Genomic DNA, 63,993 nt, shown 5'->3' on the forward strand with positions numbered 1-63,993 from the left:
ACTGTCACTTATACAGAGCTTTGCAGTCCCTCACAACATGTGACATCATTTCTCTCTTGCTGCATGCCCTATTCTCATTGAACCCCCTCATCTCGTTCTCCTTATTAATAAGGTCCTTCTTCTACAGATTTGGGAATCTGTGTGATTTGTGGGAGCATGGCTCTTAGTAAGCCACAAGGAACTTCCATTTACTTTCTATTCGTTGGCTGAGTATTGGGGTGTCTGCTTATAGTGAACCAAGAAATGTGGGATGTTTATGGAAAGCTTCTGGGGCAGTTCAGGGAAGTGGCCTTGTGATGTGCATGGGGCTGACTATTGTCAGGACTGTAGGAAAGCTAAGAAACTTACCAGGATTGGATATGGTTAGGGCTGAAAGGGAAAAAAGAAAATCAGAGTGAGTCCTTCACAGGTCTGAGAGAACTCAGAGTCTGTGGAAGTTGCCTTAGAACAAGGCTATAGGAAAGAGGACAGGAAACACACACCCCCTTCTCTGCCATTGGTGTGAGGCAGTGTGGTGAGAAGGTGTCTCCGCACCACCCTCCAGGCATGTCCCGGACTGTGGTGTGTTTCCTGAGGAACACTGGAAGGAGAGAGAAGGACTGGAATCCACAAGAGTAAAGATCAGACACCTTGAGAAAGAACAAAATGAACTAACAAATGTGGAAAATACAACCATTTTATCCAAAGATCAGTGACACAGGTGAATGAGAGAGTGAATTCAGCCAAAGAAAGCTGGTGAAGCAGAGGGGAATTATCCAGGGACTGCCTGGTGTTCACTGTGCTGGCTGCTCTGTGTCAACTTGACACAAGCTGGAGTGACCTGAAGGAACAGAACCTCAATTGAGAAATGATTCCCTAAGGTCCAGCCGTAAGACATTTAATTAGTGATTGATAGGAAGTGCCCACCCATTGTGGGTGGTGCCAACCCTGGGTTGGTGGTCCTTGGGTTCTATAAGAAAACAGGTTGAGCATGCCATGAAGAGCAAGCCATGAGGAGCAATCCAGTGAGCAGCAGCCTCTATGGCCTCTGCTTTAGCTCCTGCCTCCAGGGTCCTGCTCTGTGTGAGTTCCTGTCTTGACTTCCTGACACTATTAGGAGGTGTGGCTTTGTTGGATTGGGTAGTCCTTGTTGGAGGAAGTGAGTCACTGTGGGGATGGGCTTTGAGGTTTCCTATACTCAGGACACTGCACAGTGTCTTAGTCAACTTCCTGCTGCCTGCAAGTCTCTCAGCTACTGTCTACCTGCATGCACCATGTTCTTTGCCATGATGATAATGGACTGAACCTCTGACTGTAAGGGAGCCACCTCAATAAATGTTTATCCTACAAGAATTGCCATGGTTATGGTGTCTCTTCACAGCAATAGACACCCTGACTCAGACAGTTATAAAAGTCAACAGAGGATGTAAGGGCAGCTTGGAAGGGTCAGTGTGAATAGCCTCACTCATGGATGATGTGTGGCCCATCAGTGGCAAGTACTATCGTTTTCAGAGTTAGATTGCCACAACTTATGGTTTTCAAGCCACATTTAAAGACTGAAGTGATATTTTAAAATGTAAGCACGATTTTGTAAATTCCTTGAAATCAACTTTTCCTTTTGAAAACTCACTGTGGACAGAAATAAGTAGTCATGTCCCAGAGTCCCGGGGTCCCTGGACTAGCCCTGACCAGGAGTGAAAACCCATGGTTCAGAATGTGAGTTCAGTCCCTTTAGAGCTGTGTACCCACAAGCAAGTTCAGTGCTCGCAGTCAGCTTCTGTTTGCTCATCTGTGGTGTCTGTGATCCAGTCTGTCTTTCCCCACAGCCGTCTCCCTGCACCCTGCTCCCAATGGCCTTCCACTACAGCCCACTTCCAGCTTGGGAATCGGGGTTATTTGAGGGGACATGCCATCTCAATAAGTCACAAGGAACTTCCATTTACTTTCTGTTCTTTGGCTGAGTATTGGGTTGTCTGCTTATAGTGAACCAAGAAATGTGGGGAGTTTGTAGAAAGCTGGGGCAGTTCAGGAAAGAGGCCTTGTGATGTCCATGGGGCTGACTATTGTCAGGAATGAAGGAAAGCTAAGAAACTTACCAGGAGCAGGTCGGCATAATGCTGAAAGGAAAAAGAAAACCAGAGTGAGTTCCTCACAGGTCTGAGAGAACTCAGAGTCTGAGGAAGTTGCCTTAGAGCAAGGCTGTAGGAAAGAGGACAGGAAACACCCCCCCTTCTCTGCCATTGGTGTGAGGCGGTGTGGTGAGAAGGTGTCTCCGCACCACCCTCCAGGCATGCCCCGGACTGTGGTGTGTTTCCTGAGGAACACTGGAAGGAGAGAGAAGGACTGGAATCCACAAGAGTAAAGATCAGACACCTTGAGAAAGAACAAAATGAACTAACAAATGTGGAAAATACAACCATTTTATCCAAAGATCAGTGACACAGGTGAATGAGAGAGTGTATTCAGCCAAAGAAAGAGCTGGTGAAGCAGAGGGGAATTATCCAGGGACTGCCTGGTGTTCACTGTGCTGGCTGCTCTGTGTCAACTTGACACAAGCCGGAGTGACCTGAAGGAACAGAACCTCAATTGAGAAATGATTCCCTAAGGTCCAGCAGTAAGACATTTAATTAGTGATTGATGGGAAGTGCCCACCCATTGTGGGTGGTGCCAACCCTGGGCTGGTGGTACTTGGGTTCTATAAGAAAACAGGTTGAGCAAGCCATGAGGAGCAATCCAGTGAGCAGCAGCCTCCATGGCCTCTGCTTTAGCTCCTGCCTCCAGGGTCCTGCTCTGTGTGTTCCTGTCCTGACTTCCTGACACTATTAGGAGGTGTGGCTTTGTTGGATTGGGTAGTCCTTGTTGGAGGAAGTGTGTCACTGTGGGGGTGGGCTTTGAGTTTCTCTATGCTCAGATAACTGCCCAGTGTCTTCTTTAACTTCCTGTTGCCTGCAAGACACTCAGCTACTGTCTGCCTGCATGCACCATGCTCCTTGCCATGATGATAATGGACTGAAAATCTGATACTAAAAGAGAGCCACCTCAATGAATGTTTTTCTTATAAGAGTTGCCGTGGTCATGGTGCCTCTTCAGGAAATAGAAACCATATTTCTAACATTAAGAAAAATGTTATAGATTTGTTCAAGCACACAAAAACTTTTGCTAACCAACACCTCCTTAATTCTCTACACTTTTATTAACCTGTCTGTCTACGACTTTCTTAAGAACTCATTAATCTTGAAAATGCTCAGTGGATAACAAAGGGCAGGGTCCTAGCAGGGATAGAAAAACAGTCCCCAGCTGTGTGACCCAGCAAAGAGAATTGAATGGGAGAGTTTGGGCCCTAGCAGCTTGTTATCCTGAATATAATTGCAATCAAATGGCTTATGGCTCTAGGCTCAAAAAATGCATGTCAATGTGTATGTGTGTATGTGTTTATCAAAACAAGGAGCCTGGAGAGAATGCACTTCCATCCACTTCCAACCAATGCAGTTGCAGCCAGGGCCTGGGGCATTAGTCCTCTGCTCCATTGTTGCCAGCCTGACTAGGGGACATGTTTGGGAAGTGGGCACTGTCACTTATACAGAGCTTTGCAGTCCCTCACAACGTGTGACATCATTTCTCTCTTGCTGCATCCCCTATTCTCATTGAATCCTATCATCCTGTTCTCCTTAGTAATATGGTCCTTGTTCTACAAATTTGGGAATCTGTGTGATTTGTGAGAGGATGGCCCTTAGTAAGCCAGAAGGAATTTCGATTTACTTTCTATTCGTTGGCTGAGTATTGGGGTGTCTGCTTATAGTGAACCAAGAAATGCGGGGAGTTTGTAGAAACCTTCGGGGGCAGTTCAGGAAAGAGGCCTTGTGATATTAACGGGGCTGACTGTTGTCAGGAATGAAGGAAAGCTAAGCAACTTACCAGGAGTGGATGCACATATTGCTGAAAGAAAAAAAGAAAACCAGAGTGAGTTCTTCACAGGTCTGAGAGAACTCAGAGTCTGAGGAAGTTGTCTTAGAACAAGGCTGTAGGAAAGAGGACAGGAAACACGCCCCCCTTCTCTGCCCTTGGGGTGAGGCAGTGTGGTGAGAGGGTGTCTCCGCACCACCCTCCAGGCATGCCCCGGACTGTGGTGTGTTTCCTGAGGAACACTGGAAGGAGAGAGAAGGACTGGAATCCTCAAGAGTAAAGATCAGACACCTTGAGAAAGAACAAAATGAACTAACAAATGTGGAAAATACAACCATTTTATCCAAAGATCAGTGACACAGGTAAATGAGAGAGTGAATTCAGCCAAAGAAAGAGCTGGTGAAGCAGAGGGGAATTATCCAGGGACTGCCTGGTGTTCACTGTGCTGGCTGCTCTGTGTCAACTTGACACAAGCTGGAGTGACCTGAAGGAACAGAACCTCAATTGAGAAATGATTCCCTAAGGTCCAGCCGTAAGACATTTAATTAGTGATTGATGGGAAGGGCCCACCCATTGTGGGTGGTGCCAACCCTGGACTGGTGGTCCTTGGGTTCTATAAGAAAGCCATGAGGAGCAATCCAGGAAGCAGCAGCCTCCAAACCTCTGCCTCAGCTCCTGCCCCTTGTCCTGACTTCCTGACACTATCATGAAGTAAGTCTCCTCAATTAATGTTACCTTTAAGAATTTCCGTGCTCAGGGTGTCTCCTCAGAGCAACAGAATCCTCTTTCTAAGTGTAAGAAAAATGGCATAGCCTTGTTCAAGCACACAAAAACTTTTTGCCAACCAACACCTCTTCAATTCTCTACCCTTTTGTTACCCTCTTTATCTATCACTTTCCTAAGAACTCATTAATCTTGAAAATGCTCAGTGGCGGATAATGAAGGGCAGGTCCTAGCAGGGATAGAAAAACAGTTCCCAGCTGTGTGACCCAGCAAAGAGTGAGAATGGGAAAGAGTTGGAGTCCTATTGGTTTGTTCTCCTGAAAGTAAATGCAAGCAAAGAGTTATAGGATTAGGCTCAAAAAATGTTTGTCCATGTTCATGTGTGTGTATGTGTGTGTGTGTGTTTATCAAAACAAGGAGCCTGGAGAGAATCCACTTCCAACCAATGCAGTTGCAGCCAGGGCCTGGGGCATTAGACATCTGCTCTGTTGCTGCCAGCAAGACTAGGGGACATGTTTGGGAAGTGGGCACTGTCACTTATACAGAGCTTTGCAGTCCCTCACAACGTGTGACATCATTTCTCTCTTGCTGCATGCCCTATTCTCATTGAATCCTATCATCCTGTTCTCCTTATTAATATGGTCCTTGTTCCACAGATTTGGGAATCTGTGTGATTTGTGGGAGCATAGCCCTTAGTAAGCCACAAGGAACTTCCATTTACTTTTTATTTCTTGGCTGAGTATTGGGGTGTCTGTTTACAGTGAACCAAAAATGTGGAAAGTTTGTGGAAATCTTCCGGAGCAGTTCAGGGAAGTGTCCATATATTGTTAATTGGGCTGACAGTTGTAAGGGTGAAGAAAGGTAAGCAACTTACCAGGAGCAGGTCGGCATATTACTGAAAAAAAAAAAAAAAAGGGAAAACAAAAAACCAGAGTGAGTTATTCACAGGTCTGAGAGAACTCAGAGTCTGAGGATGTTGTCTTAGAGCAAGGCTGTAGGAAAGAGGACAGGAAACACTGCCCCCTTCTCTGCCCTTGGGGTGAGGCAGTGTGGAGAGAGGGTGTCTCCGCACCACCCTCCAGGCATGCCCCGGACTGTGGTGTGTTTCCTGAGGAACACTGGAAGGAGAGAGAAGGACTAGAATCCACAAGAGTAAAGATCAGACACCTTGAGAAAGAACAAAATGAACTAACAAATGTGGAAAATACAACCATTTTATCCAAAGATCAGTGACACAGGTAAATGAGAGAGTGAATTCAGCCAAAGAAAGAGCTGGTGAAGCAGAGGGGAATTATCCAGGGACTGCCTGGTGTTCACTGTGCTGGCTGCTCTGTGTCAACTTGACACAAGCTGGAGTGACCTGAAGGAACAGAACCTCAATTGAGAAATGATTCCCTAAGGTCCAGCTGTAAGGCATTTATTTAATTAGTGATTGATGGGAAGTGCCCACCCATTGTGGGTGGTGCCAACCCTGGGCTGGTGATCCTTGGGTTCTATAAGAAATCAGGCTGAACATGCCATGAGGAGCAATCCAGTGAGCAACATTCCTTCGTGGCCTGTGCCTCAGCTCCTGCCTCCAGGGTCCTCCTGTGTATGAGTTCCTGTCCTGACTTCCTGACACTATTAGGTTATGTGGCTTTGTTGGATTGGGTAGTCCTTGTTGGAGGAATTGTGTCACTGTGGGAATGGGCTTTGAGTTTCTCTATGCTCAGATAACTGCCCAGTGTCGTCTTTAACTTCCTGTTGCCTGCAAGACTGTCAGCTACTGTCTACCTGCATGCACCATGCTCCTTGCCATGATGATAATGGACTGAAAATCTGATACTAATAAGAGAGCCATCTCAATGAATGTTTTCCTTATAAGAGTTGCCATGGTCATGGTGCCTCTTCAGGAAATAGAAACCATATTTCTAACATTAAGAAAAATGCTATAGATTTGTTCAAGCACACAAAAACTTTTGCTAAACAACATCTCTTTAATTCTCTATACTTTTATTAACCTGTCTGTCTACGACTTTCTTAAGAACTCATTAATCTTGAAAATGCTCGGTGGATAACAAAGGGCAGGGTCCTAGCAGGGATAGAAAAACAGTCCCCAGCTGTGTGACCCAGCAAAGAGAATTGAATGGGAGAGTTTGGGCCCTAGGGGCTTGTTATCCTGAATATAATTGCAATCAAAGGACTTATAGCATTAGGCTCCAAAAATGTGTGTGTATGTCTGTGTCCGTGTGTCTGTGTGTGTGTGTGTGTGTGTGTGTATGCACATGTGTGTTTATCAAAATAAGGAGCCTGGAGAGGATCCACTTCCAACCAATGCAGTTGCAGCCAGGGCCTGGGGCATTAGTCCTCTGCTCCATTGTTGCCAGCAAGACTAGGGGACATGTTTGGGAAGTGGGCACTGTCACTTATACAGAGCTTTGCAGTCCCTCACAACATGTGACATCATTTCTCTCTTGCTGCATGCCCTATTCTCATTGAATCCTATCATCCTGTTCTCCTTAGTAATATGGTCCTTGTTCTACAAATTTGGGAATCTGTGTGATTTGTGAGAGGATGGCCCTTAGTAAGCCACAAGGAACTTCCATTTACTTTCTATTCGTTGGCTGAGTATTGGGGTGTCTGCTTATAGTGAACCAAGAAATGTGGGATGTTTATGGAAAGCTTCTGGGGCAGTTCAGGGAAGTGGCCTTGTGATGTGCATGGGGCTGACTATTGTCAGGACTGTAGGAAAGCTAAGAAACTTACCAGGAGTGGATGCACATATTGCTGAAAGAAAAAAAGAAAACCAGAGTGAGTCCTTCACAGGTCTGAGAGAACTCAGAGTCTGTGGAAGTTGCCTTAGAACAAGGCTATAGGAAAGAGGACAGGAAACACATCCCCCCTTCTCTGCCATTGGTGTGAGGCAATGTGGTGTGGAGAGAGGGTGTCTCTGAACCACCCTCCAGGCATGCCCCAGACTGTGGTGTGTTTCCTGAGGAACACTGGAAGGAGAGAGAAGGACTAGAATCCACAAGAGTAAAGATCAGACACCTTGAGAAAGAACAAAATGAACTAACAAATGTGGAAAATACAACCATTTTATCCAAAGATCAGTGACACAGGTGAATGAGAGAGTGAATTCAGCCAAAGAAAGAGCTGGTGAAGCAGAGGGGAATTATCCAGGGACTGCCTGGTGTTCACTGTGCTGGCTGCTCTGTGTCAACTTGACACAAGCTAGAGTTCCCTGAAGGAATAGAACCTCAATTGAGAAATGATTCCCTAAGGTCCAGCCGTAAGACATTTAATTAGTGATTGATGGGAAGGGCCCACCCATTGTGGGTGGTGCCAACCTAGGGCTGGTGGTCCTTACTTTTGTAAGAGGGCAGGTTGAGCAAGCCAGTGATCAGCACCCTCCATGGCCTCTGCCTCAGCTTCTCCTCCAGGTTCCTGCTGTGTGAGTTCCTGTCCTGACTTCCTGACACTATTAGGAGGTGTGGCTTTGTTGGATTGGGTAGTCCTTGTTGGAGGAAGTGTGTCACTGTGGGGATGGGCTTTGAGGGTTTCTATGCAGAGGATAACTCTCAGTGTCTTAGTCAACTTCTTGTTGACTGAAAGACACTCAACTATTGTCTACCTGCATGCACCGGGCTCTTTGCTATGATGATATTGGACCGAACCTCTGAAACTGTAAGGGAGCCACCTCAATAAATGTTTTCCTTATAAGAGTTGCCGTGGTCATGGTGTCTCCTCACAGCAATAGACACCCTGACTCAGACAGTTATAAAAGTCAACAGAGGATGTAAGGGCAGCTTGGAAGGGTCAGTGTGAATAGCCTCACTCATGGATGATGTGTGGCCCATCAGTGGCAAGTACTATCGTTTTCAGAGATAGATTGTCACAACTCATGGTTTTCAAGCCACGTTTAAATATTCAGTTGCGGATAATGAAGGGCAGGGTCCTAGCAGGGATAGAAAAAAAGTTCCCAGCTCTGTGACCAAGCAAAGGGTGAGAGTGCTAAAGAGTTGGAGTCCTGGTGTTTTGTTCTCCTGAAAATAAATGCAAGCAAAGGGCTTATGACATGAGGCTCAAAACATATGTGTCCAAGTCTCTTTCTCTGTCTCTCTGTCTCTGTGTGTGTGTGTGTGTGCGCGCGCGCGCGCGTGCGTGTGACTGTGCATGTGCGTGTGTGCGGTGTATGTGTGTATGTGTGTGTGTGTGTATGTGTGTGTGTGTGTGTGTGTGTGTGTGTGTGTGTGTATGCGCATGTGTGTTTATCAAAATAAGGAGCCTGGAGAGAATCCACTTCCAACCAATGCAGTTGCAGCCAGGGCCTGGGGCATTAGTCCTCTGCTCCATTGCTTCCAGCAAGACTAGGGGACATGTTTGGGAAGTGGGCACTGTCACTTATACAGAGCTTTGCAGTCCCTCACAACATGTGACACCATTTCTTTCTTGCTGCATGCCCTATTCTCATTGAATCCCCTCATCCCTTTCCCCTTATTAATAAGGTCCTTGTTCTACAGATTTGGGAATCTGTGTGATTTGTGGGAGCATGACACTTTAGTAAACCACAAGGAACTTCCATTTACTTTCAATTCGTTGGCGCAGTATTGGGGTGTCTGCTTATAGTGAACCAAGAAATGTGGGGAGTTTATGGAAACCTTCTGGGGCAGTTCAGGGAAGTGTCCTTGTGATGTACATGGGACTAAGAGTTGTAAGGGTGAAGGAAAGTTAAGCAACTTACCAGGAGCAGGTCGACATATTACTGAAAGAAAAAACAAATGAAAACAAAACAAAACAAAAAAAAAAAAAAAGAAAAAAAAGAAAACCAGAGTGAGTTATTCACTGGTCTGAGAGAACTCAGAGTCTGAGGATGTTGTCTTAGAACAAGGCTGTAGGAAAGAGGACAGGAAACACCCCCCCCCCTGCCATTGGTGTGAGGCAGTGTGGTGAGAGGGTGTCTCTGCACTACCCTCCAGGCATGCCCCGGACTGTGGTGTGTTTCCTGAGGAACACTGGAAGGAGAGAGAAGGACTAGAATCCACAAGAGTAAAGATCAGACACCTTGAGAAAGAACAAAATAAAACTGAACAAATGTGGAAAATACAACCATTTTATCCAAGATCAGTGACACAGGTAAATGAGAGAGTGAATTCAGCCAAAGAAAGAGCTGGTGAAGCAGAGGGGAATTATCCAGGGACTGCCTGGTGTTCACTGTGCTGGCTGCTCTGTGTCAACTTGACACAACCTGGAGTTCCCTGTAGGGATAGAACCTCAATTGAGAAATGATTCATTCCCTAAGGTCCAGCTGTAAGACATTTAATTAGTGATTGATGGGAAGTGCCCACCCATTGTGGGTGGTGCCAACCCTGGGTTGGTGGTCCTTGGGTTCTATAGGAAATCAGGCTGAGCATGCATGAGTAGCAATCCAGTGAGCAACAGCCTCCATGACCTCTGCCTCAGCTCCTGCCTCCAGGGTCCTGCTCTGTGTGAGTTCCTGTTCTGACTTCCTGACACTATTAGGAGGTTTGGCTTTGTTGGATTGGGTAGTCCTTGTTGGAGGAAGTGTGTCACTCTGGGGGTGGGCTTTGAGATATTCTATGCTCAGGATGCCACCCAGTGTCTTAGTCAACTTCCTGTTTCTTGCAAGGTTCTCAGCTACTGTCTGCCTGCATGCACCATGCTCCTTGCCATGATGATAATGGACTGAACCTCTGAAACTGTACGGGAGCCACCTCAATAAATGTTTTCCTTATAAGAGTTGCTGTGGTCAAGGTGCCTTGTTCAATCAAGCACACAAAAACTTTCGCCTACCAACACCTCTTTAATTCTCTGTATTTGTTAACTAGTTTGTCTATCACTTTCTTAAGAACTCATTAATCTTTAAAATGCTCAGTGGTGGATAAGGAAGGGCAGAAACCTAGCAGGGATAGAAAAACAGTTCCCAGCTCTGTGACCCAGCAAAGAGTGAGAGTGCTAAAGAGTTGGGGTCCTGGTGGTTTGTTCTCCTGAAAATAAATGCAAGCAAAGAGTTACAGGATTAGGCTCAAAAAATGTGTGTCCATGTTTATGTGTGTATGTGTGTGTGTGTGTGTGTGTGTGTGTGTGTGTGTGTGTGTGTGTGTGTGTTTATCAAAACAAGGAGCCTGGAGAGAATCCACTTCCAACCAATGCAGTTGTAGCCAGGGCCTGGGACATTAGTCCTCTGCTCTGTTGCTGCCAGCAAGACTAGGGGACATGTTTGGGAAGTGGGCACTGTCACTTATACAGAGCTTTGCAGTCCCTCACAACGTGTGACATCATTTCTCTCTTGCTGCATGCCCTACTCTCATGGAATCCCCTCATCCCATTCTCCTTATTAATAAGGTCCTTGTTCTATAGATTTGGAATCTGTGTGATTTTTGGGAACATGGCCCTTAGTAAGCCACAAGGAACTTCCATTTACTTTCTATTCATTGGCTGAGTATTGGGGTGTCTGCTTATAGTGAACCAAGAAATGTGGGATGTTTGTGGAAAGCTTCTGGGGCAGTTCAGGTCATGACTTCCTGATGTGTATGGGGCTGACAGTTGTAAGGGTGAAGAAAGCTAAGCAACTTACCAGGAGCAGGTCGGCATATTGCTGAAAGCAAAAAAGAAAACCAGAGTGAGTTCTTCACAGGTCTGAGAGAACTCAGAGTCTGTGGAAGTTGCCTTAGAACAAGGCTGTAGGAAAGAGGACAGGAAACACACACACACCCTTCTCTGCCATTGGTGTGAGGCAGTGTGGAGAGAGGGTGTCTCTGCACCACCCTCCAGGCATGGCCCAGACTGTGGTGTGTTTCCTGAGGAACACTGGAAGGAGAGAGAAGAACTAGAATCCACAAGAGTAAAGAGCAGACACCTTGAGAAAGAACAAAATAAAACTGACAAATGTGGAAAATACAACCATTTTATCCAAAGATCAGTGACACAGGTGAATGAGAGAGTGAATTCAGCCAAAGAAAGAGCTGGTGAAGCAGAGGGGAATTATCCAGGGACTGCCTGGTGTTCACTGTGCTGGCTGCTCTGTGTCAACTTGACACAAGCTGGAGTGACCTGAAGGAACAGAACCTCAATTGAGAAATGATTCCCTAAGGTCCAGCAGTAAGGCATTTGATTAGTGATTGATGGGAAGTGCCCACCCATTGTGGGTGGTGCCAACCCTGGGTTGGTGGTCCTTGGGTTCTATAAGAAAGCCATGAGGAGCAAGCCATGAACAAGGCAGTGAATAGCACTCAATGTCCTCTGCCTCAGCTCCTGCCTCCAGGTTCCTGCCCTGTGTGTTAGTTATTGTCCTGACTTATTGATGATGAACAATGATACGGAAGTATATGCCACATAAACTTTTTCCTCCTCAGGTTGCTCTTTTTCATGGTGTTTCATCACACCCACAGTGTCTGTGACTAAGACCTTTACCAAATGACTTCCTTTTCTTTCTCTTGCCAACGTGTGTGGTTAGCAGAAGATAACCTCCTTGGAGCTCACTGTGTCCCAAACCGTGGCGTCTCTGATATATGGAATATAGTGTCAGTGCTGCAGATTTAGGTCAGGCTGTTCCAGAGATCGTCCTCAATTGTGTTGATGAGAACACCATTTCAGGGGATTATTTTATTTCCATGATGATATGTCTAGCCTATGTCCTCAACTCCTAGCATGCCCTCCGTGTCAGCACTGACTTCCTCTCACTCCTGTCCGAGGCTGTGCCCCTTTGCACCAAACTGGATGGAAACAATGAACTGCAGGGCTAGACTCTGTAACAGCCCTTCATATCCTTGTAAAAGAGGCAAGAACACAAGAAATCTCAATTGTTTCATTTATGGTCTAGTTGTGTTTGTAGCTCTACCTGTGTGTCCAAACAAAAAGAGGCCATTAGACAAGACAGATAAAAGAACATGTGAATGCAGAAGACCAGACCATATGGAACTTGATAGAATTTTGTCAACAGTGAGGAAGGAAGAAGGAGGCTGTGATCCAAGGAATCCTGGGAAGCTGCTAGCTGAAAAACAAGGGAACACCCTCCAGGAGGGTACAGATGCACTGACACCCTGATTCCATGTGTGTTGCAGGCGCCCTTCTGACTCCCGAACTGTAAGGTAAATTGGTGTTGTGTTGAACCAGAAAGCTGTGATCATTTGTTACAGCCACGGGAATAACACATCCAATCCTCCCCTGCAGTTAGGTGTGATCCTCTGACTGGGGTCTAGCCCACCCGCTGCCACAATTGATAAGTAAGACAACACCCAGATTCGAGAGGAGCTCCCACTAAAGACATCCAAAAATCTACTTTGGATCACTTAGTGGCAGACAGCAGGAGGAGTTAAGAGCTGCTAACTGAAGAGGTAGAGACGCTGGATGAGATGATAGCTCAGGCTGTGGCTGAGAGGTGGGCACTTAGCTTCCAGGCAGGACTTGCTTCAAGCCAGCATACATTCTAGTGGCCAGTGCTCGGAGAACCTGAATCAAAAGCTAGCCTGGGCTACACAGTAAGACCCTGTTGCAAACCACTTATCTTCAGATGTTAGTCTTTATTATAAGACATGGGTTTAATTGAAAGCATATGAGAAATGAGCAAGAAGTGCTGAGACCTGAGGCATGAAGGGATCCTTAACATTAATTTTCATATGTGCGATCTCTAGAGAGAGAAACTATGGGTTTGTTAGACAGATGTAGATGGAGGTGGGAGGAATGGACATATTCACGGCAATCAAGGTAGGTGATTTTTTTATAATTAAAGATTCAAGCCAACAGATTGGAAAATCTTGAATCCTTATTCAAGCTAATTCCACATGCAAGAACAGCATGGCTAATACATAGAATGCAAGAACAAAGAGAAGTCTTAAAATATTTTTACTTAGTAACAATCATCAAATAGAAGATTTTATCAACAATAACAAAACCAAGAGTGATCAAGAAAATAAAGTGCTGAAGGAAACAAATTTCCATTAAACACATTCTGTGTTTAATGAAATCATGAGACTGTATGTGAAGTCAGGGTATTTCCAGTCACAGGAAAGTTGGGAAAACAGCTCCTCACACATGGGACTGAGAGGCCAATTTTGTGTGAGACGTAGATCAAAAAAGAAAGGCTATGGCAACATTGTAAAACAAGTTCTGTGGGGTAATATTAATGGAGCGATCGTCTTTTGCTTATAAACAGTCATTAGTGTGGGAGCAAAGCCTATTGGCCGATGGCCAATTAAACGTTACTGTCCCGTAGAAAATGCTGGTTATCTCCATTAAAAACAACAACAACAATTAGTGAGAGTGTATATTACAAATTTAAGGTGAACAAAACAAAAGCAGCCAAACACCAAAGACAACCACGACAGAAAAAGAAGGCCACGGGGCAGAGATCACATCAGTTAATGGACTCATCAGAATAGCTGGCTTTAAAACAAGAAACTAGATCCCCCACATTATGTCCAAAATATCCATCTAGAAACAAATTTAAAAATCATTTGGAGTAAGGCTTTGTATCTAGAAATGTAACCTTTATAATGATAAAACATAGCTTAAGGCAGTAATTTGTGGTACCACATGAGAAAAACCAAAAAAAGCACAGACTTGAAAAGATTGACATGTTGCGTGACAGAGGCTGTGTGCTGGGGGAGGGGTTTGGAGCCAGCCAAGAGACAACCTGAGAGAATTAGAGAAGACCCTGAGGATGCATCAGTAGGGAAAATGATAAGAAAGTACGGTATGTTCACAAATTGTGATTCTATTCCACAACTGAGGTGCTAAATTACATTTCTGTATATTTCAGTATTGCAGTTTTGAGGAAAATGCAAACTGTAATGATGCCTTAAAAAGATGGCATTTCAGTAAAAAATTATGAAACAACAAATAATGCTACATTGCATTCAGCAGTAGATTGTATAAATATCACAAGTAGACATTAGAGACCACAATGCAGTTATAAGTCTTAGAGAGAGTAGAGTAAAGGAAGAGTCTGTAATGGGGACAAAGGAATTTCAACATTATTTACGACTTGAGCAGGACAAAATATTAGTAATTGCCACAATAAAGGTGTTCCTACACATTGATGTGTTTACACGTTGAGGGTGTGTACATATACTGAAGGTGGGTTTGCACATTGTACCAGGGTGTATACACACACTCAAGGTGTTTACACAGTGAGGGTGTTATATACACAGTGTTAATTATTTTTGTATCTTATTTTAAAAGCACTTAAAGAGAAGAAAAAACTAGTATATAAACAATAGGGCGTGCAAAGCAGAACAGAACATGGCAGAATTGAAAGAAGCCATGGAACACTCATCCTGGGAGCTCGTTGGTGGTGCCCCTAGGGAGATGGCTGATGCTCTCCCCTGACAAACAGCAGATCGTACTAAAACATATAAACTGACATTCAGGAGGTCAGCCAACAGAATTTGGGCTTCCACCCTTTGCCTGTCAGCTCCTGCAAATGCTGTTGCTGTCAGACTCTTTATTTTGGTGATGGTAATTGAACTTAGAGCCTGTGCTAGCTAGTTTTATGTCAACTTGACAGGAGGTCGAGTCACTGGCCTAGGAGGGGTCTCAGTTGAGAAAATGCCTCTATAAGATTGGGCTGAAGGCAAGTCTGTAGGACATTTTCTTAATTAGTGATGGATGGGGGAGGGGGCAGACCACTGTGGGTGGAGCCATCCCTGGGCTGGTGGTCCTGAGTTCTATAAGAAAGCAGGCTGAGCAAGTCATGAGGAGCAAGCCAGTAAGCAGTACTCATCCAAGGCCTCTGCCTCAGCTCCTGCCTCCAGGTTCCTGCCTTGTGTGAGTTCCTGTGTTAACTTCCTTAGATGATGAACATGATGTGGCAGCAAGCTTTCCTGAGCTGCTTTGGTCGTGGTGTTTTGTTGCAGCAGTAGAAAGCTAACTAAGAGGGCCTCGCACATGCTAAGCCAGCACTCTGCCACCGAGCTGTGTTCCCAGCTCACGTCCTGCTATCCCCCCTCCTCTCTCTTTTCCTGCTCTCTTCCTCCCTCCTCCGCCCCTTTCTCTGGTTCACTGTTTTCCCCTTTTCTTCTAGGTGGTCTGTGGCTAAGATTCTTCTAAGTCAGCCCCGGGGGAGTGGACGACTCTTGTGTGTGGCGGCGAGTTTGTCTCTCCTTAAACACAACCTAAGGAATCAGGTTTCAAGAAGCCAGACAATACTTACAGAAACCTCCTTTGGACACCTCTGAAAGCTCACACACACAAAACAAGAAAAGTTCCATGTTAACATCACCAGAGAGCAGGCAGGCAAAGAACCAGAGGCAGCATCTCCTCATGAACAAGCGAATGGAGGTTAGCCAAGGCGGATCATTTGTAGAAGAAATACAAGGGATGGAGACGTTCCCAGGGGATATACTAATTACAGCAGGGGCTGAAGAAGAGTAGGAGAGGTTTGATAGAACAGCTACTCGGCTGCCTGCCTGAGAATTTGAAGGGTACCACAAGCCATAACTGCACACGAATGTGGATATGATCGTTAGATGTACTTTGAGAGAGCAAACGCTTGGTTTTTAGTGACGTCACAGCCATAGAATTCCTAACGGATCTCAAGATAGGCAGAGCAAACACAAACACCGCCATCCTCCCGTGGACTCAGAAGCTGCACTTGACCCTGCTGTTGACCTGTGTTGACGCCTGGCAGCCGGGGTGTTTGGGATTCTGTGAAAGTCTAGTTGACTTGTCCAGAGCTGTCAGAACACCAGCCTTAGTTCCCCCCTGAATACGGGCGCTGTCTTAGTTAGGTGTCTGTTGCTGTGATAAGGACCCTGACCGAAAGCCACTCAGAGAGGAAAACATTAATTTCATCCTGTGGCTTTCAGTTCTTCATGAAGAGAAGTCAGGGCAGGGACTCAGGGAGGAACCTGGAAGTAGGAACTGAAGCGGAGGCCATGGAGGAGTGCTGCTGACTGCTTGCTGCTTCCTGTGGCCTGCTCAGCAACCCAGGACCACCTGCTGGGGGGAAGGGCAGGCAGGGAGAGGGGTGACACCGCCCACAGTGGGCTGGACCCTCCATCAATCATCAATCCAGAGAATGCCCCCCAGATTTGCTTAACAGAGCAATCTGATGGGGGTGTTTTTTCAGCTGTGGTTCCTCTTTCCAGATGACTGGCTTGTGTCAAGTTATCAACACAGACACTCTCTCTTCTCTCTCTCTCTCTCTCTCTCTCTCTCTCTCTCTCTCTCTCTAGCCAGAACAGATGCCATCATAGGGAGAATTAAGTCAAAGCACATGGGAATTTCTCTTTTATACTATTACTACTTCTTATGGCCTTACTGTGTGCGTGCACGAGTGTGGTGCATATAGGTGTTTATGTATGTGTGCATGTGAATGCCGTGGACAAGTATGTGTACATGTGGAGGCCAGAGGTCAGCATTGAATATCGTTCCCATTCATTCTCACCTTATTTCATTCATTTATTTGGCAATGCTGGAGATCAAATCCAGGGCCTGTGTGTGTCCAGCAGCACTTTATCACTGAACCGCACTGCCTACCCTGTCCCTTAACCTTAGTTTTTGAGGTAGTGTCAGCCATCTACCTTGAAGCTCATCAGTCTGGCTTAGGATGGCTGGCCTGTGAGCACCAGGGGTCAGGCCATGTCTGCCCCCAACCACGCTGTCCCTATGTTTGGTTCTATGTGGGTGCCAGATATCTGAACTCAGGCCCGTGTGTAGTATGTGTTTGAAATTTGTTATAAAATAAAACACTTAGGCACTGTACATACATTTTCCTATAATATTAAGCATGCATTCAATTAAATCTCAAAATATTTAAGGTATCATAGCAACCTTATCATATCTGTGATTCATTTAAATTAAACTAAGCTTTAAACACTGAATTTCATGCAACCAAACTAACATCATGATTTCCATAGTCTCAGTTGATGAGCTAATTAATATTTTTACGTTCAGAAGTGATAGAAGGGAACTTGCCAGAGCTTGGGCACCCAAAAACTTTGGATAGTTGGGATTTATAGGGCCACCTTAGGGGTGACTGCAAGGCCATTAGTCTTTATGAGTTTTAAATTTTGGCTTGTCTACACGTCAGTAAAATGTCTCCTGATTTAACTTTCCCCTAAGGATGCAAACATCCACAGCCAGGAATAAAGTTAGGGCTAAGAAATCCCATGTGCGCATCTGCGTTGCATCATCTGCGATCCCACAGCTTTGGGCTAGCCATTATCACTTCTCGTGGATAAATTTCTCTTCTGTAAATTAGGAATAGTCACATCAGCAAATAGACTGATTTAGATAAGAGCTGATCACCAAGGCCCTGACGGTGTGCATCTTCAGAGCTGCTGTGTTGTGGTGGTTCCAGCTGTTCACTGCGGAGAGAACCCCGCACTGTGCTCCTGCTGTGGGCTGTGTGAGCCTGGAGGGTATCCAGTGTCCTCCACTGTAAGCTAGAGGTCGCTTGTGATGGCAGGGACAGCTCTGGGCAGTTCATCTATGTGTAGCTGTCTGAGCTGCTTGTAGAGACAAGATGATGCATGCCCACAGTAGGGGCCAGCACACAGTAGGAGCCAGCGCACAGTAGGAGCGGAGTTCATATCCATCCTCTTCACATCCTGGTGCGTGTGGCTTTACTTTGCAACCTTAAGTTTCTCACACTGAGGTAGCACTTGCTGGATGTGCTTTGAGGAGTAACTGTCACCAAGGAGGTGAGTTCCCCAGGAATTAGGAGCCACAATGACAACACCAGACAGTGACCATACTTCTTTGAACCCTGGAACTTCACTGTCCAAATCATACCATAATGCAATTAATTTTTAGGGATCTGTCCCCTAGTATTAACATTGAGGAAGCTCATTGAGCACTTGGTGTTTGTGTGATCCAGACGCTGGGTTTCCCTCTAGCACTCAGGTGACGTTTTCTTTTTCTGCCTGTGTTGGGGCATAATTGGCATAAGATCGTATAGCTTCATAATGGTTTGATATAAACATTGCAAAATGATGACCACATTCAGCAAACCAGTGTGTCACCATTTAACAGACTGTCTTTTTCTTGTCATGATGAAAGTCTTTCCAACCCATTCACTGAGTGAACTACAAGCATACATTAATTATTTGTTGTTATTTCTTCAGGACTCGGGCCCCTTAGAATGGCAAGTCTGTGCCTTTGACCAGCATTGTCTGGTCCTCCACCCTTGGTCTTTAGTAATTGCTTTCTCATCTCTGTTTATATGAGTTTATTTATTTTTATTGGCAAACTTAGTTTTTGAGAATTTCATATATGAATGCTGTATTTACATAATTTCTTCCCTGCTTCTCCTCCATCCACCTCCTTCCTCATCTCTCCCACTCCTCAAATTCATGGTCTCTTTTATATATATATTTGTTATATTATATATAACAAAATAATTAAAAATTAAAAATAATTAAAAATTATTTTGTTATATATATATACAAATTGCCCTTCCTACTCCTCCTCAAATTCTTTTATATTATTTTGTTATTACTGCCTCCCCTGCCCTCACAGTCCACCACTGAGAAAAGTCAGGGTAGGAACTCAAACAGGGCAGGAACCTGGAGGCAGGAACCAGAGCAGAGGGCACTACATTAAATAGAAGTGGTGAGTAGACATCTTGATCACAGAGGAAAAAGGTTCAGTTTTCCACCCTGGAAGGTGACATTAGCTTTAGAGCTGTCACTTGGGGGCTTCATTTGTTGAGGCACCTTCATTACACACCTAACTTACTAATCATGGAAGAATGGTGGATTTTGCAAATGCCTTTTCCACAAATCTAGATATGGTCTTACGACTTTGTTGTTTATTTTTTTATCCCACTTTATTGATTTGCATGCAGGAATAATTCCCCCACTGCTCACGGAAATGACTCTTTTTTGAAACACATAATTTGGTCTCCTGTATTTTTCCCATTGTTTTTGCACCTGGCTCTTCAGTGATGCAGCTGGTATTTTTCTCCTGGTGCTTCTGCCTGGCTTTGGTATCAGTGCCGGGCTGGTCTGTTAAAGCAAGTCTCGAAGCATTCCTTCCTCCTCAGTTACTTGAGCTTGAGAGATTGGGATTGGTTATGGAATGTTAGATCAATTCACTTGTGTGTGGGCCTGAACTTTTGATGAGAGAATTTTGCAAATAGCTGATTTTTTAAAATCCATCTGTCAGGAGCTGCTTCCAGATGCTTTCCTTGGGAGACACTTAGGAAGTGAGCCATTGAGAGGGGCAGTTCCCAGGGAAGGTATCCGAAGTGGCTCATGGGAAATGTTCTTGATGGAGTCTTTGGAACATCATCTGGCAACTTATCTTCCCTGCTCCCAACCTCTTCTGTCACTCAGGGTGGTGATCACCTTTGTAGGTAAAAAAATTGAATCTGTTGGGCAGCATTCTTTATGGCTGGAGGATGTGGGCACTCATTTGGTATGCTGAGACTTTTCCTTGTGGGAGAAATGATGGCCTTCGGGGCCTTTACTCAGCTTTGAGTTTGTCCAGGTGGGGAAGGTAATATGGCAAGAGTGAAAATGTCAATATTTTTAATGCTTTTATTCTGAAATTCTCTTCCTGACTCCTGGAGTCCCACAAGGTTCTCTCGGATGTTGATCTACGCTGCTCGGCACAGAGAGGAAAGCCTCTTGGTCACGCTGGTCCTCTCAGTGCAGACCTGCTCTGGAAGCACTGAGACTTTGGGGCCCCTTGGAGAGGAACTAGATGCATTTTGTACTATGGGATGCACATGAGCCTGTGGTTTGGATCCCAACTGTGCTCCAGAAGGTCACAGGTTGAAGGCTTGGTCCTCAGGGCGGCATCCAGCGGTGGGGTTTTTGGAGGTGACTGGAATCATGAGCACTCTCATTGCACGACTGGATTGATTTATTTATGAGCCCGTGGGTTAACGGGCTTTGGACCAGGGGCCATGACAGTGAACATTCTGCATTTCCTGAGTACTTTTCCATCCCCATGTAACCCTGCCGTGGTGTGCTTCCTGGTCACAGTTCACAGCAACTGGACCAAGTCTCAGTGGGTGGAAACATCCAAATCAGCAGCCAAACTTAAGCCCTTTCTTTCCAAGGTGTTTCCTTTAGGGGTTTTATCACACGATGAATAACACACGGCCTTGCAGATCCTCACATTAGGAGGCAGATTGATGCTCCCTCTAATTTTACCATAAATATACTTACCTCAGTCATCACATGAAATGTCTAGAGGATTGAAGAAAAATGTAAGTTCTTAATGTCTTCTAAACAGACTTATGTATTCATTTCTTAATAAGCCAGTGTCTGATTTATTTACCACTTTCTGTTGAACACGAAGTTCGGGATCCTAAAGGAAACAGAACATAATGAGACTCTGAATTGATTATACACACATCTGTCCTTCATATTAAATGAAATTCTGTTTACCTCTTCCTTTTTTTGGTCTCGCACAGGAAACACCTTGTGAAAAAAAAAAAGAGAAAGAGAAAACAGACTAAGTTATCAATATCTCATCAAGAAATAAATTTACCACTTGCCCACATCACTACTGGGGGATTTAGCACTTTTCCAGACCTTCCCATTCATTCGTCCTTAATTTCGGAAAATAAAGAGGTTTCAGAAGTTCTTCGCTCTCCGCACACCATGCATCACAGAGATGGAGAGGGAGGGGTCGTGAATGTAAGTGGAGGGGGGGTACATGCAACAGACAGGGTGACCAGACTTTCCCCAGCTCTTGGGGATTTATGTTTGGGGTGTGTGTCTGTGTGTCTGTGTCTGTGTGTGATTGCTTCTACAACCCAAAGCTTCATGACTCTTGAGTTATAGACTGGTTGGTGGCCCAGTTTGGTGGCTTCAAACAGGAACAAGAGGCAAGTCTAGCATTTCCCGGTGAGATACGGGTGACTGTGGGGACAGTGAGCTGAGGGCACATCCATACGCAGCCCTGAGGGGAAGTTCTGAGGGAGAACAGTTTGAATGCTGAGGAGTCAGAGTGAAGGTCATCAGTGGCAAGCTGAAACCAGAGGTCTGTGTGAGTCCCTGCAGAAAACCATCAAGTTTCTGAAGATGTTTTATTCCAAGTTATCTTTGTAATTACTCTGTGTTCATACCAGCCTACATGTCTCAATTTGGTGGATAACCTAACTATAAATAATGCTAGATATTGAAATCCAGCATTCAGTAATTCTCTTTTCTCTTCAGTCAAGTGGCTGCACTTAGTTGGGTTCTGGACACTGGAGTCACGAGCCTCACCTCACAATCCAGCTTCTCCTTTAGTAGTGGAGCCCAGGTGAATATCAGCTATGTTTAAACTATTATCTTCATTTTCTAAAACAGGGTTCATAAATTTTGTGTGTCTCATTTTATTGAGTAGCTTTCAAAGTATCTTTTCAACATGCTGTTTAACCTTCATGAAATCTATAAAATATGTATTTTATCTATTTAAAGTTTATTTTCTGTATATGGGATGGGTGTTTTGCCTACATACCTCTCTGTGCTCTTAACTACTGAGCCATCTCTCCAGTCCCTTTTTATCCTATTTTAGACATCTGTGGAATTGTTTCATAAGTACTTACAGATCTTGGGGGTGGGAGTAAGCAAGAGGTGGAAATTAACTCTTTTAACGGTCTTAAGGGGGAGAAATAATTGCCCATTTTGAGAAAGGTGCACAGCTGTTGTGCACTTGCACAGGTATGAGCACAGAGAGAGGCAAGTGGGGATGTAGCAGCATCTGTGCTGCTTGTACACATGACGCTGAAAGGGGGGAGCAGCTGCTATGTCCTAAGGAACACATTCTTCACGAATTCTCTGTAGCTCCTAATCTTTTTGTCCCTACCATCCTCATAGTCCAGAAGCCCAGCACCTAGGGAGAAAGGAGAGAGAGCTCCGTGACTGTGTTTCCTCATCATCACCGGGGCTTTACTTACACGTCTAAGAGTTAATGTAAACACGAATTTCCAGGATGGAGAAGCATGTGGGTTAACTGTAAAGGGACACTTTATAATGTTGGCTAGGCCAGGTGACCTGGGGAGGGGGGATGGCTATCACTGCAGCACCCAGCTCCCTCTTCCTGCCCAGCGTCCTGGGCTAGCTTTCAGAGACATTGCTCTCTTTCCCTCCCCATCACGGGAACCTTAGCTGGATCTCACCATTCCTGACTATTAGAGCCTTCTGTCCAGTCAGCCACCTTATGGAGACTTAGACCTTCCACTGAGTCATTAGTCTAATGCCCAAGGGGTCTGTTGATCCCAAGGCTTAGTGTCTCTGCTGCCACTGCAGGAGCCCTGAGACCATGCACGCTCACACACTACCGATCCATTCTAGATATACTCTATCAAGTTCTGGAAGCACATGGTGAGCCATGCACACACACACAGAACCCACATGCGCTAAGCGTCAGATACTCACTCTGTTCTGAAGGGTATCTGGAGAGCTGTGCCACTGTGGAAGGATGAGGCAAATGTTTCTGTTAGCTATTGACAGAGATGCTTTTCCTAACCCAACCTTCTGTACTCCCCCACGGTGGTCCTCCCTGTCCAGCATCTCCATCCGGCCCTGTCACGCTTGCCTGTTTTCTCTCTGAAGGTTCACAGGTCCTGAGGAGAGGAAATCTGGGAGATATGGGTGCTGAGAAGGAGGCAGGACAGATATTGAGGAGGACCCTGTGGAGAGGGACCTTAATTTTGTGGCCCTGTCCCTTTCCTCTTACAGGTACCACCCAGGGTTTGTATTGCTGTCTCCCACGCTGCGGCTCACAGCCCCGGGATCTTTCTGCACACTGTTAGATGTGGCTTCTGCCAGCACCTTGTTTTCCCACACTTGCAGACTTGAGTACTTTCCTTTGGAGCTGAGACAGTTTGCTTTAAAGTATTCTTATTCCTCTCGCTAGCTCGTCTGTTTTTGTTGACAGTGCTGATAGTGTAAACTTTAGAATTTCACATTGTGAGCAGCGTCACTGGCAGGGTGAGATCTCTGACGTCTGTGTGGGACACACACTGAGCACACTGGCAAAGCCTGTAGCTATCAGGGCTGCATCCCAGCTTCCTTCTCCCTGAGACTTTCATGGGGAGTCACCATGGTTACTCACCATTTTGCTTACGCCGTGTCCATCTCGCTATCAGAATAGCCAGAATAACAAGGCCCAGCAGAGTCAGGGTGACAGCCAAAATCACTTCTGAAACAGAAAGCACCTGTAAGCTTTGGGCCATGCATTCATTGGAGACAGCCGCTGCCATCATACTGTCCTGTCCCTCTTCCCTTCTTCCTCAACTCTTTGATTGATTTATTGTTGTTTTTAGATGGGGTGTCTCGTAGCCCAAACTGGCTTTGAACTCACTATGTAACCGAGGCTGGCTTCGATTCCTGATTCTTCGGCAGACTTTGCCTTCCGTGGACAAGGATACCAAGCCTCATGGCTTCTGGATTTATCTTCCTCATGCTTCTGTCACTCCCGTCTCAGCCCAGTTTTAGCTCTTACACTTGTTCTCTTGGTGCTATAAGAGCCCCGGCTGCTATAACCAGGGCTTTTGCTTTAAAGTGGTCAATCTGAGGGACCCTGCCTCTGTGGAGCCCCTTGGTAGAGCAGGAGAAGGTTAGGGAGATCAGTGGTCTGGCAAAGTAGTCCTCTGAGGTGTGAGGAAAAAAATTAGAACTTGTATTTTTTTGTGTATAATTTAACCTTTTATGTATACATTTCCCATTTTCTTTAAAACATAAATATTAGTATATTTGTACATTCATAACATTGACAGCTATACGAGGCATGACATACTCATTTTTTTTTGCATGGATGAGCAACCAAAAGTTTTGGAGGTCCTGGAAAGATGCTGTCTAAAGGTAACGATATTAATGTAAGCCATATGAGAGGACAGACGTTTCTTATCAACGAGGAAGACCCTGGAGTCATTGCCCACTGAGCCGAATGATAAGGTGAATATTGGTGACCTTTGTCAAGGAGACTGGAGGATAATGCACATTAGGACTGTCTGTATATTTATATGATTGATTTGTATTTGATATTTAAGATAGAGCAGAAAAGGCGATGAATGGGAGAATACATCTGTAGCAACTACAAGCCTGTTAGTGACAGCAGAAACACTAAATATCAAACTCTGAATGACTAAGAAAATAGATTATTCCACAATCAAGGCTGCTTCCAAAAATCACTAGTGGAATGCATGTCACGATGTAACTACACCCCCAACTGGCAGATTGGGCTTATGTCTGCTGAACCTTTTTAGATGTTTGGCACTGGCCAAACCCTTTGCCTTTAGAGGTTTGCTCTGAGTGTCCCTCTAAAGTCAGCAGCCAATCTCCACCATGAGAGTGAGATGAACTTAGATGGTGGGCTCAGAGGAAGTCCCAGGAAGCAGCCATCCCTTTGCTTGGGAGTGAAATGCTCTTCGAGAGGGCATTTGGGAGAGGGTCATCCCGTGTGCGGGGGTGGGGAAGAGATGAAGTCCTTATTTCTCAGTACTGAGGCAGTCTTGGAGTGAACGGTACAGTAGGAAGGATAGCAGAGGCAATGTGGACAGTGGTTACTCTGAGAGTTCAAACTTCAGAAAGCAGAAAAGATTGCTCTAGAGATGAGGTGATGGTGGGCAACTGTCCCTCAGCTTCCCAGAGGAATCAGTCAGAATGAAAGAATGAATATTGGGTTTGAAAGACACAGGCAAGCCAGCTTCGTAAATGTCCCCAAGACAAGACTCTTGTGAGAGCAGGTATCAAGGAAATGCGAGAGAGGAAGCTGGTTCTTACCTAGGTCTTCCATCTTCGGGTTAGTGTCTCCAGTGAGTTCCACATCATCTGGATTCTTTTGTCAGAGAGAGATCAAGATCAAACAAATGCCCCGAGCTCATCACCTCTGAGCTGTGAGAACCTGAGTGTTGGGGAGACCCTTGTAGACAAGGGTGCAGAGGGTCTCCCAGGAATTGTGTGCCTTAGGTTCATCAGACCTAAGCAGGATATGGTCTATGAAGATTCCAGAATTGGTGTCATAACAAAGTCTTAGAACTTCTGAGAGGCAAGGGAAGTTCCTAGAGGCAAGGGCTTCTGGGAGACCATATTCAAGGACACTTTGGTGGATCTTGAATTCACATATGAAACTCATACTATTGGCCTTTACAATAATTTCTAATGGTCTGGACACTTTGGCTCAAGAGATTTCATGTTAAGAACCTTGGGCAGAGTAGCTTTAAAAATGTTTCATTGTGAAAACTTCCTATATTTAAAAATAAGAGCCTTCAGATGAAGATGGACAGAGGAAGTGAAGGCATTGAGTCAGGTGACAGAGCTGAGGGGTGTGGTCCTGAGGACTAAGCCACCAAACAGGGTCTCACACACCCGTGTTGATAACAAAGGAATGAATGAGCACCTCTTGCTGAAGTCTGTTAGCCCCAAGGCTGTGCAGTAGGCAGCTTGAAGCACACAAGCAGCCCGCAGTAACCTTCATACCCCCAGTAATCTTCATACCCCAGTAACCTTCATATCCCCAGTAACCTTCATATCCCCAGTAACCTTCATATCCCCAGTAACCTTCATACTCCCAGCAGCCTTCATTACTCCAGTAACCTTCATTACCCCCAGTCACCTTCATACCCCAGTAACCTTCATACCCCAGTAACCTTCATACCCCAGTAACCTTCATTACCCCCAGTCACCTTCATACCCCCAGTAGCCTTCATACCCCCAAGTGACCTTCATATCCCCAGTAACCTTCATATCCCCAGTAACCTTCATTACCCCCAGTCACCTTCATACACCCAGTAACCTTCATATCCTCAGTAACCTTCATACCCCCAAGTGACCTTCACACCCCCAGTAACCTTCATATCCTCAGTAACCTTCATACCCCCAGTAACCTTCATACCCCCAGTAAACTTCATACCCCCAAGTGACCTTCATACCCTTCATACCTCCAGTAACCTTCATACCCCCAAGTGACCTTCATACCCTTCATATCCCCAGTAACCTTCATACCCCCAAGTGACCTTCATACCCCAGTAACCTTCATACCCCCAGTAACCTTCATACCCCCAGTAACCTTCATACCCCCAGTAACCTTCATACCCCTCAGTAACCTTCATACCCCAGTAACCTTCATTCTCGCCCTCCCCAGTACCCTCATACCCCACTCACCAGCAATCTTTCTAGACAGCAGACACTGAAAGTTATACCAACAAATGTCTGGGTTTCTGATCACAAAGTCCACGTGATATGCACAAAGCTACATTTTCCTTCAGCGTTGAAGGCCTACTGTCTGACAAGGTGTTTCCTAGGGAAAGCGGCCAGCCCTAGAAGAGGAGGCCTCCAGCGTCAGATGCCCCCCCATAACCCCATTTCAGGACTTTGTTTCATGTCAACCCTGATGGTTACAATCCTTACTTGATTTTTATGGTGTAAGTTAATGAAAACATTATTTAGAAAGTTTCATAGCTATAAAATTAAATCACTAGAATTTCAATAGTAATTTAAAAATTTTGTTAAAACTTGTCTTGGCATGGGTCCATTATAAAGTTATTAGGACCTTATATGTATAGTGTATGTGTGTGAGGTGTGAGTGTGGTGTATGTGTATGTGTGTGCTGGTGTGTGGAGGCCACACGAAGGTGTCCTCATCGGTCTCCACCTTTTTCCTGAGTTCAGGTTTTTTTTTTTTTTGGTTTTTCGAGACAGGGTTTCTCTGTGTAGCTTTGCGCCTTTCCTGGAACTCACTTGGTAGTCCAGGCTGGCCTCGAACTCACAGAGATCCGCCTGGCTCTGCCTCCCGAGTGCTGGGACTAAAGGCGTGCGCCACCACCGCCCGGCCTGAGTTCAGGTTTTTAGGCTGGGCTGGCAGCCAGAAAGCCCCAGCAGTTGTTCATCCTTGCTGAGGTTGGAGGTGCACAGGTTCACACCAGGCTTGTTCTGTGGGAACTGGGATGGAAACCCAGGTGCTCTTAATGGCTACACCATCTCTCCAGCCCCTCAACTATATAACCGTGGTCATAGCACACCATAATAGAATTAGGATTTGGTTGCATAACATTGTACAAAATAGATTGCTACCTCAGCTTGGTGTCCACATTTCCATTCAAGTTTCTCTGGTCTGTTTTAAAATCTTTTATCAGTGTGATCAAGTGCTTACCAAAGGGACCCTGTACTGTGGCAACAGGGAGACTTGCGTAGTGAGGGTACCTGCTGTTATTGGGGGCAGATACAAGGATGAGGGTATCCAGTATCAGCTAGGTGGAGGGAACCCCTGGGGGCCCATGACCTCCCAGGAGTACTGCAGAGCTATTCTGCAGGGGGCTTGGTCTTCATAGCTGTGCCTAATTCCACAGTGATCCCACAGTGATCCCGCAGTGATCCTGCAGTGATCCCACAGTGATCCCACAGTGACCCTGCAGTGATCCCGCAGTGAGTGCCACAGTGATCCCGCAGTGATCCCGCAGTGATCACACAGTGATCCTGCAGTGATCCCGCAGTGATCCCGCAGTGAGTGCCACACAGGCTCTGCCAGCCACTGGGCACCCAGGGGCTCACTCCAAGGAAACCAACAGCAGAGAAGTGGTTCCCGTTGCTTCTGACATGAAAGACCTCGAAGATCAGCTGCCACAGCCTGAGGCCCTCAGAGAGCTTCCTCTCCCTTGCCTCCTTGGAACTGTCCTAGCTGAAGTTGTCATGATGTGAACAAACCTCAGACCTTTCATGAGTAAGGAGACTGAGCCAATAATAGAAAAATTGTCCATCCATGGAAAGCTCAGGATCATATTGCTTTACTATGAAACATTTGATGAAGAGCTAAAGGCAAGATTCTGTATAACTGAAGAGGAAATGCTTCCAAGCTCACTTTAACAGAACACCATTTTCTTGACACCAAAATCAAACAAGGACACTGTGAGCAGATGACACACGAGGCTCAGAGGCGCAAAAATCCTCAGCTCAACACCTGCAAACCCACTTCAGTGAGCCACACGGAAGAATCCCACACCATGACTAGTGAGGGCTTGTCCCGGGGATGCAAGGGTATTTCATCATGCATATCAGAAAAGGTGATAGAAAATGCAAGAAACACCAAACCACAGACTCAGCGTTCATAGAAAAAGTGTTTTCAGATTTAGACATTCTTCCATGACCGAAGTTCCCAGTAAATTCAATATGGTAAGAAGACACTTGAGCCTGATGGAGAACACACACGACATTTCTACACCAATTGTGACATTCGATGGAAAAACCAATAAAGACCTGAGCCTATGGGATCCTATAAGGAGCAAAGAACCTTGTGGTGTAGTTATGGCAATCATCTTTGGAACATGAGACCAGAACTGAGGGACCTCAAATGCAGCAATGTCCTGTACTGTGGAGGGACCGAGCTCAGTGGGGAGTGGGCGGAAGGGACAGGAGGAAAGATCTGAAAACGTCATCAGACAAGAGTTGGTATTGAAAATACACAAACAACATGTACAATTTGGAAATCAGGTGACAGACAACTTGATTAAAATTGTCAAAAGCCTTGCTAGATGCCTTTCCAAAGAACACACAGAGCACCGGGTCACAGTGCAGTGTTTTCACCGTGTGAACCTAAGCCACAGGAGGTGTCCCTCTCTCCAGGTTCTCTTGTGCATTTACACAGTGTCCGGGGATTGTTGGGTTTTAGCCTGTGGTTCATACAAGTCAATTTAGTCAACAGCTGAACAGAGGTCAGAAGTGGGTGTGAGGATCTCCTTGCCACGGGCAATGCAGGAACATGGTAGACATGTTTAGAGTCATTTAGAAAGTTGCTTTTCCTTTTCTAAAGAGTGTTTTATAAGATTTATTTTAATGCTAGGTGGTAGTGGCGCAGTTTTAATCCCAGCACTCAGGAGGCAGAGGCAGGTGGATCGCTGTGAGTTCTGGGATAGGCTCTAAAGCTATATATGAGAGACTCTGTATTGGAAAAAAAATTATTTTAACTTTGTGTGTGTGTGTGTGTGTGTGTGTGTGTGTGTGTGTGTGTGTGTGTGTGTTCTATCTCTGTGTGCCCGTGCATGTAAGTGCTGGTGCCTGAGGAGGCCAGAGACAGCAGATTCCCCCTGGAGCTAGAGTTGCAGGGAGCTGTGAACTACCCCAGGTGGGTGCTGGGAACTGAGCTAGGGTCCTGTGAAAGAGCAAAGTGGTTCTTCTGAACCACTGAACCATTTCTCTAGCCCCTGGTAACTTTCTAGAGCAAATTTATATAAATATATATTATATATATTTATTAAATTATATAAATAAAAATATATTTGTGTGTATGGATATATATGTATGTATGTAAATATGTGTATATACATACACACACACACACACACACACACATTTTCCCTACTAAACTACTGTGTCCTGAAGTCACCTGGTCACATACTGGTTGTTTCTATACCATGGTTTAAAATCTCTTGCCTCTAAGCTGGATGTGGTGGTGTATGCCTGTTTTCTGAGAAGTTGCAAGACTGAGGCAGAGGAGCTGCAAGTTTGGAGTCAGCCTGGGGTACATACAGAGTTTGGGGCCAGCCTGGGGTACATACAGAGTTTGGGGCCTTAATGGTTCCTTATCTATGGATCCCAGATGATGCCTCACTGAGGTCTCTTTGTGGTACTCTCCACCCCTGCAACCAACTTCCTCTGGGCCTGCAGGCTGGACAGTGCAGCCCATGGAGTCTGGATGGAAACCCCAGTGGCCAACAGCCCTTGCCCTCAGTGCACCTGCAGCATTAACAGCACATTGATGCCTCCACAGTTAGCAGCGGTGGCCTCTGGACTGGCTGGTAAGCCACCCTGGGCCTCCTTGTGCTGTGGCCTGGGAGGGCAGGAGGCCCTAGACCAGGAGAAAGTGAAGGAACATCAAGAGTGCTGCTTCCTCTTTGGTCAGGGTTTCTAGGTAAAGCAGTTCAGGGACTTAATCCTTCCATTTTCTTTCCTTTTGAGTCTAGATACATGCATATGTAAACACATGAATATCCATGTACACACACAATTGAAACTGATACATACAAACTGAAACATACATCAGAACCTATCGGTCTATATCTATATAATTTTAGTTACTCAGTAGATGAAACTTTCAGTCCTTTATCTGTTCATCCATTGACAGGCATCCTGGCTGACTGTACATTTAGTCATGAAGAATTATGCTACAATAAACATGGAAGCAGGGGGAAAGTCCTGGGTTCCATCCCCAGTACAGGAAGATAGAATGTCAATGTATAGTGACAGTCAATGAACAGCAGCACATGGCACCTGCTAGAGCCACACAGCATGCAAGTGTGCTGGGCTTTGTCTCACATGTGTGTGCGCGTGTGCGTGCGTGCACGCACACACACACACACACACACACACACACACACCTGCCAATGCTGCCTGACACACCTCAGCTCAGACTTGCCTTTACTGTGAATGCAGTGTTTCCGCTGTGTGGACCGGTTTCTTCTGTAGAAACAGTGTTATGATTGCCAGACTTTGGGTTAAAGACTTAGTATTTCTTAGCACAGGTCTCCATCAGGTCAGGGCCCAATCAGAGCATCCTTGGATTGTGTTGTGTTGGACAAGCATGTGTCTCATTAGCATGCAAAGAGGCCTTCATTTTTAGTTATTTATTTATTTGAAATGCATTTTACTTTATTTTAAATTGTATGCATGTGGATGTGTGCGTATGGGTGTCTATGTGTGAGGCAGGTACCCACAAGGCCAGAAAAAGGAATCTGCTTGAGGCTGGAGTGATGGGCGCTGTGAGCTACCCAATGGGAGTGCTTGTAACCAAACTCAGGTCCCCTGTAAGAGCAGCAAGTGACCTTGGCCATCTCTCCACCCTGCACTCATCTTAATAAATGGCAAAATTATATGTATTTCAAATAATTGCTTTACAAGAAAGTTCTTTATCATCTGTGGGTGTTTGATTTGCATGCCTACCATGTGTCCTTATCTTCCTGGGTCAGGCAGTATTTAAAGTCCATGGGACAGTGTTGGTATTGTTATAGGCTGACACATTTAAGGGTGTCCCACACATTCAACACTCTGCTCTTCATCTTGATGTTCCACTGAGCTCCTTCCTTATGGGTGAACATCTCAGTTTTCTGCATTAAAATTCAATGGTGACAAGCAAGGTTTTCAGACAATGCTTTCCTCTGGAGAGGACCGAGTAGACCCCATAAGAGGCTGCTCAGTCTCCTCTCAGAGATCGGGCCTGAGGGCCGAGTAGACCCCGTAAGAGGCTGCTCAGTCTCCTCTCAGAGATTGGGCCTGAGGACTGAGTAGACCTCGTAAGAGGCTGCTCAGTCTCTCCAGAGATCAAGCCTCAATTTCAGTTTCCTGAGACTGAATAAACAGTTTCTAAAAGAGCCATGAGCAGAGGACAATCAGTCTCCAACACCCCCATCAGCAAGGATGAGGAGGCCTGGTACATACAGTCCAGGCCTGAGCCACAAACAGCTCAGGTGATAACCAAATAAGGACAAAGCCTGGCACTTCTCCAGGCCTGCCCAAGAGTGGAAAACTGTAGCCCTCACCAGCCCCTAACTAGCCCAGGCCAATTAGAATGCACAATATGATTGCACTTGGGAGGAGGGAGCAGGAAGATCAGGAGTTCAAGGCCATCATGGGCTACATGAGATAGAGCCAGGTGGTGGAGGTACACGCCTTTAATCCCAGCACTAGGGAGGTGGAGACCGGAATATAAGGCAGGAGGAGACAGGAGCTCAGTCCCCTTTCAGTCTGAGGATTCCTAGAGACAGGATCATCTCCTTTCAGGCTGAGGATTCGGTAGAGGTAAGAAGTCTTTCTAGTGGCTGCTGCTCTGCTTCTCTGATCTTTCAGCTTTCACTCTGATATCTGACTCTGGGTTTTTATTATTAAGACCAATTAGAATTCAAGCTACAATGGCCTGGTTGTTGTTACCAAGCTTAGATATATTTTTCAAGATATAGGTCTTAGGTCTAAGTTTGTTTAGCTCAGATATATTTAATAGATAATGGTCCTCAAACTTGTCAAAGATCTGATGAATATGGCTTTTGAATTATTTGATTAAAAAAAAAACTTACTATGACAAACAGAGGCTCCCAGCTCTTAGCAATGACTCCCAAGTTCTCCAAAGAAGACAGGAAACAACCCGATGATGCCACCTGATTGTTGAGGACACTGACCACTGGGCAAGATGCCTTAATGCAACATCTGCTGCCAGGACCCAACCCAGACTACGGACATGTGAGACACAGTCAAAATAAGATGATTTGCCCCCAAGTTCCTCCTCCTCCACAGGGAAAGCTCTCACCTTACGAGCCTGGAGGCCAAAGACTGATGCTGTCTTGCCAATGCTATGAAGACCACAGGGGCCTGGGATGGCTAACTGGGTAGGGATGGTCTCTCTAATTTTTTTTTGATAGATTTGGAAGCTGCTTGATCTGCACTTCTGCTCACTCAGATAGGATTTATCCCTCTCAGATCTCTGATGGTATTGACATCTAGGCTCACTGTAACTTTGTCAGCTTAGCAGCATCAGACACCTAGGGTCTTCCACAAGGCTGTAGCCACCTTGTTAGTTCATTGATCAATACACTGATTAATTAAAGCTATTAGGTCTCTTGAAAAGAAAAGGCAAACAGGTTTGCCTTACTCACAAGCTTCATATTAAGGGACACATAAATTTCAAACATGATTTAAAATGACTGTTCTTAATGATAACTGCTTATATCTCTGAGAAATGATTGAATAAAAAAGATATAAAAGTCTATATAAATTCAAAGGCTCTAAGAGGTATAAAGGTCTGAAAACATAAAGGCTTAGGGTATGAGGGTCTGAGAAAATGTTTTGAGAAATAGGATACAATTTATGAGGATAAAAAATGGCTTAAGATGTATGAAAATTATCAAAAGATTCCTTTCCATCAACATACTGTCATTGCATTGAAATTTCAAAAATTCAGAGTTGAATATTAATAGAGTTCTTACAAGCTAATAGAGCAATGACTCCTTACTGTTTGGGTCACAAGTAAGTGTGATTTTAGATTTCTTTTGCTTGTCTTCTGAATATAGACTTACAGATGCTTTTCATTGGGCCAAAGACATTTTAGTCTAATCTATACCTGACTCTCTAGACAGAAGGAAAATGTACATATTTTTTTAATCCAAATCTGGAGCTTTTGCCAGGACTCAAAGATAAGAATCTACTTTTGCTGTTTTACAGATACCTGCTACCTGCTTTTTCTACAATATGGATTTCAATACAAATTGATAATACTGATGTATCTGAAACTTTTATGTCTTTTCATAAAATGTAAGTTCACATAAACTTCGAAGAATTAAAGACATCATAAAACTTGGATCTACGTCTTGCAGATCAAAAGGATTCCAGATAAATACAGACTAGGTTTCCCTATCTGTCTATTCCTGAGGATGGTATATCTCTCACTCCTGGCCTTGGGACTCCTCCCCTTCCTCAGTTACTGAGACTATGGGCCTAAAAGTTCCAAATAAGTCCATAAATTTTAACTTCTGTTCCTAGTTTGTATCTGTCTCAACAGGTTTCCTCTTGGCTGACAGACACATCCAAGCACCATTTGCTGATGACAACCTGCTCCAAATGACTGTGAGCCCTGAACTTACTAAGAGCTGGTATGGACCAATCTAACCAATGTTAATGCTGTCTCTTCAGCTGGTCAATGAATCAGATGTTTCTAAATTCCCTCCTTGCCTTTTACTAACATTCTAGACTTCCAGGGCCCTGACAACAGTATCCTAATGTCAGCAGGAAGTGATTACAGAAGCAAATACATCGCCTCCTGTTCCCCCCTGGAATGTTAGATCAAAAGAGAATTTCTTGTCATAGGGAACCTGAGATAAAATAATAACTTGTCCCCATTCTCATTTTCAAGTTCCTTCTAGATAAGGAACTCTGTCAGTCATCACGGGACCTTTGGCCCTTCTGCTTCTGCTAATTGCTGTTGGTTTTTGTGTCACTGATGCCATAACTAAATGATAATTCCTGTCTGGGTGCCACTGAACTGATGATGCTAGAATCCCAATATCAGCCCCTGGACCAAACTCACAACACACTTGCAAATGGCAACAAACAAATAAGGGAAGTTTCACTTTGCCATTGGTAACAGAAATGGTCTCTGTTTGGAACAACCTCCATATGGCCATTCCCACCTCTGCAGTCTCACTCAGAATCCAATGGGAATTGGCTTCCTGATACTGCTGGAGGAGACCTAGTGATGGGCATATGCCTCTGGCTTGACCCCCTATGTTAATACTCAGGTTTTGAACCAAACAAAAAAAATTCTTGTGTCCTGGTCTAGTTAGACCCCATAATAGTCTACTACCCTGAGGATAAAGTCTTTTAGCAATTAGAAACATCTCCAAGATTTGAGATGATGAACTTACTCAAGGGGGGAATGAGAGGACTGAGTAGACCCCATAAGAGGCTGCTCAGTCTCCCCTCAGAGATCAAGCCTCAATTTCAGTTTCCTGAGACTGAATAAACAGTTTCTAAAAGAGCCATGAACAGAGGACAATCAGTCTCCAACACCCCCATCAGCAAGGATGAGGAGGCCTGGTACATACAGTCCAGGCCTGAGCCACAAACAGCTTAAGGTGATAACCAAATAAGGACAAAACCTGGCACTTCTCCAGCCTGCCAAAGAGTGGAAAACTGTAGCCCTTGCCAGCCCCTGGCTAGCCCAGGCCAATTAGAATGCACAATATGATTGCCACTTGCTTGAGCCAAACATATCCAAAGTGACCTGACTGCCTTAGGACCTCCCCCTGGCTGTGCTTAAAAGGAGCCCCCACACCCCTCTCGGGGTCACTGCCATCTTGCCTTTGTGTGGGATGGCAGACCACAGCATGCTGGAAAAATAAACACTCTTGTTGATTGCATATGTGGATGGTGATCTTTTGTGGGGCTTCTCCAGGAACCAAACACCTCTCTCTGAAGAGAAAGGGTGAAGAGTCCAGGCAGCAGGCCCCCTGGCTTCTTTGAGAAGGCGGCAGTTACTCCAACTGTAGATAGCCCGCCCCTCCCCCCACTGTGCTTCCTGGGGGAGTGTGGGATTCCTCAATGGCCTCTGCTGTGCAGCTTCAGGTTTTGCTAAAAGGAAAACTGATGAGTTACCCACAGGTCTCCACCAGGGGATATTCACTTTCCATCAGACAGTGTGTAGGGGTGAGGTGTGCACGCAGCAGGCTTCTTGTAGCCACAAAGCTGCTAATGGACACAAAACTGCCTTTGGGTTTGAGGACTGTTTCTTTTCATGGTTGTCAGAGCATGGTGACTCAGTTGCTTGTGGTGTCTGAGAACTCTGTCAGAGTGCAGCTCCTCAATGTTGGACTGTACTGGATTTACTGGCATAAGATGTCAAGAATGGCATTTCAACTGGAGGAGCTCACCCACCCTACACATTCTGAGGCTTGCTGGTTAGATGCTTAAGCTGATTTTACTTATATAAAATATTACTGTGAATAAATACTACTTATTTTATGCTTTAGTTAGAAACTTATTCATCAGCTGGGATGGGTTTTTAATGAGGTGAATAAAAGACTATTGTTGATTTTTAGTAAACAACATTCTATCCACAGGATTTACAGAATGGATTGTAAAGATAATGATTGAGCAGGCTGATTTCTATTATGTGCATGGGGATGCATTCGTGTGTGTGCATGTGTGTGTGTGTGTGTGTGTGTGTGTGTGTGTGTGTGTGTATGTGTGTGTGAAGGTGTGTATGCATATGTGCCTGTGCATATCACAGCCAGAGGTCAATTAGGATCAGAAGCCGTGCACCTTGTTTGAGACAGGGTCTTTTACTGGGACCTGAGTCTTGCTAACTAGGCTGGGCTGCCTGGCCAACAGGCCATAGGGATCCATCTGCCTCAGCCTCCCCAGTGCTGGGATCACAGTCATGTGCCATGCATCTAGCGTTTTACGCAGGTGCTGGGGATCAAGCTGAGGCCATCAAGCTTGTGTGGTAAGCACTTTCCTGACCGAGCTGTCTCCTCAGCCCCAGGTTAATCAGTTTCCTCACTGTCCACACCACATGCAGCTGCAGGATGGTAAGTCCTGGAACACTGAAATGAATCTGAAGAAGAAAAAAAAAATCTTCCTCCTTGGACCTTTTAGATCCCAAGTCTGTGATCTTAGCTAGTCTAGAGGTTAGGATGGGAGGACCAGAAGTTCAAGGTTATCTGTGAAACAGTGACTCCTGTCTCAAAGTGCAAGTGGGGTCTGTGGCTGCAACTCAGTGGCAAGCGCTTGCCCAGCATGCATGAGGTCGTTGGTTAACTTGCTAGTACTTTAATCTGCCGGTGTTAGTCTGAACTTTAAGGAGGCCGATGCTTTGCCATGGAGATTTAGATGGGAAAGAAAATGTAAACTTTTCCATTGTGGAATATTATTTTAACTGGGCAAAGATGTGTTACATGTGTTTATACTGCAGATTATTACTTTAACTACATGAAGGTGTGTTACATTTGTTTCTGCTGCTTTTGTTAATGATGTAAAGATGTGTTACATTTGTTTGTGTGGAATTTGTTTAATTATGTAAACACGTGTTACATCTGTTTCACCTTGCCTACCTAAGACACCTGACTGGTCTAATAAGCTGAACGGCCAATAGCTGGGCAGGAGGGGATAGGTGGGGCTGCAGGCAGAGAGAATAAGTGGGAGGAGAGATCTAGGCTAGAGAAGAAGGTGGAAGAGAACGAAGGAGAAAGAGAGGGATATGCCCTAGAGCCAGAAGCTAAGCAGCCACCAGACAGACAGACAGACATGAGAAGCAGGAAAGTAGGACATACAGAAGGAAAGAAAGGTAAGAAGCCCTGAGGCAAAACATAGATGAAGAGAAACAGATGAAAATAAGATCTAATGTAAGGCCGAGCATTCATAACTAATAATAAGTCTCCATGTCATGATTTGGGAGCTGGTTAGTGGTCCAAAAGAAAGCCTGCCACACTTTTTCCTGAACAGTATTAATCTTCAAGGATGTGAGAATTCCAGTTCCCTCCCTGTGCATCCACAGCAATTCTGGACCTGACTTCAGTGTGTTGTGGTAACGGATATAAAACCAGGTAAGTTGAGTCAAGGACATCAGGAAGAGGAGCCTCGCCTCCAGCTGACACCCGCAGAGATGAGCACATCTTCTGTGGCTGCACACCAAGTCAGAGAACCGCTTCGGTCTGGATCCAGCTCTGCGGCACACCATACTCCCCGGACTCTTGCTCTCAGGACTTTAACTGAAACCTGGCAGGATCCCACCTTCATTTTCCCAGGATGTCCAGATATTATGGAATTGTCTTTTTGTACACTGTGAAGATGTGTTGCTCTCATTGGTTTAATAAAGAGCTAACGACCAATAGCCAGGCAGGACATGTGGACAGGGAAAAGGAGAGCATGGGGTGGGGTGGGATGATGAAGGGCAGAGTTGCCAGGAGACTCAGAGAGATGAACTTGTACTGAGAAAACGTACCAAGCCATGTGGTAGTACATAGATAAGAAATATGGATTAATTTAAGTTGTAAGAGGTAGTAATAAGCCTATGCTATCGGCTGAGTGTTTATAATTAATAAGTCTCCATGTTGGTTATTGGGGAGCTAATGGTCCCAACAAAACCTCCGCCTACACCCAGCCTCCATTTTGAGGTTCTCCCTTGAGGACTGGGCTGTGGATAACCACAGGGACCCTCACCTGAACTTCTGGAGGCTCCACTGAATCAGAAATGGTTCAGGGACTGAACTGTAAATGCCCCTTGCATCAGGGCTAGACCATGACTCACCTTCAGTTCCTTTCAGCTTGTCAGAGATTTCCCTAGCTGAAGTGCAGATTCCACTGTCCAATCAAGAGCTGGCGTTCTGCCACATCATCAGTTACCAGGGGAGGCTGTGGGGCAGAAAGCACCAGGTTAAAGGTCATCTTCACTTCCTCACAAGCTTCAAACACACAGTTGTCCCTTCAGCCCTGTGTAGGAGAGGCGAACGCTCCCCAGGTGCTCAGATTGGTGAATGAATGACAGACCATCTCAGAGCTGGCTCAGCACTGCGGCCGGATGAAAGTGTTTCAGCTGTAACTGAATCAAGCATTTAAAATACTAAATAAAAAAGAAATTGCTGCTTTCAAAGAGGGCCCTCATACTGAATTTCTAACTAGCAACTGATGATGCTGTTTACATCTGATGTTGATTGGCTCCTCAGCACTGACCTTACTCAACACAGCACCAAAGCAGTGAATCCCCTGTTTCTTCTGACCTGGGGTGTAGATGGAGAGAGGAGATAGTTTCCAGGGTGTCTCCTCCAGCATGGTGTGTCTGTGGCTCCCCAGAGGCCCCTGTGTGGCAGCTGTGGTCCTGACACTGATGGTGCTGAGTCCTCCCGTGGCTTTGGTCAGGGACCCCCGACGTAAGTGCACACCTCAGGGGCTGAGCTGCTGGGGTGGGGGAGGAAGGGGCCGACTTCTCACTGCCCAGGTCACGTCACTTAATCTGCTGATATTTTCTGTGACCACCCACAGTCTTCACATGAAATCCAAACTGTTCCTCAGATAGGAGGCTGACTGCTGTGCTCTGAGATCTGTGTGAGAGGCCCGTGATGTCAGCCATTGCTTTTCAGTTTCTTCCAGTAACATCTCCAGCCTTGTGACATATTCCCTCAGGACCTCCAGAGGATTGATATTCATGATGTTAAATTAACCTCTTGCACAGGGCTTGTCTTCATTGTGTTGAACTATGCCAGACAACGAAGTTTCTCTTTAAAAACAGAACTGCACGTGTGTATTTGTATTCTATTTTGTATGTGTGTTTCTGTTATTTTAACTACAAAAACAGTCAAATATTGAAGTAATCAAAAGGTTTCTCTGAAAGCATCATGAAGTCACGGGAACAGGGAGAGCATCCCAGGGACAATCCATGTGCATCCTCTACAGGCTGTGAGGCCGCTGCCTGGGCACCTGGGAGGCTGAGCCCAGGGCTCTGTCTTTCTCTCTCCCTGTGCGTGTGCAGCCTGTTCAGGTGTGGGAGCTCTGCAGGATGGTGGTGAGTTCCCTTTCTCCTTGAGAGCACACAGCAGCTGAGGCAGCCTTAGAGAGGATGGGCTGTGTGAGCTGTTTCCAAGTGTGCGAGGCCTCTTCTGAGAGCCCGAGGTGGGTTAGAGCCCATTTTAGTTTTGTTTACACATGCCTGTACTTTAATTTTTCTCCTACATTCTCTGGCTGGGACCAGGGAAGAGGATTGAATCCCATCACCCCTCCCCTCAGGTCAGATATGACAAATGAAGTTGGCATTGAATTTTAAAAGTTCTGGTTTGTGAATTCTCTGGAACTGTAATTCAGATAAAGGACTGTGGGTCAGGGTTAGGATCATGGTTTTAATTTCTGGAAACTTCTCCAGTAGTTTCCTGTTACTTAGGAGAAAATCCAAAAGTCTAAGTCAACCACAAGGCTCTGAGGTGCTTGGCTCCGAATGATTCCTACAGCTCATTTCTCACCTGTGCCCTCACATTCCACGCTCCATTGTCCTCTGTGTTCTTGAGTAAGTTCATGAACTCAAGTTTTTACGCATGGCATCACCCCAGCTCACATGTGCCCCTCCCTAAACACTTGCAGTCAGCACCCTTCCCCTGTCTGAGATCAACTTAACCGTCCCTCCCCAGAGAGCTGCTCTGGTTCCTCCATCACTCCAGCCTTCCACTCCACCCTCCTCTCCTGACGTTTCTCATTCTGTGATAGTTTCTTGACCAGTTCCCTTTGGTTTCTGCTTTCAGAATTTTAAGCTGTGGAAGCGAGGGGTGGTCATTACTTTCTCCTCTCTAGATTCCCAGAGGAGCAAAGACCTGGGTCACAGCCAGCTCTAAGAGGAGCATTTGGCAGAATATTCCAGAAAGGTGTGGTTCAAGGAAAGGGTGAGGAGGGTTGAGTGGGAAGGTGGGAGGCGGCAGTCAGGCACAGGCTGGAGCAGTCACTGTGTGTGGTCTCCTTTGTAGCCCTCAGGCTGAGCAGGCCATTATTGGTGTGAGATCAGAAGGTGTCCCTGGTCCACAGCCCCTCTGTCTCTGGAATAACAGGGATGCACCCTTTGGGTGCTGATCTTTGAGGTGACATGACAGCACTTGTCACTACCAGCCCCTTCTGGTGGCCATAGCAGGGTTGTTCTGTCTTGTTTTAACCCACCTGGGCCATTCTTCCAGTCTCCCTGAGCAGCAGAGACTGTATGTGGGAGACAGCGAGACATCCCACCATTCTTCAGGCGGTTTTTGTTTTATTTTGGGGACACGCTCTTTGATGGGTCTGGAGCTCACCAAGCAGAGAAGGCTAGGCTAGCGGCCTGTGAGACTCCTGGATCCTCCTCTGTCTCTCCATCATGGGGTTACAGGTGTGAACTCTGGGAATCAAACTCAGATTCTCAACGCTCGAAAGGCAAGTGCTTTACCCTTGAGCCATCTCCACAGCCTCAGCAGAGATTTGTTCTCTTGGCTCAGACTGGGAGAAGTGGGGGATGGAATGGCAGAGCAACTTCTCCACCCTCTGGGATGTGGAGGTCATGACGAGGACCAAAGGAATGAGGGGAGGGATGGGCTAATAAAAGGGTGGGGTGCTTGTGCTTTTTCTGGCAGTGAAGGTAGGTTTTCCCAGAATTTGGGTTCTTTTGTCTTTTATGGCGAGAGAGAGAGAGAGAGAGAGAGAGAGAGAGAGAGAGAGAGAGAGAAAGAAAGAGAGAGAAAGAGAGAATGAGAGAGAGCAGTGTAGGCAGAGGTGGTCCATGGCATTCATGCCCAGCTGGTTTGGGCATCTGGAGAGGGACTTATGGATCTGAGGGGTCTGGTCCCTGATGAACCACCTGGGCGGCTGACACTCTTGTCTCCACAGCACGTTTCTTGCAACAAGTGAAAAGTGAATGCCGTTTCTCCAGTGGGATGGAGCAGGTGCGGTACCTGCAGAGACACATCTATAACCAGGAGGAACACTTGCGATTTGACAGCAGTGTGGGCAGGTACCAAGCAGTGACCGAGCTGGGACGGATCCAAGCCGAGTACTGGAACAGCCAGAAGGGCTTCCTGGAGCAGAAGCGGGCCAAGGTGGACACGTTCTGCAGATTCAACTCCGCCATTGTAGAGATATTAACTGTGCAGCAGAGAGGTGAGGAAGGGGGGAGGGAGGGGGGAAGAGAGGTCACGCACATGAGGAGCACCCAGAGGGAGTGTGGGGTTGTGAGGCTGTTGATTGACAGGAGTATTTATCTGGAATCCATCTGACCTGTGACAGGTGGATCCAAGTTGTGACTCCCCGAGGCTTGCATTAATTTTTTAAGTTTACAAAAAGTGATAAAAGTTATAGACATATTAGCATTACCACTGTTTGCAATTTGTACTTAAAATGCTCCTATAGAAAAGGCAGCTAACGGGAGTCTGTAAGACAGCTGGAGTAGACTCACGTCTTCGAGTCATAGCAAAAGCTATGGCTTTGGGTTAAAAGCTTGAGCACTCTTTCCTCTGTCCAGAGGGCTGGATACATATATATAGATACATAGATATAGATATAGATATAGATATAGATATAGATATAGATATAGATATAGATAGATAGATAGATAGATAGATAGATAGATAGGACAGAGATATTTTCAGCGCGATGAGAAGCACTTTTAAGTCTATGCTTAGAAAACAACCAAGGAAATTTAAAATATTGAGCTTGTGACTATGATAACATTACTAATAATTTGTAGAGCTAGATTAATGGCTTATCAGAACTCCATTGATTAATGTTAAAACTCGAACTTCTTTTTCTTCCTTTTTATTTATTTATTTATTTTTGAGACAGGGTTTCTCTATGTAGCCTTGACTGTCCTGGAATTCTCTCTGTAGACCTGCTGACCTCAAACTCAGAGATCTGCCTGCCTCTGCTTTCAGAGTGCTGAGATTAGAGATGTGTGCCACCACTGCCAAAAACTCTAAACTTTTGAAGTCTTAATATAACACTAGCATAGAGAGGGAAAGAAATCTGAAACACTTCTTATTTTTCACATACCTTAAATCACTTCCTTAGACCTTTGCAACTTGTATTTACACACCTTAAATTACTTTCTTAGATCCTCACAACTCACTTAAACTTCAAATCTTTCATTTTCATGCCATGGTTCCTGAGATCAGTCATTGCAAAGCAAGGTCCTTTAAATAAAGGAAGAGTAAAATGTTACATTGAAACCTGTTTTGTGAGTTTATCTTTCAGTGGGAAATTAGTCAGCAAGGAAAACTGTTTTGTGTCTGCCTTTCTCAGTGGGAAATCTAATGGCCCTGGACAAGTGAGGGCGGAGTTTACATGTGAAATGAGCTGAGCAGGCAGCTGCAGCCTTGGGCGGAGGGGCTAGGTGGAGCTGCTGCCAAACTGATAATGTTCTTTGCCCAGTGGTTAGTGTTACCACAATCCAGGAGGAGTTGCCTATGCCCGTGGATTTCTTTGGAGAACTTAGGGTTGCCTCTAGGAGCTGTCATTTCTGTCTGTCATGGGAAGATTTTTAATTAAACATTTTTTAATTAAACATTTTAAATGCCACATTTAGCAGATCTCTGAGGAGTTTGAAGACCATATATTAAGTACACCTGATTTTGAGCTGGAGAGATGGCTCAGTGGTTAAGGGCACTGACTACTCTTCTAGAGGTCCTGAATTCAATTCCCAGAAACCACATGTTGGCTCACAACCATCTGTAGTGAGATCTAGTGCCCTCTTCTGGTGTGCAGGTATACATGCAGACAGAACACTGTATACATAGTAAGTATACCTAATTTTAAACAAACTAACTGTTTTTAGTTACTTGCTTTAGGATTAACCTTGAAAGCATATTCAGGAGGCTGAATAAAGTTTGTCCCTGTAAATGAATTGTATTTGTCCTTAACATGACTATGAGCATAGTTCTTAGCACATTAAAGAATCTGATCATTTATAAGGTTACTGACCATTCTTGCATGTCTTAATTATCTTCAACAGTTTACAAGAAGTTAATAGCTTTTATAAGATTAGGATTTTATATTTTTATCCCTGTTAAGTCTGGGCCTTAAAAAATTGTCTTGAAGCTGGATAGTGGTGGTGCATGCTCTTATTCTCAGCACTCGGGAAGCAGAGGCAGGTGAGTCTCTGAGTCCAAGGCCAGCCTGATCTACAGAGTGAATTCTAGGATGGCCAGAGCTACACAGAGAAACTCTGTCTTGAAAAACCAACCAACAAACAAACAAAACAAAAAATGAAGATTTAATTGAAGATCTTTTAGTATCAAAATAAGACTTTAAATTGTAAGTATAGAAACTGGGAGCTTTACAAGATCATAAATACAGTTCACATAGAGACTTAGAACCTCCCTTCTTGATCCTTTCATAGTGCACCATTATAGAATGTAAGGAAAGTGTCAGCTGAGAACCCCTAAGACCAAGTTCTCAGCACAAAGGAGATTTATTTGCCCCAGAGGGACAGAAGGCAGAAAATAAAAGACAAAGGCAGGAGACAGAGGATGAGGGAGAAGGGGAAGGGAACAAGGGAGTGGGGGAAAAGGGTATTTGTCTTGGAGGGGGACAGAGGACGGCCTCTGGATGGAGAGGAGACAGACATGGCACATAGGAACATGGCAGTTTATAAAAGTAGAAAGGGAAACCCCGTGTTAGCGTGAGGTGGGTAATTTTAATTGGGCATGTTGATTAGGTGAGACAACGGGGGCTTTTGAGTTCTGGACTTCAATACTTTGATAGCTGGACCTTGGTAGTCTCAGGAGGAGGAAGTGGCCAAATAAGGAAATAGACCTTGGTGGCTAGCTTCAGGAATAGAATCTAATAGTTTTTAGCAAGGCAGAAGGAATGGGGGAGGAGTCTCTTCACAGACTACCAGTTTCTTGTATGTCTTAGGGTTTCTGTTGCTGTGAAGAGACACCATGACCATGGCAACTCTTATTAGGAAAACATTTAATTGGGTAGGCTTACAATCTCAGAGGTTTAGTCTGTTATTTTCATGGTGGAACATGGTGGCTAGGAGTGTGGCAGCGTGCTGGAGAAGTAGCTGAATGTCCGACATCTTGCCTGGCAGGCAACAGGAAGTAGCCTGTGACACTGGGTGGTATCTTGAGCATCTATGAGACCTCAAAGCCTGCCTCCACAGTGACACACTTCCTCCAACAAAGCTACATCTACTTCAACAAGGCCATGCCTCCTAATAGTGCCACTCCCTTCATGGGCCATTTTCTTTCAAACCACCACATTGTATGACTCAGTTTACCCAAATAGCTAAAGCTTAACAAAATTAGCAAAGACAAAGAGGCTAGACATATATCTCCAAGCCAGTTTCTGTTAACCTGAATAGACCTTAGGAATTTATAAATCTTGTTTATCAAACATATGTTATTCCTTTTTAAAATTCTCCAGAAGCCTAGTTTTGAACACAATTAGTAAAGACATGAGTGGTTAGACATATTTCAAACGCAGTTTCTGTTAACCTGGTAGACCTGTATTATTGGTGAAATTATTAAGGCCACTCCACGTAGTTAAAAGGAGATTTATTTAATGGCGTAATGCTGTGGGATGGTCTGTATGGCAAATGTGTTGCTGATTAGTCAATAAATAAAACACTGATTGGCCATTGGCTAGGCAGGAAGTGTAGGCGGGACAAGGAGGAGACTAAAGCTGGGAAGTGGAAGGCTGAGTCAGAGAGACACTGCCAGCCGCCACGATGACAAACATCATGTGAAGATGCCAGTAAGCCATGAGCCACGTGGCAAGGTATAGATTAATGGAGATGGATTCATTTAAGCTGTAAGAACAGTTAGCAAGAAGCCTGCCACAGCCATACAGTTTGTAACCAATATAAGTCTTTGTGTTTACTTGGTTGGGTTTGAGTGGCTGTGGGACTGGCAGGTGAGAGAGATTTGTCCTGACTGTGGGCCAGGCAGGAAAACTCTAGCTACAGCGTAACTTACAAATTAAGGGTTAGGTAGGTCGCAGGGTCTGGGGAAGGTGTATCTCAGTCCAGCGGTGTTCTCTGGAGCTCTGCTTGGCCCACCTCCACCGTCCAGGGTCCTGGAACAGAGAGAGCGCTGGCCCATCCAGATCTCGGGTCTCCAGGTGCCTCTCTTGGCCCTGCCTTGTAGGCATGACAGTTGCCGAAGTCTCAATGGGGGTTGGAACTTCCAGATCAAAGCTGGAATGGCTACCCACTACATCTCCCCCTTTTTGTCTAAATAAGAAAGTTCTAACCTAATACAAGACTATATACAAAGGAATGGTTATCAAATATTGTCCAGGAATAATGAGGGATAATGACCTAGATAAGATGGAACTACAACCAATGCAAACAATATCAAGCAAGAAACACATACTAAAATCCAGAGAAGTATAGAGCATAGGTAAATGGCATGTTACAAAGATCATTCCAAAAGGTGTCCTATCCTAAAGAACCTGAATCTAATACTTAATATGTTCTATCTACTAAGTTGTAACTATAACTGCTAGTCTTCAGTCCCATCAAAGACCTGAGAAGGAATATAATGGTACCTGAGAAATGGTAGATGGATGCAAGCAACTTTCGGGAATCTTGCAAGAGTAGACCGAGACAGCTGGCAGCCTGGACAGTCACCTAATGTTTCTCAGCATTGTTGGTGCATTCAAATTGGCTACAGGCCTAAAGTATCTGACAGACCATTTTCAGAAGCAGGAATTCTGAAAGACCACCTTACCCTGTCTTGGCAGAGTACAGTGGTTGCTTGCCTTGTGTCCTGCTTGTCCAGAAAGGACAGCATTGCATTTGTACTGTCAGCCATCGAGGCAAGGGCAGTTCTTTGCCCAGTAGACCATTTTGTGCCAAGAAGACAAACTTCCAAATGGAAATGTCTTAGAAGCCTAACATTCTCTCAGGAACAAATTGGTGCAGCCAGGAGCAATTGTGTCTCACGTCAACAGAATTCTAAGTTATTTAAATGCCATATTCTCTAGGTCTATGAAGTGTTTGAAGATTACCTGTCTATCTGACCTATGTATCTGTAAATCTGGATAACCTAACTAACATAACTATAGAGATGACAAGCATAGGTGACTATAAATCTATAAGTCTTATCTACCGAAATAACCTAAAGACTAAGGCTTCACGTAAACAAGATAAACAGTCTATAAGCAAATGTATGGTAAAGAATGATGACTTCAAAATTGTGACAATACACAAGATATTTATAACAGAGGTAGGAATATATAGTGCGATATGCAATATGACAATAATCTTAAATATATATCAATATACCGAATATCCTAAACAGAAGTAGAACATACATAAAGTATGACAGATAAAAATTTACATTTGTATCAATATACAAATATTTCAAATAAGAGTAGAAATATATGTACATTATTAACAAATATAGTTCTGTATTTGTATCAGTATACAAATTATCTTAAACAGGAATATAAAAATAGTTTACATTTGTATCAACATATAAGAATCCATAACAGTGCAAATTACAGTGCAAATTATCTAAGGCTGCTATTTTACTAAATTTGTTTACTAGTATACATAATAATCTACCATAATATCTTATACCCATCCATTCCATTTCTTCTTTTCTCTTTTTTCTCTCTCTTTTTTTTTTAGAATACTGAGTCTAATATTTTCTTCCACCCCCAACCCTATAACCATCATCTATAACCCTGAGAATTATGGAACCTAAGGGAGAAGGGGTGTCGTTTTCTTAGAATTGCTTCCTGCTGTTTAGGGGGTGATGTTATCTCTGTTGGGTACTGTGAGAAAGCTCAGATAGTTAAATCTCAGTTAGACTAACTGTAGGTTCTGTAGCAAGTCTTAGAGTAATGGGTAAGATTGTGTGAAATTCTGGCAAGAAGTGTAGTATGATGATGATTACCATGGCATCATTCTGGATTGGGTAGAGTTGCTGTTGTTGCCCCATCTTCCTTCTGGAGACTTCTGAGATTGCTATTGGAAAAACTTATTTGTTATCAAAATGGAAGGTTTGGATTTAAAGAGGACATAGCATGTAAGAAAGGATTCTGAGAAATCAAGAGTAAGCATGGAGAGAATTAGAATCTAGAAGACAATGGTCCCTTTTTATTGGTTTCCTTCTGTCCCACACCAGAGGGCTCTTCAGATATGGGACTGAAGAATCTCTCAAACTTCCTTTTAGCAATATGCTTGGGTTTAGAGAAGGAGTGAGCCAATTCCATCTCCAAAGCCAGCTTGGCTTATAATTGAATTGGAACCACAACTTTTCTAGATTGATAGAGAGACAGATGTTAGACAGTGAGATTTTTACCGTGTGTAGATTGGTACCAATAGATTCTTTCTGCTGTAAACATCCGGATATCCAAGGCCTTATGATTTTTGGAAGATGGGTATTTCCATTATCCTGGGAAGACAAAAACAGAACCCTACCCCAACCTTTGATTGTTAAATTTTTCTTACAACTTGTAGAGATGTCACATTGGTGGATGATCTTTTACTTCTCCTCATCAAGGGGATTTTCCTGTTCGAATCAAATTTTTATTAATTTTGTTGGTATCCATAGCTTTTCTTCTCCTGCAGAAACAAAGGCAAAACCCCTTCCCCAACGTAGAACATATCCAGGTTTCCATTCTGAGGTCAGCACATCCTTGAAATAAACTGGTTGGTTTAGCTCAGGAGTTTTGTCTGTCGTCCAATGTCTCTCTGCAGCTGTTGTTCCTTTCTCATCAGCATTGAGAAAATTCAAGGTTAATAAAGCACTATGCAATCTATTTCTAGGAGTCATTGTTACCTGTTGCTGTTTATTTAGCATATCCTTTAAAGTTCGATTGGATCTTTCTATGATTGCTTGGCCTGTGGGATTGTGTGGTATACCTGTAACATGCTTTATATTGTAATAAGCAAAGAATTGTCTCATTTTATTGGAGACATATGCTGGGGCATTGTCTGTCTTAATTTGTACAGGTATTCCCATGATGGCCATAACTTCTAATAGGTGTGTAATCACAGAATCAGCCTTTTCAGAACTCATAGGAGTTGCCCATTGAAATCCTGAATAGGTGTCAATGGTATGATGTACATACTTTAATCTTCCAAATTCTGCAAAATGAAACACATCCATCTGCCAAATTTCATTTCTTTGTATACCTTTTGGATTGCTCCCTGCAGGTAATGGAATTTGGTTATAGATGGAACAAGTAGGACATTTTTTCACAATATCCTTAGCCTGTTGCCAAGTGATGGAGAAATCCTTCTTCAAACCTTTGCTATTTACATGGTATTTCTTATGAAATTCTGAGGCTTCTAGCACATTACCTATTAGTAACTGATCAATCTCATCATTACCTTGTGCTAGAGGTCCTGGCAGACCTATATGGGATCTGATATGTGTTATATATATAGGATGTTCCCTTTTTCTGATGATTTCCTGCAATTGTATGAATAATGAAGTTAATTCTGTATTATCAGGAATAAATTCAGCAGTTTCAATATGTAAAACAACTCTCTCTGCATATTGAGAGTCAGTGACTATATTGAGGGGTTCTGTGAAGTCCATCAGTACCATAAGAATGGCATACAGTTCTGTCTTTTGTACAGAGCTGTATGGACTTTGTACCACTTTACTTAAGTCTCCTGATTTATATCCTGCTTTCCCTGATTTATTTCCATCAGTATAGAATGTGAGGACTCCAGAAATTGGCTTTTGTTGTATAATGTGAGGAAGGACCCATTCAGTCTTCTTTATGAATTCTATTCTCTTGCTTTTGGGATAGTGGTTGTTAATCTCTCCCAAAAAGTTACTGCAGGCTCCCTGCCAGTATTCATTATCTTTCCATAGTGATGAAATTTCCTCATTAGTTAAAGGTACTACAATTTCTGCTGGGTCCATTCCTGTCAACTGGCGAAGTCTTAGTTTACCTTTTTGAATCAAATCAGAGATCTTTTCTATACAAGTCTTTAATTTCTTATTTGGTTTATGTGGTAGGAATATCCATTCCAATATAATATCTTCCCTCTGCATCAAAATACCTGTTGGGGAATGTCTGGAGGGGAATATGACAAGAATGAATTTAAGTTCTGGATCCACACGATCCACATGTGCTTCTCGAGTTGTCTTTTCTACTAGAGCCAATTCCTTCTCAGCTTCGGCTGATAATTCTCTTGGACTATTTAATTCTTTGTCCCCTTCTAGAGTATTAGCCAAATTTTGTAGTCCATCTTTGGGTATTCCCATGATGCCCAGTAAGTTGGAAATGCTTCCTAATAACTTTTGAAAATCATTAAGAGTCTTCAATCAATCTCTCCTCAGTTGTACCTTTTGAGGTCTAATGTTTTGTAGCTCTATCTTATATCCTAAATAATTAATAGAATCTCCTCTTTGTATTTTTTCAGGAGCAATTTGCAGTCCCCAGTGAGGCAAAACTTTTTTTACTTCTTCAAACATGCTTTCTAATGTATCTAACTTTGGATCAGCTAATAGGATATCATCCATATAGTGATAAATTATGGATTGTGGAAACTTTACACGAATTATCTCCAATGGTTTCTGCACAAAGTATTGGCACAAAGTAGGGCTGTTTAACATTCCCTGTGGGAGAACCTTCCATTGATATCTCTTGACTGGCTGAGAATTGTTATAATTAGGTACTGTGAAGGCAAATTTTTCTCTATCATTTTCTTGTAAGGGCATGGTAAAGAAACAGTCTTTTAAGTCAATAACTATTATAGGCCATTCTTTAGGTAGCAGAGAGGGCAAGGGCATCCCAGTCTGTAGGGAGCCCATTGGCTGAATTACTTTATTAATAGCTCTCAGATCTGTCAGCATTCTCCAATTACCAGACTTTTTTTTTAATAATAAATACAGGAGAATTCCAAGGGCTGGTAGATGCTTCAATGTGTTGAGCATTTAACTGCTCTTGAACCAGCTGTTCTAAAGCTTGTAGCTTCTCTTTTGTCAAAGGCCATTGTCCAACCCAGACAGTTTTATTAGTTAGCCATTTTAAAGGTAAGGCAGTTGGTACTTCTGAGAGTTCAACAGCAGTCATGCTCTGTTTGTGAACAGCCTGAATGGTTGGTGCCTAATTTTTATAGCATGTCATGATATTATTCCTAGAAACATGCATTGGTCTGTATTCCTTTTCTGAAAGTGTAGGAATCTTAATCTGGGTATTCCACTGTTGTAACAGATCTCGGCCCCAAAGATTTACTGCTACATTTGCTACATATGGCTTCAGCCTTCCTCTCTGTCCTTCTGGCCCTATGCATTCAACCCATCTTGAACTCTGTTTTAACTGAGATAGGGTACCAATCCCTAAAAGTTGGACATCTACCTCTTGAAGAGGCCAATTCAGATGCCATGATTTTGGTGTAATTATAGTCACATCTGCACCTGTGTCTACCAGGCCCTCCATAACCAGGCCATTAATTCAAATTCTAAGCTTTGATCTTTGTTCATTTATGGAAGTCTGCCAAAATATTTGTTTTAAAGTGTTCTTTGTAAACTGTGATCCACCTATCGAAGCTGTTTTATCATCCATTGCAGTATCAGTTTTTACATTAGGCATTGGTTTATTCAGTTGTCCTGGAGAGGAATTTCTTCCACAGTGGCTGGGAATGTTCATACTACATTTGATTTAGGGGCCTGCAAGAAGCCCCCTGAGGCGTTTCCTGCCAGTAAAGGGTTGCCTCGTATACCTATTTTTGATCTGCACTCACTGGTCCAATGTCGGCCTTTGCCATACCTTCTACATAATCCGGGAGGTGGTTGGTGTCTCCTGTTTAGGCTATTTCTAAAAGGAGTATTACTTCTAGGAGTACCCCACGTACAGTTTTTACTTATATGACCTGGTGTACCACATTTAAAACATTTGGTAACATGGGGCCTTCTTTCACCTCTGGGATTTGTCTCTCCTATCCAAGCCTCGTTACTGTAGTTACGAGACTCAACACCATTAGTATACTGAATCCATTCTTCCAAAGGAGCTGATCTGATCTTTAATGGTGTAAGTATTCTTATGCATTCTGCATTAGCATTGTTGAATGCCAAGGACTCAGTTAATACTTTTCTTAATTCTTTATCTGATACAGCTTTTGTTATAGCTGTGTTCAGCCTTTGTAAAAAATCAGTGAAGGGTTCGTGCAGTCCCTGAAATATCTTTGTGTATACCTCGGTTGATTTTCCAGGTTCTGGAATTTTTTCCCAAGCATTTAGAGCTGCTGTACAGCATAGGGATATTGTATGCTCATCATAAGTGGCTTGTACATTCCTGCCAGTGAAACATCCCTCACCAAGTATTTGATCTTGGGAGATCACAAAACCTCTGAGTTTACCTTGTTGTTCTAAATTTTTTGCCTCTTCTCTAAACCAGCTTTTCCACTGTAGCTGCTGGCTATATTCTAGAACAGCTGAAATTAACTGATGCCAGTCATCTGGGATGATTCTATGTGAGGTAGACCACGAATTTTACATCTGTTTTACGTACGTGGAGTGTACCCCATACGTAACTACTGCTTCCTTTATATTTTTAAAGTCCCTTGTTGAAATTGGTTGTAATGTATATGTATTATATGGCTCGAGGTGTGTGTCATCCGCTGGCTTCTCATGGATGATAACAGGATAAGCCATTGTATGAGAGCCATTTGGAGATGTTACAACCTCTATGGTCTTGCCCTTCTGCTTATTAAGTCCCTTGCCATGTTTACTGAGAGTTTCTTCTAAGGCTTGCAAACAAGCACCTAGGGTCTGTTTTAGGGAGTGAACCTCCTCTCTGGCAAGGGACTCCAGATTTCTCATGGAATCATAGAAGTTTTTATGTTCTTCAGAAACACATGATTCCATGGACCTTATCTTATCAATTAATGATAATCTTTCTTCCTTATATAGTGTCTGGAGAGTTAGTGTTCTGTCCATTAGATATTCACATTTATTATCAATAAGATCAATTTTTGGTACAAGCCTGTTTTGTAAATCCTGATCAGCAGATTCCAGAGAAAGAATTTTCTGTAAGCTTTCATTGCTATCTTTTAAAGCAGATTCCAGGGAATCTTTTTCTGTAAGCTTTCATTGCTATCTCTTAAAGCCTGTATCAGTCCCAATAATGACTCATCTTTGTTTTTGTTATTAAACCAGTGTTTGAACACTGTGTGAATTATTACGATGAATGCCAAAATGGTACAGGCCAGATATGCCTTAGGAAGGTCGTATATTTCCAGGAAGATGTCATTCATCATACTGGCAAAAAGGTTTTCAAATTCTTGTGCGGTAATGTTGTCAGCCATATTACAATAATTACTCAAAATTTGTTAGTCAATTTTAAGGTGTAAAATTATCAAGTACTTTTACTTGAAACAATATGCTTACCTTTCGTGGTTTTTTGGGGGTGTAGTAGCACTTTTCAGCCAGCAGGTGGCGTTGGTACAGCTCCAAAGCAGGGCCTGCTGGTGATCTTGGCTGACTGCAGCTCGCTGGAGTCGAGATGGTGGGAGCCGGCCGGCACTCACAAAGCGGGGGGAGTGCCTCTTTCACTGGTCTCGGGGCTAAGAACCATGCCGGCGTTCCCTGGTTATATGGAACTTTGCAGGCAGGTTTAGGTACCCGCTAGCCGGGGAGGAGGCTGAGGGTGGGAGCCACCCAGGCCTTTGGAATTTGCCCCACGTGAGCGCCAGATATTGGTGAAATTATTAAGGCCACTCCACATAGTTAAAAGGAGAATTATTTAATGGCATAACTTACAAATTAAGGGATACGTAGGCCGCGGGGTCTGGGGAAGGTGTATCTCAGTCCAGCGGTGTTCTCTGGAGCTCTGCTTGGCCCACCTCCACCGTCCAAGGTCCTGGAACAGAGAGAGCGCTGGCCCATCCAGATCTCGGGTCTCCAGGCGCCTCCCTTGGCCCCGCCTTGTAGGCATGACAGTTGCCGAAGTCTCAATGGGGGTTAGAACTTCCAGATCAAAGCTGGAATGGCTACCCACTACACTGTATAATTTTAGGAATTTGTCAACCTAAAAACCTATCCCACTCCAAAATATTTTTGGAGACCTGCTGTTGCTTCTTTAGTGTAAAGGGAGACAAAATGATGAGCAGAGGGCTCAGGATTGGTTTTAAAAATAATAAGCGGCACTGGTTACTGTGCCAGAAAGGTCACAAGGCACGAGGCACAACCAAAGCCAGTATCAGAGCTTTATTTAGGAGGAGGGGGTGGGACAGAAAAGAGTAACCAGGCATTGGAAGAGATACATGCAGAAAGAGAGAGAGAGTGGGGGAGGGAGAGCAGAAGAGAGGGGAGGAGTCTGTGTCCGGCTTTTTAAGGATTTCCCTGCACATGAGCAGGTAGGCTTACAGAGCTATGCCATGCATGCGCTGATTGCATGACCATGCTGCATGCATTTGTGCAATCACACAGTGCACTGATGACGTAAGATGTAAGACCCCTTGCTTAGCTACTGAACTGCACATGTGTGGTCATACAGCTGGAGTGGCAGAATCCTAACTCAGTAGGACTAAGAAGTTTTATGGCTGTTGCCTTAGTTGGTTTATATCACGTGCTTATTTTAAGCAAGATGGTGGTGAAGTCACATGGCATGTACTCTTTTTTAACCTGAGAATAGTTGGCTGCCGGCCACGTGGTTCCTGATGAGGTCATCAGCTAAGATGGAGGCGAGCCACGGTTGCTATTTAAAAACACCCATTTTCCTAAACAAGTTACACGTAGTAAATAATGTATATGTATAGATTTTTTTAAAGTATCAACCTTTTGTTACAAGTTTTAAGCTTTTTGTTACAGATTTTGTGGAATTTTAACCACACCCAATAAACTCACAAATCCTAGAGTTCACATAATAGGTTTTAGAGATTTTTTTGTTTTGTTTTTGAGCAGAAACAAATAAATCATGAAGATAAAAGATTTTCAAGAGTGGAAAGTGGAAAAATCTTAGAGTTAAGAGACACTTGGAAGTGTAGAGCAGAGAAAGTTCAGACATAAGAGATTTGGGATCATTTGTGCAGTGGCAGTTGTTAGGATTTGTGAGAGTTTAGAAATGGAGTCTGGCATCGTTGACCATTGAGCTATACTGAGGCCAAGCTGACAGCAGGCTTTAATGAAATCTCTGTGTCCAAGGAGGAAAGGAGAAAGGGTCGCAAAATGAACTCCACTGGAGGGAGGATTTCGATAAACTCCAAGAGGGAGCGAGAGACAGAGAACAGGGCCGCAAGCAGAAACTCCACCCGAGGGAAGATCCCAATTGATAGAATTCCTAGCCACTCCCCATGACTGAGCATGTGCCAGCAAGATGCTTAGTCATCCCAGGGCCTTATGTCTTATGTAATCCATGAGCTGCGTGGCTCAGTGTGATCACGTCATCTATGCGCATGCGTGGTGTAGCTACATAAGCTCATATGCGCATGTGTGGGGAGGGGGAGATTCATAAAAGCGGGTCCCACATACCCCTCCCCCTTCTTCCTGCAAGATCGTTCCCACAGGCCTAAGCACCCCCTTCTGTTCTCCTTCCCCTAATAAACTCTTATAGTGGGTTTTGTTGTGCCTTGTGGCTTTTCTCGCACGGTAAACAGGGCCACTTAATAAATAACACCAATATTGTAGAAGCCCAGGAGAGAGCTGAGAAGGAACAGGGCCGTAACTGTAGGCCCAGGAAGGCATAGCCAGGAGAGGGGAGGGGCAAGTGTCTCAGTGGAGAGATGTCCATGTGGAGGGTATAGTAGGCTCCAGGAGCCAGAGAGACACTGAGAGGGTGAAGGGAGGGAAAAGCAGCTGAGGAGTTGGAGTCTAGAACTCGGAGTCAAATTTGGTGGGTGGCAGAGGCCAGTAGAAAGAAACAGACAAATCTTAGGAGAGTCAGATCAGCAGCCTGGTTCAGTTAGGAGAGGCTGGGACCCTTGGGAGCGGCTCACATGTGCCCCCCCTGGGTTTCGAGCACCAGATGAATGAAATGAGGACATGGCACTCCAAGGTGTGGTTGGGGAGAAGGGTTTTATTGTACAAGTGAGGGAGAGAACACCAGAAGCATCTGGAAGAATCCAGACTGAACTGGGCCATGGGGGCGGGGCGAGAGAGGAAGAGAAGAAAGAAGGGCAAGGTGACCAGGAGTGGAGCCTGGAGAGGGCATGGCTGAAAAGGCAGGTGTTTTTGCTCTTTGTTTTTGTTTGTTTGTTTGAGACAGTAGTTTTGGTGCCTGTCCTGTATCTTGCACTGTAGACCAGGCTGGCCTGGAACTCACGGAGATCCACCTGCCTCTGCCTCCCTAGTGCTGGGATTAAAGGTGTGCGTCACCACCAAAAGGCACATTTTTATAGAAAAGAGAAGCTGTGGGGAGGGAAGTGAAGCTCAGGGGCTGGAGAGGCAGGGTGCAGGGTGAGGAGAGCTGAGAGGAGCCACAGGTATTGAGGGAGCCCAGAGGCCAAGCAGACACTTGGGTATGCTAATAGGCACCACCACTGGCCGTTTGTCCCGGGTTTCTTACATTGCAGACTTGCAGGCTGACGTCACCAAGGGAGAGGGAGGCTGCAGCCCAAAGCGGTGGAGAGGGAGCCGAAGCCTCGATTCTCTGTGGGGGACACTTTCTGTAAGAGGCTTGTGGAAGTCCCAGATGGGGAGACCTCTTGCCTTTCTGTTCTCCCAATCACGGCTGTCTCTCCACATTCTCTGCATGGTGTGACAGACTTTTCCTGGGAAAACACATCATTAGCACATCTACTTATCGTAGACAGGGACCACAGACCAAAGTAATGATTGAACTGAAATCCAACTTGGTGAAGCCGGTTGAGTTTTTTACTGGGGTCACTCACAGGAAGAGGGGTGACTGAAATGTAGCTACCCCAGTGAAAAGCCCACCTCACCAGGGCCGGGGGGCGGTGGGGGGGAGGGCAGGGGCGCTGAAATCTGCATTCCTGGAGCTCTGCAGTTCATGCAGGCGCCCAGCAAGACTGAGAATCTCCTCTCAGCAGCTTTGCTGGCCAGAGTCCCTGCCCCGCACCACCGTTTATGGTTTCTACAACTTCGGCATTCTCAGATTGTCTACCTCCTGAGCCTCACAGCTGTCACCGTCTCCCCTTCCTGCCCTTCAATCAAGGGAAGCTGCCACACAGCATCCCTGACAGGTCCACAGACTTCTCCTGGGAAGCTGGTTGGACCGGCGGCGGCTCTAGGCTCAGCAGAGGTGGTGCACTGGCGCCACCTACTATTAGCTCCCGGGGCTTCCATGGAGTGCCAGGAAACGGACCGATACTTGGCTCTGCCTCTCTGGGGCACTTGAGGGAAGCAGAGGGCCCTCCGACAGGGTTGAAATCTTATCTGGACACTGCCTGGGATGGAGCTGTGGGAGTCTGGAGGAAACAGAGTGAGGAGTGCTGGGAATTGTCTGCAGGCTCAAGAGAGAGCCAATGCAGAATTACCCCTCAGACAGAAGAGCCTCATCAGGGGAGCACCTGTGACCTCGGGTGTGTGGAGCGCCATGGCCAGGCCTTGAGGTGGGACAGCATCAGTGGCCATGTGTGATGGGAGCCTGAAGGAAAAGCCGTCATGTCCCTAAAGGGGATTTCTGACTTTTATAGATTTCCAGGGAGAAGTAGCTTCCCAGTCAGGGTCACTGTTTGTACAATGAAACTCCATGACCAGAACACCCTGGGGAGGAAAGGGTCTATGTGGCTTATACTTCATCATCACCGTTCATCATGGAAGGAGGTCAGGGCAGGAACTCACACAGGGCAGGAACCTGGAGGCAGGAGCTGATGCAGAGGCCATGGAGGGGTGCTGCTTACTGGCTTGCTCCCATGGCTTGCTCAGCCTGCTTTCTTACAGAACCCAGGACCACCTGCCCAGGGATGGCCCACCCACAGTGGGTTGGACCCTCCCACATCAATCACTAATTAAGAAAATGCCCCATAGTCTGATTTTACAGAGGCATTTTCTCAATTGAAGCTCCCTTCTCTCACATATAGCTTGCCAAGTTGAGGTAAGCTGGCCAGCACAGGCGGGCAGTTTCACAGTGTGTGGTTTAGCCTGGCTTAGCATCCATGATTCCTGCAATGGATGGTCTAGACAGGACCATCAACAGTGCCATGAAGCTGCAGAGGCGGGAAGGGCTGGGCTTGCTCCTGCCTCCAGCTCTGACATCACCACAGGGACCTGTCAGCTCTGGAGCCTGATCTCTGCAGAAACTGGAGCATCTAACAGGAAGTGTGTGTTAATATTCTGCAGTTCTGGGGAGTGCTTCCCAGACCAGGATGGCATTGTGGAATTTCCCTTCCTGTCCTGTCAGTTACGGCCTTCAGTCTGTGAGAAGCACGCAACCGAGGAGGATTGCTCTTCTTCCCTGGTTTTAATTAATACAATGTTTTGTAAAAATTGAAAATACTCAAAATCAATAATAAAAAGTTATTTGAGGTATAAAATAAAACCTTAGAGTTCCTCAGATCTAATGGGCCCCTGCGATCAGGATTAACGTCACGGGAAGGTTTGGGAAGCCTACCTGGACTTCACCTGGGTGGATGGAGCAGACAGACAGACAACCTGGGAGGACAACCGCCCTCATGACTTATTCTCACCTCCCTTTCTCCTCTAGTTGAGCCCAAGGTGACTGTGTACCCGACAAAGACGCGGCCCCTGGACCACCACAACCTCCTGGTCTGCTCTGTGAGCGGCTTCTACCCCGGACACATTGAAGTCAGATGGTTCCGGAACGGCCAGGAGGAGAAGACTGGGGTTGTGTCCACAGGCCTGATCCGGAATGGAGACTGGACCTTCCAGACCCTGGTGATGCTGGAGATGGTTCCTCAGAGTGGAGAGGTTTACACCTGCCAGGTGGAGCATCCCAGTCTGACCCGCCCTGCCACAGTGGAGTGGAGTGAGTGGGAAGCTCCTGACTAGTGAATCCCTGCCCATGGGGAAGGGGGCGTGGTTTACCCGAGCCTATCAGCTCTCTGACCCTGGGAATCCCCGCCCACCACGGAGGGGCGTGGCTTACCCTGCCTGTCTGCTTTCTCTGTCCACACACTGTTTCCACTGGTCTGTGCTGTCCTCTCCTTCAGCACGGCTCACAGGGGCAGGTGTGTGATGCTTCTACAAGCACCTTTGCCCCCTGGGAAGTCCTTACCCCACCACACACTCTTCTGAACCTTCCAGTGACTTCACAGGTCCAGGGACCTGGTTGGCCTGGGCTGCATGGTGACAAGGAGCAGCCCAGGGTCGTGGCTGACCTCAGGGACATCCAGTCTCAGCTCTGCCTTTGCTTAGGTCTGTCACCCACAGGACTGTGGGGTCTCAGAGCTCAGAGACTTCCTGTCAGCTCAGGCGGCCATATTAAATCTCTTCATGGTGTGAACCTCTGATGTTTGATTGCTGTCAAACATCATCAAGAGTGTTCAATTCCAGCTCTTCTAGAACAGGCTTCTTTCTTGATCTCAAAGCTCTGAATCCCAAGATCCCAAGTGGAAACGGGATTTGGGCTGAAAACCTCTAAACATGGCTTCCTTTCTCAGGGGCGCAGTCTACATCTGCACAGAACAAGATGCTGAGTGGAGTCGGGGGCTTCGTGCTGGGCCTGCTCTTCCTTGGGCTGGGGCTGTTCATCTACTTCAGGAATCAGAAAGGTAAGGGGTCTGGTGGGGGCCAAGACTCCACAGCATTTCAGGGAAGAGCCATGGCTCTGTTCTCGGGATGTCACTGGCCCTGTGACCTCAGGTTTCAGTGGACTCTGAGCACAACAGTCTGTAGTTACTGGATTGAACCCTAAGTAGTGATAACATATGGAGATGGGAAAGTTAGGGTGATTCTGACTTGAGAACTGGGAACAGAGCAAAAATGAAGAAGAGCCACTGGGCTGGTGTGTGACTGAGGCTTCCTGAGCCCCTCTCTCTGTCCACACTCCCCTCTGCCCTGGCTGCTGTGGGCTGTGGTGCCAGAGGAATCTCAGGTAGCAGCTCAGAGTCTGGGGACATGCGTCTGGGGACAGATCTGTCTTCATGCACTTACGTGTCTATTTTATTCTCTTTTCTAGGACAGTCTGGACTTCAGCCGACAGGTAATACCCTTCAGTCTTCCCTTAGAGACAGATCTGCTTCCCCTACAGTGTGGGCTGGGGTGTGATGGAGCCCAGACAGAAACACTGGGGAAGGTGTAGATCCCAGGGTCTGGCCGGGCGGTTCGCACTGAGCCTTGTTCCTGTACTTACTGAAGGCCTGTGCTCTGAAGCAGCGCTGACTTGGGGCTTGAGAAGTTCCTCTGCTCACGTCATGCTGTCAGGAGAGGCCTGGGGTGGTGAGAGAAGCCACTGCAGGGTCAGGTCTGGAAAGGCCACTGTCCCCTGTGCTCTGCAGGACTCCTGAGCTGAGGAGAGGTGCCAAGGCTGGAGGAAGGTGCTCCCCTGTCTCCATGGCATGAAAACGTGTCCTGCCTGGTTCGCATTCCTCCATTGACAGTGCTACCCAGGACCCGGCTCCTCCTGACCCTGGACCCTGCAGACCTGTGTTCCCTGTTCAGCCCCTAGCCCCAGTCTGGCAATCCCTAAGACAGAAGCGCCCCCCCCCCCCACCTGCCCTTTGCCCACTGCTGCCACAGTGCCTGCTGTCCTGGATGGTTTTATGTCAACATGACACAAGCTAAGTCATCAGAGAGGAGGGAACCTCAACTGAGAAAATGCCTCTCTAAGACTGAGCTATAGGCAAGCCTGTAGGACATTTTCTTAATTAGTGATTGATGGTTGAGGGTTGGGTGGTTCTGGATTCTGTAAGAAAGCCGGCTGAGCAAGCCATAAGGAGCAAGCCAGTAAACAGCACTTCTCCATGGCCTCTGCATCAGCTCCTGCTTCCAGGTTCCTGCCCTGCAGGAGTTCCTGTCCTGACTTCCTTCAATAATGAACTGTGTGGTAGTTTGAATGTAATTGGTCCCCACAAGCTCATAGGGAGTGGCACCACTAGGAGGTGTGGCCTTGTTGGAGTAGGTATGGCCTTGCTGGAGGAAGTGTGTCTTTGTGGAGGTGGGCTTTGAGGTCTCATATATGCTCAAGCCACACACTCAGTTCACTTTCTGTTGCCTGCAGGTCAAGATTTAGGACTTTCAGCTCCTTCTCCATTACTATATCTGCCTGCACCCCACCATGTCCCACCATGATAATAGACCAAACCTGTGGTGATATTGTGTCCCCCAATATATTGTGCACCCTAATAAACTTTTCTGGGGTCAGAGAACAGAGCAGCCACTAGATAGACATAGAGGCCAGAAAATGGTGGCACACATACTTTTAATCCTAGCATTCTGGAGGCAGAGATCCATCTGGATCTCTGTGAGTTCAAGGCCACACTGGAAACAGCCAGGCATGGTGACATACTCCTTTAATCCCAGGAAATGATGGCAGAAAGCAGAAAGGTATATAAGGTGTGAGGACCAGGAACTAGAGCGTTGCTAAGCTTTTAGGCTTTTAGCAGCAATTCAGCTGAGATCCATTCAGATGAGGACACAGAGGCTTCCAGTTTGAGGAAACGAGATCAGCTGAGCAGTTGGTGAGGCGAGGTTAGCTGTGGCTGGTTCTGTCTCTCTGATCTTTCAGCGTCACCCAAATACCTGGCTCCGGGTTTGTTTTTATTAATAAGACCTTTTAAGATTTGTGCTACATAAACCTCTAAAAATATAGGTCACCCCAATGAAATGTTTTTTTCTTTGTAAGAGTTGCTGTGGTCATGGTGTATCTTCACAGCAATAAAAGCCCTGACTAAAACAGAAGTTGGTACCAAGGACTGGGGTATTGCTGTGATAGGCCTGACCATGCTTTGGTTTGAAGGAATATGGACCTTGGGTTTTAAGTGGAAACTCTTGCCGTTGGGCGCCATTTGTAGCTGGAGTTATCTCCAGTCCCGCTCAGACCCAAGTAAACACACAGAGATTTATATTACTTATAAACTGTATGGCCGTGGCAGGCTTCTTGCTAGCTAGATCTTACATCTTAAATTAACCCATTTCTATAAATCTATACCTTGTCATGTGGCTCATGGCTTACCAGTTTCTTTACATGTTGCTTCTCATGGCGGTGGCTGGCAGTGTCTCCTGACTCAGCCTCCCACTTTCCAGAATTCTCCTCTTTCTTTGTCCTGCCTATACTTCCTGCCAGGCTACTGGCCAATCAGCATTTTATTTATCAACCAAATCAGAGCAACACATTCACAGCATACAGAGCAATCGATATCCACAGCGTAAGACAGACTGTAATAACGAAGAGTAAGTGAAGTAAACCCTTTATTCTCCATGTTGCTTTTGGTCAGGAATTTGGCAACAGCAATAACGAAACAATAGGACATAACAACAAATGACTGGATTTGCAGAAAAGGCAAATTCACTAAACTGAACAGGGAGATGATGAACGAATGCCTCCCCCCTCCCTTCCTCCCTCATTCCCTACCTTTCATACTTTCTCTCTGAGGCAGGGTCTCATGTAGCCCAGGCTGGCCTCCAACCTGCTATGTAGCTGAAGATGATCCTGAACTCCGGATCTACTGTGTTCACCTCTCAAATACTGGAACTTCAGGTGCATGTCCCCATGCCCGGCTAGTCTTCATCTTTTAAAACCCATTCTAATTAACTTTTAAAGTATATTGACACAGGCGACAAGATGAAGAAGACACTGTTTTGAAAGTTATCATACTTTCTAAAGGTCTCAGGGAACAGAAGTTATGTGCCATTTATTTTTCTCGGTGGTCCAGCAGTGAGTGGTACAAAACTTTGCAGAATTAGGAGCTTTGTGTAAGGGGAATCATAACCATACCAGCAACACTGCACTGGGTGGTTTTGTGTATCAACTTAACACAAGCTAACATCCTCCGAGGAAGGAGCCTCAGCTGAGGAAATGCCTGGATGAGATGCAGCTGTAGGGCATTTTCTCATTTAGTGATCGATGAGGGAGGGCCTAGCCCATTGTGGGAGGGGCCATCCCTGGGCTGGTGTCTTGGGTTCTATAAGAAAGCAGGCTGAGCAAGCCATGGGAAGCAAGCCAATAAGCAGCACCCCTCCATGGCCTCTGCATCAGCTCCTGCCTCCAGGTTCCTGCCCTGTTTGAGTTCCTGTCCTGACCTCCTTCAGCAATGAACAGCAATGCTGAAGTGTAAGCCAAATAAACCCTTTCCTCCCCAACTTGTTTTATGGTCACAGTGTTTCGTCACAGCAATAGAAACCCTAAGACGATCACTCACCAGGGTATAAGAATGTGTCCCTCTGAAAGAGGAAGGAATGGAAAGATGAACGGAAGGAAAGACAGACAGAGGGAGCCAGGGAGGAGAGAGACATGGAGTTAGGGAGCACAGGGAAGGGACTAAGCTAAGAGAAAGTGGGGAACATTTTTACATGGAGCGTGAGAGCAGGGTGCTCAGGAAGTGCATGTGAAATGGTCACAGCTTTGTCCCTCGAGTCAGTAAAGGGTGTCCACCCACAGCTACAAAGCAGAGGGTCTCAGAGCCCATACGCTGCACTCCCACAGGGACAAGAGTCCACAGTCAGCCTGGCCTTCTGCACAAGGGCTGGAGGAGGATTGGGAGTCATTGTCTGAGTCCTTGACCCCAGGTCACGGACTGTCCCTGCACTGGGCTTCTGCTCATCTGACAGGAGATACGTTAGGCTGGGGCCTGGAGGCAAAGTGATAGCCACGAAGATGCTCTGAGCTCTGAGCTCAGCCTGGTGCATTAGCCAAGCTGCTACTCTCCTGAAAGTGCTTCTCAAGAACAAAACCTGCTGGGTATGGTAGCCACACCTGTAACCCCAGCTCCTGGGAGACAGAGGCAGATGGATCTCTGTGAGTTCGAGGCCAGCCTGGTCTACATAGCAAGTTCCAGGACAGCCAGGACTACATAGTGAGACCCTGTCTTAAACAACAAAAATAAAACAAAACACATTTCCTGATGAAGCAATGCTGAAGAGATGCCATAGGCTGTACATACAGGTGTGCATATATAAATACACACACACACACACACACACACACACACACACACACACACACACACACACACGCACACACACGCACGCACACACAAACAATGATAACTAAAGAAGAGGCCCTGACTATGGGAGGAGGATGTGGAAGGAGTTGGGGGTGGTGACGTCGACGCAGGGTTTGTGTATGATGTTCTGAAAAAGATAAGACACGGAGAGAAACAAACCCGCACCCAGGCCGCTTGGAGCCTCACCACTCCACGCATAGTCTGCTGCTGTTTAATACTCAAGAATATTTCCTGTTTCTTCTTCCAAATTGTCCAAGGTTTCCTCAGATTTCTTTTTTCCAGAGAAATGGAAGGACTATGAGGCAACACTGGGTAGGTGTTTTATCTTCTCACGAACACAAAGCAGTTAATGTCGACCTTGACTCTCACAGTGCCACTCATGTCTCAGCTTTGTTGAGTCAAGTTTCACCCCCGACGGGACTCAGTGATGTGGTTCTCTGTCCTTTCCTTTCTAGGGGGGTTCTATTGTTTTTTTTTTTATACTTGTAATGAGGTAAGACCCATCAAACACTGAATTATCACTTTGGACAGCTCA

The 63,993-nt window shown here is 45.3% G+C and overlaps 1 protein-coding gene across 1 annotated transcript; it reads left to right on the top strand.

Annotated features, from left to right (window-relative positions):
* Positions 1-41,327: 41,327 nt before the first annotated feature.
* On the top strand, positions 41,328-59,937 carry LOC128114345 (H-2 class II histocompatibility antigen, E-S beta chain-like). Its single transcript, XM_052744273.1, has 5 exons — positions 41,328-41,623; positions 58,040-58,321; positions 58,956-59,066; positions 59,474-59,497; positions 59,793-59,937. Exons 1-5 carry the CDS (start codon positions 41,401-41,403, stop codon positions 59,804-59,806), a joined length of 654 nt encoding a protein of 217 aa, XP_052600233.1. The 5' UTR covers positions 41,328-41,400; the 3' UTR covers positions 59,807-59,937.
* The last annotated feature ends 4,056 nt before the right edge of the window (positions 59,938-63,993 follow it).

The sequence above is a fragment of the Peromyscus californicus genome, unplaced genomic scaffold (assembly GCF_007827085.1).
Source record: "Peromyscus californicus insignis strain IS unplaced genomic scaffold, ASM782708v3 Scaffold_19__1_contigs__length_69161282, whole genome shotgun sequence".
Lineage (NCBI taxonomy): Eukaryota > Metazoa > Chordata > Mammalia > Rodentia > Cricetidae > Peromyscus > Peromyscus californicus.

What these genes read in the sequence shown, in the direction of transcription:
- LOC128114345 (XM_052744273.1), top strand. Translation starts at nt 41,401, where the DNA reads ATGGAGCAGGTGCGGTACCTGCAGAGACACATCTATAACCAGGAGGAA. An exon ending in ATTAACTGTGCAGCAGAGAG is followed by an intron (nt 41,624 to 58,039) that starts GTGAGGAAGGGG and finishes TTTCTCCTCTAG; the next exon opens with TTGAGCCCAAGGTGACTGTG. An exon ending in CCCTGCCACAGTGGAGTGGA is followed by an intron (nt 58,322 to 58,955) that starts GTGAGTGGGAAG and finishes TTCCTTTCTCAG; the next exon opens with GGGCGCAGTCTACATCTGCA.